Source organism: Cantharellus anzutake (assembly GCF_015039405.1).
Source record: "Cantharellus anzutake strain C23 chromosome Unknown EI90scaffold_37, whole genome shotgun sequence".
Classification (NCBI taxonomy): domain Eukaryota; kingdom Fungi; phylum Basidiomycota; class Agaricomycetes; order Cantharellales; family Hydnaceae; genus Cantharellus; species Cantharellus anzutake.
The window spans coordinates 601,757-673,143 of record NW_024066987.1 but is presented as its reverse complement, the minus strand read 5'-3'; the positions used below and the strand labels follow the sequence as shown (position 1 = coordinate 673,143).

General features: G+C 49.5%; 6 protein-coding genes across 6 annotated transcripts in view; 5 read left to right on the top strand and 1 right to left on the bottom strand.

Moving 5' to 3' along the window:
• Window positions 1–29,250: 29,250 nt before the first annotated feature.
• Window positions 29,251–29,472, top strand: EI90DRAFT_2926729 (uncharacterized protein; the record flags this gene model as incomplete). The annotated part of the gene is made up of 1 exon (XM_039054925.1): window positions 29,251–29,472. A coding segment is annotated over one exon (222 nt), but the record flags the coding sequence as incomplete, so codon positions are not given.
• A 4,991-nt stretch (window positions 29,473–34,463) lies between these two features.
• EI90DRAFT_3066042 (uncharacterized protein) lies at window positions 34,464–35,440 on the top strand (the record flags this gene model as incomplete). The annotated part of the gene is made up of 3 exons (XM_039060929.1): window positions 34,464–34,757; window positions 34,810–34,956; window positions 35,020–35,440. Coding segments are annotated over exons 2-3 (389 nt in total), but the record flags the coding sequence as incomplete, so codon positions are not given.
• On the bottom strand, window positions 35,310–35,936 carry EI90DRAFT_1620441 (uncharacterized protein). Its single transcript, XM_039051979.1, has one exon. It carries the CDS (start codon window positions 35,680–35,682, stop codon window positions 35,344–35,346), a length of 339 nt encoding a protein of 112 aa, XP_038914136.1. The 5' UTR covers window positions 35,683–35,936; the 3' UTR covers window positions 35,310–35,343.
• A 1,441-nt stretch (window positions 35,937–37,377) lies between these two features.
• EI90DRAFT_3066032 (uncharacterized protein) lies at window positions 37,378–38,368 on the top strand. Its single transcript, XM_039060928.1, has 4 exons — window positions 37,378–37,463; window positions 37,558–37,586; window positions 37,659–37,823; window positions 37,888–38,368. Exons 3-4 carry the CDS (start codon window positions 37,676–37,678, stop codon window positions 38,133–38,135), a joined length of 396 nt encoding a protein of 131 aa, XP_038914135.1. The 5' UTR covers window positions 37,378–37,463; window positions 37,558–37,586; window positions 37,659–37,675; the 3' UTR covers window positions 38,136–38,368.
• Window positions 38,369–68,738: 30,370 nt separating this feature from the next.
• On the top strand, window positions 68,739–69,347 carry EI90DRAFT_3066020 (uncharacterized protein; the record flags this gene model as incomplete). Its single annotated transcript, XM_039060927.1, has 2 exons — window positions 68,739–68,889; window positions 68,951–69,347. Coding segments are annotated over 2 exons (380 nt in total), but the record flags the coding sequence as incomplete, so codon positions are not given.
• A 1,863-nt stretch (window positions 69,348–71,210) lies between these two features.
• The window catches only part of EI90DRAFT_3155957 (uncharacterized protein), a gene marked incomplete at its 3' end in the record, with an annotated part of 1,194 nt that continues 1,017 nt past the window's right edge, over window positions 71,211–71,387 (top strand). The window contains exons 1-2 of the mRNA XM_039066029.1: window positions 71,211–71,253; window positions 71,317–71,387. The exon at window positions 71,317–71,387 is cut by the window's right edge and continues 1,017 nt beyond it. Coding sequence (XP_038914133.1) covers window positions 71,319–71,387 — 69 coding nt within the window. The 5' untranslated portion in view covers window positions 71,211–71,253; window positions 71,317–71,318. The remainder of the gene's footprint in view (window positions 71,254–71,316) is intronic.

Below are 71,387 nucleotides of genomic sequence, written 5' to 3'. Positions count from 1 at the left end.
ACCCCATGCCATGCCAGACAAGGCAAGGTTGCCAACCTCAGAGGAGGTCTCCAAGATCATGAAGAGGAGGCAAACCAAAATGAGGGAGTTCGCTGAGGAAGCCTTACAGAAAAGTAAGGAAAAACCAATGAACAGACCTCTCCATGAAAGGGAAGCGCCCTCTGTGACAGCCTCGCCTAAACAAAGCGAGTGTGGAGTATTTACTCCAAGAACCCCTCCTGGAACCCCCAGAAGCAACAATGTTAACTGGAGAGAGTCACTACTCGCCCAGCCAAATTTCCTCCTGGAAAACCAGGAATCGCACATAATAAATGCAATAAACTTGGTCCCAAAAAAGATTGAGGAAACAAGCCATAATAGCATGGTTCGTCTAGAGATAACTCTAGAAAGAATGGCCAATGCAATCAATGCATTTACTGATAAAATCAGTGAGCAAACTGACTTGCTGAAGGAAATAAACTTCTCACAAAATAGTGAGGAAACAAAAAAATACCCCTGGGCCATGGGCCAGGATAAAACCAGAACTCGTGAAAAATTCATGAAAAGAACAACCAGTGAAAGTACACTGGAGTATCATCAGAGATGCAAAAGAGATTCTTCTCCCAAGGATAGGAGAAGATGATGCTGAAAGGAGGCACCATTCAGAAATCAGGAGGAGAATTGGCACATACCAAAGGTTTGGCCAAACCTCCACCTTTGACAAGCCTCTTGAACAGAGAGGTAACACAACCACACACTCTCAAAACAATGAGAGAATCCTGATACAACTTCAGGTAAGATCGCCAGAAATGAAAGAAACACTGTGAGAGAGACTCCCTCCAGCAAAAACCCCTCCAAAGGAAAAATCCCCATTGGATAGCGACCCTGCAAAGGCAGGGGAGCAAGAAGAGTACCTGGAAAAATGGTATGAAAAGGCCATAAGAATGGCCGAAGTGAGAATACTCACTCCCTACCCAGAGGGAGTGAAGCCAGAAGCTCTGAAGAATGGGCTGGCTTTCCCTGACAAGAAATGGTCAGGGGAGAACGACATGGAGTCATTCTGGCAGTGGTTCACAGAACTACTGGGATTCCTTGCCTTGTGAGGATGCAAAGGTCCCCAATTTGACAAAGTCCATCTGGACTGCTTGATTTGCAGATTAGGGGGACCCGCATTTGACCTCAGAATAAGACTCCAAGTGTCATGGCTGTGCATTCCGGCCCGTTCCTGGCCCGTCCTGATGCCACCTGAGCCCGTTCCTGCTATGCAAGCGTGAGCACGAGCCCCAACCTCAGCCCTATCCTCCCTGAGGACTCCCTGCTCACTCCCCCACTTGCCCCTAGGCTCCCCTGCACCTGGCCAACTCCCCCACAGCCACACCAACCTTCCTGCCCTGAGTCCGCCTCTGGCACCATGCCCAACATGACTCCTCTACCCTGCCCACTTGGCCCCTACAGGGCCGCTACCAATCCCACACCTGACTCCAGCCCAACTCCGAGTCCAGCGCTGCTACAATACCATCACTGCTATCGCGGCCCTATGCTCCTTCCTTTATTTATCTGTTATTGTTTGTTTTGACCCTCAGTCATTGCTGGCTGCTGTGCAGCCAACCCCGCTCCTTATTCATGTTTGCTTCCAGACCCTTCAGCCTTCGGCCCAGGTCCGCTTCCATTCATTCCTTCCTCCTATATATATCCTGTATACTACATTATAGTACTTTAGCTCTAATATCGATTTGACCACGACCTGACCCCAGCAAGGCAACCCCAGTAAGTCTGAAATGAGGGCCAAGAGACAGCTAGGGGGCACAGCACTCCTTTAGAGTTGCTGAGGCCAAATGCCCTACCCTCGGGCCTTGTTCGTGGCATCATGGCCATCACAGCCTATAGCGGCCCGCAATGGCGACCTTCAGTGCCGACCCTGGATCAGTGTCTAACACCAAGATGAAACACTCCTCAGAGGAGATGAGGGCATGTTCCTCGAAGTTCTCAACATACTGATGAGGACTTTCATCAAAGCCTCTGCCGCATTGAACATGACAAAGAAATACTGCAACATTAAATACGAAGTGGAAAAAGGCCTAAAACAGTTCTACTTAGAACTGTCTAAAGCAGCATCCCAAATGGTGATGCCACCAGACCAGGCGTCTTTCAATGCCAGGTTTCTAAATGTCAGGGCATGTCTTTGGGTCGCTAGCATAAGTAGTGCAGCGCCACATGGCCCATATCCCCATCAGGTTCTTCTTCTTTTCCGCTTCTGACCTTCTATTTGATCTGGTCACAGTATCAGTTATGATGCCGTGTGATCTTCTATCATCTTTGATCCACTCCTACCAGTTGTTAGTTAGTTGGCTAGTTACCGTCTCTACTGTGTATATATATCCTTTGCTGGCATGGGCATGTCCCCCAGCTTTGCTATCAACTTGGTTTTGGGGGCATCCTTTGTTGCAAGCACACACAACCCTGAGACTAAACAACATTCCCCTTGAATGGAAGAGGGAAATGATCGCTCATGACAGAATCAGAGCAGACTTCTCCTCAAACAAGGAGATGTTAAAAGCAATATCTTGTGTAGACGAGATAATAGATGGGCTGAAGAGCTCAAACCCAGATGGAAAGAGGATATATCCTCGAAAAATTCGAGGAAAACTGACCAAAAGTCAGTCCCAATTTGTGGCAAATGCAGCAAAATAGGGCAAACAAAAGATTGCCCAAAACATCATGCAATGAGCAATGAAAAGCCAAGGCACATAGCCACCATGGAAATTGCGAATTCATCAGAAGAAGAGTCGGAAGACTCATCAGATGAAAACCCAGAGAACAACTCTGGTGACTCCAGAGCATCAAGCTTCGAAGTAGAGGACCCATACGAGGGACCTCAATACTCACCTGATTCAGAGGGTGAGGAAGTTAACATTGAAAGAGGGCTCACGGCTCTCTATGCCGACTAAGCTCATGGGGCCAAACTCTCAAAACCCTCTACTTTCTCTCTAAACTTCGCTTGACTCGATCCTTAACTCCATGGTGGGTTCTCTGGGATTTCTGCAAGGTCCGGGCTCAACAAATCCACTACCCACTCATTGCAGGCTAGATTGTTGCCCTTATTCCTACTGTTGGAATTCCACTCACTCACTCCCACTCTAGCGCATCCTAGCACCTTAGAGAAATTGGGGGAGGGGAGAACTTCTTTTCAAAAATCCGGTATGTACAGGATTATAAGAAATAATTATTTTTAGAAATAATAGATGAGAAATATTGGTGCCATATGGCACCTGGGTACCTTATTAGGCGAAATAATCAAAAAGGGTAACAGTAACAATCAAAGAATATCAATCAATAACTGAAATGATGCAAAAATATGAAATATATGAAAATAAGCGATTTCTCAACGGATTTACGGAATTAAGAGCCGAAATGAAAAATACAGCCGGAGATAACTCTCACGCAGCCAATAAGCATTTTTACCAATTTATTAGACGCCGTGGGAACGAGTGAGGCTGGAATTCTGGGTTGCTGCTTGAGATTCCCATGCCTGCACATGCCCGTGACCTGCTGTGCCTAACTTCTCCAACATGGAACTCTGTCAAATCTCCACCGATTGGGACGTTCTTGGTATCGTCAGAATTGTACGAATTAGGACTATTTCTAGGTACCAAATTCGTATCGAGTTGTCGGATGAATGAAAGTGGTTTTCTGAATGTGTGAACAGGTATCTGAGCCGGTTCTGCATGTGGGTGATTATCCCACCTACAATGTCAGGACCATAAGGATGGGCCCAATGTCAGTTGTCGACCATAATGACATAAATTACAAAATTAAACTGGCCATGGCATGCCAGTTAGAAAACATGGTAGATGAGAAAGTCACTGAAGCCTTGGTGGAAGGACCAAGAAAAGATGCCTTGGGGAAATACACCAAAGTGCCCAAGGAAAACAAGGAGAAAGGGAAGAAGGACCAAAAGTCCATCGAAACCCAGACCCCCTTGTTTGATGCAAAATTCCACATCTCAAAAGATGTGGGAAAATACCCTGCAAACAGACTGCTCTCAACAAAGAGAATGCTGATATGTAAAAATAGCAAGCGTAAAAGCCTATGTGCTATTTGACAGTGGAGCTGAAATGGACACAATATCGCTGGACTTCCTCCATGCAGTCCACATCCCAATCCTCCAATTGGAGAACCCAGTCATCTGTCATATCCATCCCCGGCCATCGACTTCCGGTCTCTCCGATCCCTCCGTTCTAACTCCGCTCCCCCCTCACCAACCTCGGAGCCCCCGTATTCCGCAAACCTCTCGGTACCCCTCAATGGTCACCACCCCCTCATTTCAATTTATTACCTACGCCTCCCTAAGTACGGAGCCCCGAAGACTTCCGGACAGCTCTGACGTCCACTAGCGCACTCCCGCCTCTGCTGGGCAATACACTCGCCTGCCCTGCAGAGCCCACCTTCGGGCCTATCCCTCCTTTCCGTTTCTGGGTTAATGCCTGCCTTTCCGCTAACCCCGCGAACCGACTCGTCGGTAATATTCAATCGGCTAATGTCTTAACCCCGTTAGCTCCGCTCCGTTCGGCTCCGCCAATTGCGGAACCGTCTCCGCTGTAACCATATATATACACTACTTGTACATAGGTTACGCCCCAGCAGATAAATCAACTAGAGTTACCCCCCCTAGGTTCTAAGTGCCAGTCAGTAAGTTAGGGCACGGACGTGTCACTAGGCACAGCGCTCTTGGCAGAAGTCGCTGAGGCCAAAGCCCTCCGTTACGAGACATTCCTTCGTCTCAAGTCTGGTCTCTGACATCATCCTCCAAATGGGGATGAAAGGAACAAGATCACAGATCTTGTTCAGAATGAATGTGGACATTGAGATCAATGGCCATGCAGAAAAACACTACTTTGATGTAATTAACATCGACAGATACGACACCATATTTTGCACCCCCTGGTTAAACAAAAACCAGGTAAGTTTAGACTTCCAGTCTCACAAAGTGAGAACGGTGAACAAGGGTAACATAGACACCCTTGGAGTCAGTGAAGACCATGCAACAAGATCACATGGGTGGAAAACTCAAGCAAGGGCTCAAGAACAGCCAAAAAAGAAGCCCCCCAGACAGGGAGGTGAGACAAAAACACACCTCAGGGTAATTGGAAGAAAGTACCCTGAAGGTTGGCCCAATCCTAGTCCAGAAGGACTAGAACTTCCAGATGTACCACATCTGGAAGGTTTCTCCATGAATAGCCCTGAGTTCAAAATACTCAGGGAGTGGTGGAGAGAGAAATTCGAAATTGTGATGGTGCCAGTGCCATTAGAAATGCCTCCCTTGAGGGAGGTAAACCATCAAATCCTGTTAAAGGATCTGAACAAGAAATTTTGGGAAAACACCCCAAGATGTCCTGCAGCACTGCAGGAAGCACTAGCGACCAAAATAGATCACTATGTGAAAGCAGGATGGTGGTATCCCACAAGCAGCAAGTGAGCATGCCTGCTACTATGCATCTGCAAAGCAGATGGATCTTTGCGCATGGTAATCAATGCGAGAAATCATAATTCAAACACAATTCTCGACATCACACCAATGCCAGACATGTGACTGATCCAAGAATCAGTCACCAGAGCAATATACCGATCCAAGATCGATATGTCAGATGCATATGAACAAATACATGTGCATAGGACGACGTTCTCTATGCCCCATGGGATGTACAACTCAAACACGATGCAGCAAGGAGACTGCAACACTCCCTGTACTTTCCAGCATGCATTGACCTGGGAACTACAAGGAGAAGTAGGCAGATGCCTACATGTCTGGTTCGATGACATTTTCACCAGCACAAGCTCGGTGGAGAACCACAATAAAGCATTATTGTGGTTGTTTACTCGCCTCAAGGGTGTCATATCTGTTATGGAAATGGGAATTTCCCATTTTAGACTCTTATGGGTTCTGTATCACATGATTTGTATAGTAATTGAGTTCAACCAATCAATAATCAACCAAAAACCCGAGAGTAATGTCTCTGTGAAAACATCTATAATAACACTTGCCATATCTATTGTAAAATCATATGAGCTCAACTTCTACCCTTTTCCACTTTCCTGTGCCAAGAACGGACGAAAATGGGCATCTCCGGCCCCATTTTTGTAACAATATCCATACAATCCCGACCTCCACTCTGGGCTCCCGGAACTCCGAAACTACTCCAGGGCCCTACTTCCCTTCCATCACCTTCTCCTTGCTGACTCCCAAGAGGTTATCCCACCTCTGGCTCTGACACCACCTTCGGTCCGACTCCGGAACATTCCGGGTCCGACCCCAACCTCAACACCTTCCAGACAAGTACGCAACACCTATGCTCCCGACTCCGGACCTCCGCTCTGGAATCCCGTTTGCATCTCTGTCTCCGGAACCTCCAGTCTTAGCTCTGACCTCAGACTTTGACCCCACCTCCGCTTATACCCATTGTATTGGTTAGCTCATTCCATTTAATTACGTTTGCCAATATTCTGGAGTTTAACTTCTGAGTTTGGACTTTCCAGACTTACATCAGACCTTGCAACTATTGCATTGCTCCATTCAATTCCGCTATTCTCCCTCATTCCTATTTGGGCTGCTGCTTCCTTTCTATTCAGTCAGTCAGCCATTCCCCACTCCCATCCTCCTTCCTTCCTCCTTGGGCCTTGGCCCTTCATTCCTCCTTTGAGAAACACCATTGAGTCAAACCCTTGACCCTCAGTGTTGTTCCTCTTTCCATCTCCCTTTGTCTCCTTTCAGAGTACCCTTGATCCTTTTGATTCCAGACCCCTCCTTATATACAATGTACTTAGTAACTTGTAACCTCAGTCCAAAATCGACCTGAAATGCCCCCAAGAGACTTTCCCTCTGCTAGATCCGAAATTAGGGACCCCAGGACAACCAGCAATGGCACAGCGCTCCGCCTGAGTCACTGAGGCCGAGGTCCTTCCATGCTAAGTCTCTGATTCCATTCCGGGGCCGTCCGAATCCGCCTGTTCTAACAAAGGGGGCAAAGTTCTATATAAGCTGGAAGAAATTCCAGCCATTCACTCCAATACTAGACATTCTAGGAAGCCACATGGATGAACAAGGCATCCATGCTCAAGTGGACAAAATGGAGAAAATCCGCAACTGGCAAGAGCCAGTAGACCACAGGAGTCCTACAATTCCTGGGAATGGTAGAATATCTATCGATATTCATGCCAAATGTCAATGGCTACACAGGGCCACTGCAAACAATCTGCTCCAACAAGCAGACATTCAGGTGGACACACTCCACCAGAAATGCTTTGACGAGATTAAATGTCTCACATGCAGGGCTCCGATTCTGAAGCCCATCCAGTGGAATCCACTGGAAAACCTCTCAGAAGAAGAGAGGAGTAAACTCCATGTCTGGGTCATAACAGATGCATGCCCAGCAGGCATGGGCACACTAATTGGACAAGGTGAAAAGTGGCAGACCTGCCACCTGGCCACATTCATGTCCAAGAATTTTACCAACACACAATGTAGGTACTTTGCCTATGAACTCGAGGCACTGGGCATCCTCGAGGCACTCATGAGATGGCAAGATGATCTCATGGGAGGCCATGAATTCACAGTAATCATGGATCACAAAGCTTTGGAATATTTCAAAGCAAAAAACCACAACTTGAGTAGACACCTGAGATGGCAAGCCTTCTTCGCAAGCTTCAATTGTGAAATAAAATACATGGAAGGCCACAAGAACAAAGTGGCAGATGCACTTTCATGGCACTATGACTCAACTGACAAGGATCTGCATTTCAACAACTACATGTCAGTGGATATCCATCTGGATAAACATGCAGAAGACATCATCCCCGACAGAGTCAAGGAATATGAAGAACTGCTGCTAAGCAGTACTCTGAGTAAAAACTCAGAGGAAAAGAGACTTGCAGCAATACGTGCAAGAAATACCCTAGAGGAAGCTCTAGGGGGAGCGCCCAAAACCTGGAAGAAATCATAATTCCAGAAGAGAACCTTTGAAAACAATTTGAATCAAAAGACCTCATTGAGGCAATAAAATCTGGATACATGCAAAGCCAGATCCACTGGGAAATCCTAGAGAACCCCAGGAATTTCAAAAACTTCTCCATAAAAGATGGGCTGATAACCTGACTTGGAGAAGGAGGAATGACCCAAATAGCAGTCCCAAAAGGGAACTATGAAAGGAAGTCCATTTGAGGAATAATCCTCAAAAACATCCATGAAACAATTGGACACCTAGGATCCAAGAAAACAGTGGAAACCCTCCATCAATACTTCTGGTGGAAGTTGATGAGGAAGGACACCCACAAGTTCTGCAGGTCTTGTGGAACTTGTCAGACAACAAAGAAAAGCACCAGGAGAAATCCCAGACTGCTTCACCCACTCCCCCCAGAAACACCATGGTCATCAATAGCCATGGACTTCACAGGTCCATTCCCAACAAGCTTGGGATATGATTGCCTCTGGGTAATCATCTGCAGGTTGATGTCCAACGTCCACCTGATTCCGATAAAAACAACAATGAAGACATTAGTGTGAAGTTGTAAGACTTCACAGTCTACCACACTCGATCATATCAGATCGAGACTCGAAATTCACGCCAAAATTTTGGCATGAACTACACTGAATACTCAGTGTGCAGTTGAAATTCACAACTGCATTGCATCCACAAGGTGACGGCCAAGCGGAAAGAATGATACAAAAAGTACATGTGATGGTCAGACCAGATCAACGTGACTGGGCAGCGAAGCTGTTGATGGCAGAATTTGCAATCAATGTGAGCTCAAACACATCAACAGGATTTTCCCCATTTGAATTAATCTATGGCCACATGCCAAAGATGTGCCTAACAGCACCACCCTTGGACTACCTGGGAGTGAACGACTTCACCCAAAAGGTGAAGGAAAACCTCATGGCAGCACATGACATGATAATACACACTCATGCTGCCCAAACAATCCAGGCAAATAAGAAAAGATGCCCAGACCTGCCTTTGAGAAAAGGCAAGCTCACATACTTATCCACAGATAAGTTGAACCTACCCAAAGGAAGGGCAGGCAAACTAAAGCCCCTGTATATAGGGCCTGATGAAATTCTGGAAACATTTCTAGAGATGTCAAACTATGTCCTCAAGTTGTCACCACAACTTGAACAATGTGGAGTCCACCCAAGATTCCATGTATCTCAGCTTGTGCCTCATGAGCCAAATGACCAAGAAATCTTCTCAAATAGGGAAGTAAACATATTTTACAATTTCGGGGAAGACCCTGATTGCGAAGCAGTAGTTTGCGAAATCTTAAACCATGCATGGGTTCATGACGAACTCTGGTTTAAGGTCAAATGAGAGCTAGGGGACACCACAGGGGAACCCCTAGGAAATTGCAATGACCTCGTCCACCTGGACAAGTACCTCACATTACAAAATGTGAGGGAACCAGAAAATCTCCCTATCAAAGAAGATAGGGAACTCTCAGCATCACTACACCCCCAAAAACAGAGATGGAAAAAGTGAAACTGAAGGGTGATTGCCCACAGCCAAGAGCGTGGGAAAATTCTGGGCGAGTAACTCACCCAGACAGCCACACCATGTGCTAGAGATCACAGGCTCATGTGTAAAACCATACACAATTGCGGCGAATCCCACGCACACAAGAACCAAAACCCCCCCCATCACCACAAGAAACAAAATGACAAAATGTTGTTCTCTGGGGGAGGCAACCCTCAATTCGATCCAAACAAGCCACCAGACATCGAGATACAACAACCCAAGGAGCAAGGCTCCTCGGAACAACAACAACACCAGGCATGAATAAGCACCATGGACTATATGACACATGTGGCACAAATGAGTGCCGTGAACCAACAACCTCCTGTGATGCCAATCAGCACTGCATACCCCCAGCCTCCTCAAAGGGGCTTCCAACCATATGCAGTGCAAACTGCACCAATGGCACAACAAGCACCATTCCAGGGGCAGCATTTGCTGCTGCAGCCCCAGGCACACTCCCCAGGGAACTTCCCTGGCCAAACCACTCCCTGGATCAGCCAATTTGGCCCAGGTCCAACAACACCCCAGCCAAATACAGGCTGGGAATCAGCCATCGCATCAGCAGTAGCTGCTCAAACAGGTCAACTCCATCAGGAGTTGAAAGAGATGAAGTCCCTCGTAGGAGGGAGATGAGGGAGTGACAGCAGCTCCTTGTCCAGACCATCCAAATGGGCACAGTCTGACAACTCAAGGGCATCAGATGATGCCTGCAACAATTTCGCCCATTGGAGGTGTGAGTACAATAGAGCATGAAGAGATGCTGAGGGCATCTTTACCTCTAGAGAGAGAAGTCGATCTCCAGAAGAGGGAGATCGAGTTACTGAAATGCGAGCTCAAAGAGGCATGCGCACTGGCAGATCTCGCTGCCAAACCCATTATGATGGGGGCCTCCCAGGTCCGGGTTGCATAAGGGCCCGCCCTCAGAAGGGCAAACCCATGTCGAGGGGAAGAGGGAGAGCAGTGGGCAACTGACAGCAGACCCCAAAGCAGGGACCACTGCCAGAGGTGGTGGGCCGCTGAGTACCTCAGCACCCTATGGGCAAGCTACCCTGCAGGGAAGTGTCCACATGCTATACAAGACTGCTGAACTCAATGAGTTCGGCAAAGTCAAAGCTCCCATCAATGTATCAATTGACCCCAACATCCCCATGAGAATAGCAGGGTCAGAAGTGGCACACGATGCTGCATACACTTGGTGGACAAGCGTGAGTGGAAAAGAATTCATACATTGGTACGAACAGGCTGAAGCTGCCTTTAAAAGTGGCAAGGTACATAGAGTCCTTCGTGAAAAAGTGGAGGAAACCAAGAAATATTTCTTGGGACTCCCGAGTATTGCAAAACTCATGGAGGAGTACAATTGCCCAGAGAACAGGGGAAGAATATCCTGGGAGAGCCTAGGCAAAGCTGCCAATGTAAAGTCGAGGACTGTTACAGGAATGGGTTCCGGGGAACCCAACCTGAACCATTCGGCTCACTAATGGAGGTGGCTGCGTAGCCATCAGAGGGAGAGTGGAATGGGACAAGTGTCTGGCAGTGTAACCTGTGGGTTGGCCAACGGTAACTTGGCGCTCCTGGGAGCATACCGGTAGCGAGTATGACATGGGCTCCTTGAGGGAGCCACCTGGCTGTCTGCTAACGGGGACTTGGCGCTCCTGGGAGCGTGCCGGTAGTGGGTGTGCTGGGAGCGGTTGGCTAGCGGTGACTTGGCACTCAATGGAGCGTACCGGTAGCGTGGGACACTGGGACTCCCAAAGGGAGTCACCCAGTTGGTGGCTATTGGTGACTTGGTGCTCACAGGAGCGTACCAGTAGTGGGAGTTGTTGGGGAAAGCGGGCTGGTGGACCAGCACACGGTAGTGAGTGACCGTGGGAAGTGGGACCCGCGGGTGCGTGGCCAGACATTCTGGAGCTGCCTGGACTACATCCCTCTCCTAAGGAGGTGGGATAGGCTACAGTTCCCGATAGGGAACTTCTGGTTGGATGGGAGTGACTGCTCAACCACCTGGTGGACTGGTGGGAGTGGGCAGCAGGAGGTTGGGCGTGGGAATGCCCTCCTCGCTGCGGTTTTGTCATGGAGAGGATGAATAGGGAGGTGGACATGGTTCCGAGGTTACAGGTTGAGTTTACAGTGGTGGCACAATGGTGAGGGTGTTACAATTGCGGTACAAGGTTTGTGGGTTGTGTATTCGATAATTAGAAAACAATTCCGGCAACTGCCTTACATGTCATATGACTCATAACTATCTAATATAAATATTACAATGTTCAAGGGAAATCCCTTGAAACTCAACAAATCCCCCAGCCAGCACCAAAACCCAGTGGGAAAGCTTGGCATGGGGTTTGACAGCGAAATAAGGTGATGGAATCCCAAAGTCTGCTTACCTATAGTCACGGACCATAAGATTCTAGATCCGTTTCTATAACAAGGACTCCTGAAGAACGCACTGCAAAAGCTGTGGGATGGGAAGTGAAAGCTTCCAAGTGCCGAGAAAGAGACACGAGTCTCTGCGCTGGACAAACGAGCCAGCAACCACCCTTCCCCATGGGAAGAATGGTAAACTTACCGTATTCCACACCTGAGCCAAGTGGCTCAGGAACACAACAACCCACTCCCACCCAGGAAGCATCCACATTGTCGAGTCCACAGCTCGACACTGTAGCTCAGGCTATGTCATTGCATCCTGTCATATCCATCCCCGGCCATCGACTTCCGGTCCCTCCGATCCCTCCGGTCTAACCCTGCTCCTTCCTCACTAACCTCGGAGCTCCCGTATTCCGCAATCCTCTCGGTACCCCTCGATGGTCACCACCCCCTCATTTCAATTTATTACCTATGCCTCCCTAAGTACAGAGCCCCGAAGACTTCCGGACAGCTCTGATGTCCGCTAGCGCACTCCTGCCTCCACTGGGCAATACACTCGCCTGCCCTGCAGAGCCCACCTTCGGGCCTATCCCTCCTTTCCGTTTCTGGGTTATCGCCTGCCTTTCCGCTAACCCTGTGACCCGACTTGTCAGTAATATTCAGTCGGCTAATGTTTAACCCTGTTAGCTCCGCTCCGTTCGGCTCTGCCAATTGCGGACCCATCTTCGCTGTAACCATATATATATCCCGCTTGTACATAGGTTACACTCCAGTAATAAAATCAACTAGAGTTACCTCCCTTCAGTTCTGATTGCCAGTCAGTAAGTTAGGGCACGGACGTGTCACTAGGCACAGCGCTCTTGGCATAAGTTGCTGAGGCCAAAGCCCTCCGTCACGGAGACTCTCCCTCATCTCGAATCTGGTCTCTGACACATCCGATGCAGCAATTGGATGTCCAGATGAACAACCCAGAGGAAAACCCTCCTCCAGGGCAATAACTCTACCCTCGAAAAAGGAGAGTGACACGACGAGTCAGGTCGCAGGGTTAGCGGAAAGGCAGGCGATAACCCAGAAACGGAAAGGAGGGATAGGCCCGAAGGTGGGCTCTGCAGGGCAGGCGATTGTATTGCCCAGTGGAGGCGGGGGTGCGCTAGCGGACATCAGAGCTGTCCGGAAGTCTTCGGGGCTCCGTACTTAGGGAGGCATAGGTAATAAATTGAAATGAGGGGGTGGTGACCATCGAGGGGTACCAAGAGGATTGCGGAATACAGGAGCTCCGAGGTTTAGTGAAGGAGGAGCGGAGTTAGACCGGAGGGAACGGAGGGACCGGAAGTCGATGGCCGGGGATGGATATGACAAGGAGGAGAGAAAGAAGAGAAGCAGAGAGAGGTGGATCGATCTACAGAAGTAGTCGGAGGGGGCGGAGGAGAGAGTGGTACATCAGCAACACTATCTACAATGGGTAGAACATTAACCGAAGGGTCAACATTGAGAGGAGAAAATAGACCATTTGAAAGAGAAAAAGAAATGGGAATATGGAGGGAGGATAAATCGGAAATGGAAGACGCGTTTAAACGCACTTCTTTGAGTGCACGGAAGGAAGGATCGCAACCCCCGGTCCGTGTGGAGTCCACAGGGGTGCAGACTAATTTTTTGCTTCTGTGGAGGCAGATCCTTGCTCCTCGGTCTGGGCCAAACGGGCCTTAGACGTGCGAGAAGAAGACTTGGGACAGTCCTTGACCATGTGGCCAGACTGACCGCAGAACATACAAAGTTTCTCGTCGAGACGACGCTTACACTCTTGTGGCGTGAGCTTGCCATTGTCTCTGAGTTTAGACAAGAGGTCCGGCTTAGCGGAGCTGGCCTCGGACTTCTTATTGTCCTTCGGAGGCCTACTACCGAAAGCGGAGTTGAAAGAGGAGGAGGAAGGGATGGGGTCGGAACGAGAAGCGGTGGTGGACTTGTCGAAAACGTTAGAGGAAGAGGGTTTTGCGTGATGTGTAACTTCCGATTTACGCTCCCAATAGCGCGCATCGAGAGTTTGGGACAAGGTGCGAAGTTCAGAAAGAGTAGAGGGTTTACCTACTCTGGCAATATCATCCTTGATACGTTCCGGCAATCCGTTATAGAAAAAACGACGAAGTGTGGCTTCTCCGTAACCATGAAGTTGAGAGGCGTGTCGGTTGAACTCAACGACATATTTGTTGATGTGGTGCCTGTCCTTCATGTCCAGGGTCATTAGTTGAACTTTGGCGTCGCCCACAGGATCGTGAGGGCCGAAGTTAGTTTGAAGTTCATTAACAAACTCTTGATAGTCATTCATCCATCGCAGACGAAGCGTAGAATTTTGATCGAATAATAGATCCGGCTCGAACCAATCGAGGGCCATTCCCTTGAGGTAGGACTGTGCAAAGATGACCTTAGCGCAGTCGCTAGCAAAAGCGAGGGGACGGTCCTGGAAATTCAGTTCGCATTGGACCAGAAATACTCGGAGTTCTCAGGGATCCTTCCTGTTGACTGTTTGGGCTCACGGACCTTGGTCCGGAGAGCAGAGGATGGTCGTTGTCGTCGTCGTCCGGTGTGACGAGCCAGACTGGCAATGGCTTGGGCTAATTGTGCAATAGCCATGTTGGAGGTGGGTTCGGCATCGTTGGTGGTTGGGACAGTGGGGATGGGGGGATCAGCAGGAGGAGGATCAACGAAGTTGGGGACCTCAGAACCGAGTCCAAAGAAGTGGATGGGGTCTATGGGTTGTTCCGTGGTGTCTCCGAAATCGGAATCTGCAACTGGTGATCGATTCCTAACGGGGCGCATGATCGGAGTCAATGGGAGAGGGGTTTCAAGGTTAGAAAAGCTTCGAAACTCAACTGGGTTTCTCGCCAATCGACTAGGACCAGGCTGTGAGGGTTCTGGGGACGGTGAGGCAGAGTTGGGAACTAATGTGCATAGTTGCGAACGAGTGCGAAGGGTTTTTGGTGCCATGTGTGCTGACTGGGATGTGGCAAAAGTTGTGTGTATGTTGCACAGGAGCTCAAGTAGTTCATCAAAGAGCAAGTCTGGAGGAAGTAGCTCTTCTCTGAGTAGAGCTGTAACTCTTCAGTGAGATGGGGGGTGCGGCTGAGTTGGGAAAGTGGGAGTGAGGAGTCCTTCTGATGGATAAAAATCCTATTTGACAAAGATGTGTTAGACTGCTGTGGGTGCCAAAATCGGCATAGATTGTGTTTTGTACTCATACCTAGCATAATGCAAAGTCATGACAGTTAGGACTGTCTCAACAAGCTGCTCTGCTGGATAAAATTTGGGGTCACTGCTGTTGAGTTTCCATCTGAGTTTCTCGGCACTGACATGCAAGCCAGTATCCCCTTCAGCCATACTTGTGGCCCAGTGATTCCAAAGGATCCCCTTGATGAAAGCCCATTTCATGTGCCATAGCTCAGTGATTACAAGCACAAACTTGTGGGAGGAGAACCAAGTGCACCCTCGTGCAGTGTGGCGTTTCACTGAATGGAGTTTAGCAGCAGTTGAACAATCTGTCAAGAATGTGTTCCTTGGATATGTCTGATCACTATCCGGGTGATGCTGTCAGGTGGAGCTTGGTGTTCCAGGTCTATCAGGGCACACACCCTGACTAGCCCAGACCCGGACCCGCATCCGGACCCGTGTCCACCCGCTGCGCTTCCCGCATGCTCCGGGCCCGGTTCCTACCCCTTCATGTGACTTCCGGGTATCCCCGGAAGTTTTGCTGATATTGGGGCCACTGTGGGAAGATGAGAAGTTAGCTTCCTTCTCATCTTCTTACCCACAGTAGATTGTGCCCTGGATAGGGCTGGCCAGACCTGAGGCTGTGGGCCACAGGGGAGGGTCATGGGGACCTGGGAGTCGTCCCCTGACAAGGTCATCCAATGGTGGGTTGGAGACAGACCAGAGGTGGGGCAGAGCTCTGAGGGTGACAGGGTGTTGAAGGGACTCGGCTTCAGTGACTCGGAATGGAGCGCTGCACCTGGTATGTTCTTGTCATCCCCAATTTGTCAGGGGAGCTGGCGATGGAGGAACCGAGGCCACTGTCATATCCATCCCCAGCCATCGACTTCCGGTCCCTCCGATCCCTCCAGTCTACCTCCGCTCCTTCTTCACTAACCTCGGAGCTCCCATATTCTGCAATCCCCTCGGTACCCCTCGATGGTCACCACCCCCTCCTTTCAATTTATTACCTACGCCCCCCTAAGTATGGAGCCCCAAAGACTTCCGGACAGCTCCGACGTCCGCTAGCGCACTCCTGCCTCCGTTGGGCAATACACTTGCCTGCCCTGCAGAGCCCACCTTCGGGCCTATCCCTCCTTTCCGTTTCTGGGTTATCGCCTGCCTTTCCGTTAACCCCGTAACCCGACTCGTCGGTAATATTCAGTCGGCTAATGTTTAACCCCATTGCTCTGCTCCGCTCAGCTCTGCCATTTGCGGACCTGTCTTCACTGTAACTATATATACCCAACTTGTACATAGGTTACACTTCAGTAATAAAATTGACTAGAGTTAACCCCCTTCAGTTCTGGTTGCCAGTTAGTAAGTTAGGGCACGGACGTGTTACTAGGCACAGCGCTCTTGGCATAAGTCGCTGAGGCCGAAGCCCTCCGCCACAGAGACTTTCCTTCATCTCAACCTGGTCTCTGACAGTATTTTATTACTCCCTGACTAGTACACGTCTTGTATGGCCCTCTACTACAATACTGCTGAGGTGACCAAGTACTTCCATCAGTTGCTTGACCCAGCCAAAGACTCATTATTCCCTTCACCCCAACCACTTTCTTTGAGTGCGCACATGCACAAAAGCCGGAAGTACAACTCCGAAACCGACTCTGACTCCAAGAACAACAATGACAACACTGAGGTTGGTGTTACATTCCAGAATTGTGATGGTGGCCAGCAGTACAACAGTACTGTTGATCTCTTTGATGATGCTCAGCCACCTGAGACACCCAACTCCCGTTCTGTGGGTGACATGCTTTTATTCAACAACATACTGCTCTACCGTGACATGCTCCTGTACTGGGAGTTCCAGACTAGCATCAAGGATGGGGATGTTGGATGCACATTTGAAATCATCAAGGTAAGTACGTGGTGTTGGTTGCTGCTCTCCTACATTCACTTTTCCCACCAGTGGCTACGGATCTGGTTTTTTGGGGTTGGAGCAACAAACTATGGTCAAGAGCTGTTACATCAAGCACTTGACTTGTGGTTTCACTTCTCTGAGAAGATGAAGAGGGCTGTGTTCAGCAACTATGTCATTTGCCCATCAGGCCACTCCAATGGATGGGTGGAGTGTGATCTCCTTCAGGAGCACCACAACTTTTGGATCAAACAGGTGTTCAATGGCTGGCTGGCGAAATTTGATACCTCTTTTCTTAGGGAAGCTGTTGCCCTCAATATTGTCCCACTGAAAGAGCTGGCCCAGAATATATTTGAGAAATTTGGACTAAGCAACTTCTTCTCAGGTCGCATAAAAATCAACATGACATTTGACATTGACTACCTTGGCCAAACATATCTTATGGACAGGCACTACCTATGTCAGAGACTGTCAGGGACAGCTCCGAAAGCGGCAAGCTCCCTGCACACGGCACTCGGTGGGACAAATAGCGGCTGTGCATAGCGGCGATCCCATCGCGGGGTGAGCGTCCCCGACCACTCAGTCTGAAGTGGGAAGTTGAGATTATCATTAAGGGGGAAAGCTATGGTACTTACCTGAAGTGGGAAGTTGAGAAGAAGGCTGCTTCTTCTGTTCCCACCCCAGGCACTATTATATACATGCGGCTAGGGTCACGTGGAGGAAGCCACATCATCTCCGCACACAGCTGCACCTCCCTGGGTGTCTCCACGGAAGATCCCGGAGGTGGCCGCTCAGTAGGCTGGAGTGTGCACGGCACGTGCAGCAATCAGGGGGGCAGGGTTAGGTATGTAGTGGTACATAGAGAAAGGGAAATCGACTGTAGAATAGAAATAGAAATAGAGATAGAGAGAAAGGGGAAAGTGGGGGAGGAGAGACGGGGAGTGATAGCGGGGTAGTGCAGTATGGCACAGGGTCAGGCGGGCGTGCCCTGACAGAGACCAGATCGAGATGAAAGAATTGTCTCTGTGGCGGAGGGCTTTGGCCTCAGCGACTCAAGCCAGGAGCGCTGTGCCAAGTTACATGTCCATGCCCTAATTTACTTACTGGCAACAAGAACTAAAGGGGGATCAACTCTAGTCAATTTTATCACTGAGGTGTAACCTATGTACAAGTTAAGTATATATATAGTTACAGCGAGAGCGGGCCCGTGAATGGCGGGACCGAGTGGAGCGGAGCTAAAGGAGTTAAACATTAGCCGATTGAATATTACTGACAAGTCAGGTTATGGGGTTAGCAGAATGGCAGGTGATAACCCAGAAATGGAAAGGAGGGATAGGCCCAAAGGTGAGCTTGCAGGGCAAGCAAGTGAATTGCCCAGTGGAGGCGGGAGTGCGCTAGCAGACATTGGAGCTGTCCAGAAACCTTCGGGGCTCCGTACTTAGGGAGGTGTAGGTGATATATTGAAAAGAGGGGGTGGTGACCATCGAGGGAGGTGGAGGTGATTGCGGAATACAGAAGCTCCGAGGTTAGTGAAGAAGGAGCGGAGGTAGTCCGGAGGGACCGGAGGTAGTGAAGGACGATGGCTGTGGATGGATATGACAACCTATACCAAGCTGGTTGAACTCAGTCATACATTGTATTGGACCCTATTGAGCATGGATCCGCAAAACTTGAAGAGGGTGCATTGCAGAAATTTCTGGACAAATATTTTGGAAAGTAACGTGTACTAATTTATGTTTTATTAATCTAAATTCCCTTCTTCCAACATGAGTCATGCATGCTCAGTAAGTTTCCATTTACGTGGACCTGTCATTACCTCAGCAGCTGATATAACCTGGCTCCGTGATAGCAGTGTTTCCATGTTCTCTGATGGTATTCCAACTGGAACTCTGCTGCTGCCTTTGCCCCCAACACCCAGTTCTACATCTGCTTGCACCCTCCCTGACTGTCTGGGCCTTGATTCCTTCCCGTTCTTCCTCTTTGCCTTCTCTGCTGCTGCTTCCATCTCAACATTGAGTTCCTGCACCAGTCCCCAGAGGCTTTCTTGCTGTGGTGCTGTCATTCGGGTTACTGTAGGAAGGGTTTGAAGGAAGTTCATCAACTTGATTTTGCGATGTCAAAATATGGAGGTGATCAGTAAGTTTCCTCAAATCCCCATCACCAATTATCCTTCCAGGGGGCGAGTTCATTTGTTGCAGATCTGTCATATCCCGGAATCCCGACCCCGCACACTCCCACCACACCACACCTTCCTAACAACTTCACCATCCCCTACACCATGCCTCCCCACTCCCCAAGTCACCTTCCTTCCTGACTGTCTCAGCTCCGGTCTGGTTGCGGCACACCGAACCTTGGCCACTCCCATCCCGGAAGCTCGGTCCCGAGTCAGAACATTCAGAGACTCCGGATTTGCTCCGATATCCCAACAGACCTCCGACATCCCGTGACATACCCTTAAACCATTTCTCCACCCATTTCATTTATTTGAGTTACCCGCATCCTTTGGTGATCTCACTCACGTCATCACTTATTAGTCACCTTCCATTCTTAGCACAACTATCTTCTTCTTACCATTCAGTCGGCTAACCCCCCTTACCCATTTCTCGTTCCCATTCATTTTCCGGCCTCTTACTCTGCCCCCCCTTGGTCCGACACCTCAGTTCCCCATTAAAGATATCGTTCAGGACCTTTTGGTATTGGTACCTCTCGGTATCATTCGGCACCTTTCAGTGTTGTCCCATTGTCATTCAGACTTTGACTAAAGTCCTTTCCATTCCCCTTTATAAATAACCATAGATTAGAACCTGTAGTTCCTCAGTTCTAATCTCGACCAAAATGCTACCCAAAGTCCCTCTGAGTGAATCCCGTTCCCGCTCTACAAGATACCTCAGACATAAGAAATACAAGGACTAACTGAGACGTAATGGAGGCACAGCGCTCCCTCCGAGTCGCTGAGGCCGCATCCTTCTTAGAGCCTCTTGTACCATCCAGCAGAACCGGGCTTCCTGGAGAAGCTTCAGTCCACTACCGGAGCTCTCGGATCCCCCTCTAGTTGAGCCCCACCTGCATTCGGACTCACGCATTTACCCCTATGATCCGGGTTTTTGACAAGATCCATGTGTGTCAGTGTTAGAATGGGTGGATACAGATGACTCCGGAGTGGAATCGGAGACTTAGCGTGGAGGGACCTTGGCCTCAGCGACTCAAGCGGAGCGCTGTGCCATTGCTGTTTGTCCATTTGGTCCTTAATTTCACAGTAGGCAAGCAGGAAGTCTCTAGGGGGCATTTCAGGTCGATTTCGGACTGAGCCCAAAATGAGTATGTACAAGCGCCGATATATATAATGGAGGGGGCAAAAGCACAAGGAGACAAAGGGGATCCGAATCGGAACAAAGATGTCTGAACGGGAACAAAGGGTAGACAGAAGCCGGAGCGGTACCGAAGGTCACAAGGCAGGACCTGTGATACGTCCGAAAGGAGGTAGGGAGGGTGAGGCCCAGAAGGGCAGGAGGATGAGGAGAAGTGGGGATGATGACTAACTGGCTAGAATGGGAAGAAGCAGCAGTCCAAATAGGGATGAGGGGAAAATGCGAAAGATACTGTTACGGATACGGAGTCTCCAATGACCATATCCGTTGCATGGTCATGGACTTCTCCTCCCTATCGCTCCCCCTCTTTCTCTCTTTCGTCCTCTATCCCGATACCCTACCCTCCTTATTCGTTCTACCCTTTCCTCCCCCCTCATGCAAAGCTTTCCCCATTGGGGTTTTGGTGCTGGCCGAGGTTACTTGTGTTTTGCGGGATTTCCCGCAACCTTACCATTTGTGGATAGTCATGCGTCTTGTACAGAAACCGCCGAAGGCGGTTCCCGCTAACTAACAACTGCTCTACAACTGTCTTGTGTGTCGTCTTCTGTAACAACCCTCCCTGTGACTCAACTGAACCCGTGTGATTGTACAACTCTCAACATGTCTTATATGTCTGGTTATATCGAGTCCTCTAATGGCCCTCACTGTGAGAACTCGAGGTCGGGAGTCGAAGACTCTCGACATGTATTTCGTCCTATGGAATCTGTACCCTATGGGTCCTCATCACTCCGCTCTCCCCCCAGTACTCGACACACGACGTCACATCACGATCATAGAGATCGTGAACACTCTGAGGCCCACTTTCCCGTGATGCCGGCATGTTCGCTACGTGAACGCCAAGTAGCCGCCCATCCACCGTCTGTTTCTTCCTTCGTCAGTCATCATGTTTCCCTGCCAACGGTACGTTCCCTTTGGGAACGCCAAGTCACCAAAGGCCCTGTTAGTCAATCCTCATTGCACGCTTATGATATCAACCCGCTACCGGTATGTTCGCACTGCGAACGCCAAGTACCCGATGGCAGCTATACGAAGTTCTCACCCATCTCACAAGTCGTGACCTCGCACACGGTACGCTCCATTGAGGAGCGCCAAGTACCCGTGGCTGACCCATCCATCCTGATATCTCCGACTACCTACCATCAATCCCTTAATAGCTCACTACATCACCAATTGCGATCGATGGGAATTCGATCGTCCCCTCCCAGACAAGACTGGGACCACTCATTGATTACTTATCCCATTATGGTACAGACTAGACATGACCTTCGTCTTCCCACTATAAGAATGGATCGAGGAATGGGGAATTTTCCCCATCCCCGTAACAGATACATTACAAGCAGCGAAAGGGCCGAAGGCGATCCGTGAAGCTCGGAGGTTGCAGAGCTTATGGAGGTTACGGAGGCGGGGTTGAAAGTCCGAGGAATATTGGCAATGGTGTTTACATAGTATGAGGTCACCAATGCAATGGACTAAGACCGAGGTGGAGTCAAAGTCCGAGGTAGGGACTATGACGGAGGCACGGAGCAAAGGTACGAGCGGTGCCTGAGTACGAAGTATGGGACAGCGGTGGAAGGTCGTAACTTGGCGGGAGGTCGGCAGAAGAGTACCAGAGGGAGGAGAGAGGAGAAAGGTAAGAGAGAAGGAGTGGCGGAAAGGAGAGTTGTCAGGTCCGAAGGTGAGTATCGGAGCGGACGGGGGAAGTGTAGGAGGGTGACGGAAGGGTGGGGGTGTCATGAAGGAGGAGCAGAGGAGTAGGAGGAGGGTGGCGAGAGGGGCGGCATTCGGTCCAAGGTGAGTATTGGAACAGATGGAGATAGGGGAGGAGAGGGAAGGAGGAGTAGAGGTGGCATGGGGGGTAGAAGGAGGTGTGTTGCCAGGACTGAAGGTGAGTATCGGAATGGGCAGCAGTAGGGTAAGACTCCGGAGGTGAAGAGGGTGGAGGTCTGGAGGTCGGGTCGGGGTCGGGTATGCACGGATATGACAGCAGAGTTCTGAAAAGACCACATATAGCCATTATTGTTTACCCAACAGTGGAATTGATGCTTGATCAGGTGAGTTCAGCCATCATGTATTGTCAGGAAGAGTCTGTGATAAACCTACATGCTTCCCAGGAAGCCAATGCATGGGGAAAGAATATCAGATTTCTTGCTCTGAATGCTGAGACCATTGCCACAGCATATACGGAGCATAATTGTGATCTATGGGAGGAGGCTCAATGGCTTCAGTGGGATGTGATTGGCATGAGTCCAGAAATGCTTACTGATAGAGGTGCTGCCAAGTTACTGGAAGATCCTGACTTCAAACACGCATTGGGTTTCTGTGGCATTGATGAAGTCCACCTAGTACTAGACTGGGGAGTTTTCCATCCAAAGTACAGAGTTCTATCTGAAATCTGATCTTGCATTGGATCCTGCATCCCATTCTTGGCCATGTCAGCATCCCTACATCACAATAGTAGAGCCTGTTAGAACCGGGCGGATTCGGACGACTCCGGAATGGAATCGGAGACTTAGCGTGGAAGGACCTCGGCCTCAGCGACTCAGGCGGAGCACTGTGCCATTGCTGGTTGTCCTGGGGGTCCCTAATTTCGGATCTAGCAGAGGGAAAGTCTCTTGGGGGGAATTCAGGTCGATTTCGGACTGAGGTTGCAAGTTACTATGTACATTGTATATAAGGAGGGTCCGGAATCAAAAGGAGCAAGGGTAGGACAAAAGGAGACAAAGGGAGATGGAAAGAGGAACAACACCGAGGGTCAAGGGTTTGACTCAATGGTGTTTCTCAAAGGAGGAATGAAGGGCCAAGGCCCAAGGAGGAAGGAAGGAGGTTGGGAGTGGGGAATGGCTAGCTGACTGAATAGAAAGGAAGCAGCAGCCCAAATAGGAATGAGGGAGAATAGCGGAATTGAATAGGACAATGCAATAGTTGCAAGGTCCGAGGTGAGTCCGGAAAGTCCGAACTCGGAAGTTAAACTCCGGAATATTGGCAAAGGCAATTAAATGGAATGAGCTAACCAATACAATGGGTATAAGTGGAGGTGGGGTCAAAGTCCGAGGTCGGAGCTCAGACCGGAGGTTCCGGAGACAGAGACGCAAACAGGATTCCGGAGCGGAGGTCCGGAGTCGGGAGCATAGGTTTTGTGTACTCGTCTGGAAGGTGTCGAGATTGGGGTCGGACCCGGAATGTTCCAGAGTCGGACTGAAGGTGGTGTCCGAGCCGGAGGTGGGATAACCTCTTGGGAGTTGGCAAGGAGAAGGTGACGGAAGGGAAGTAGGGCTCCGGAAGTCGGAGTTCGGAGTTCCAGGAGCCCGGAGCGGAGGTCGGGATTGTATGGATATGACACACGTGGGAGGAGCCACATCATCTCTGCACACAGCTGCACTTCCCTGGGTATCTCCGCAGGAGATCCTGGAGGTGTGCCGCTCTGTGAGTGGGAATGTGTGTGGCAGGCATGGCGATCGGGGAGCAGGGTTAGGTGTGTAGTGATACATAGAGAAGGGGAAGTCGACCATGGAACGGAAATAGAAAGAAAGAAGGAAAGGGACAAGAAGAAACAGGGAGTGATAGCGGGGGAGCAGGGTAGGGTGGCGCGGTGCGGGGTCAGGTGGGGTGTGCCCTGACTGTCATATCCGTGCATACCCAACCCCGACCTGACTTCCGGACCTCCACCCTCTCCACCTCTGGAGTCTTACCCTACCGCTGCCCATTCCGATACTCACCTTCAGTCCTGGCAACACACCTCCTTCTACCCCCCATGCCACCTCTACTCCTCCTTCCCTCTCCTCCCCTATCTCCGTCTGTTCCGATACTCACCTCAGACTGAACGCTGCCCCTCTCACCACCCTCCTCCTACTCCTCTGCTCCTCCTTCACAACACCCCCACCCTTCCGTCACCCTCCTATGCTTCCCCTGTCCGCTCCGATACTCACCTTCGGACCTGACAACGCTCCTTTCTGCCACTCCTTCTCTCTTCCCTTTCTCCTCTCTCCTCCCTCTGGTACTCTTCCGCTGACCTCCCACCAAGTTACAACCTTCCACCGCTGTCCCATACTTCGTACTCGGGCACCGCTCGTACTTTTGCTCCGAGCCTCCGTGTCATATCCATCCCCAGCCATCGACTTCCGGTCCCTCCGTTCCCTCCGGTCTAACCCCACTCCTTCTTCACTAACCTCGGAACTCCCGTATTCCGCAATCCTCTTGGTACCCCTCGATGGTCACTACCTATGCCTCCCTAAGTACGGAGCCCCGAAGACTTCCGGACAGCTCCGACGTCCGCTAGTGCACTCCTGCCTCCGCTGGGCAATACACTTGCCTGCCCTGCAGAGCCCACCTTCGGGCCTATCCCTTTTCTCCGTTTCTGGGTTATCGTCTGCCTTTCCGCTAACCCCACAACCCGACTCGTTGGTAATATTCAGTCAGCTAATGTTTAACCCCGTTAGCTCCGCTCCGTTCGGCTCTGCCAATTGCGGACCCATCTTCGCTGTAACCATATATATATCCCACTTGTACATAGGTTACACCCCAGTAATAAAATCAACTAGAGTTACCCCCTTAGGTTCTGATTGCCAGTCAGTAAGTTAGGGCACGGATGTGTCACTAGGCACAGCGCTCTTGGCAGAAGTCGCTGAGGCCAAAGCCCTCTGCTACGGAGACACTCCCTCGTCTCGAATCCAGTCTCTGACATAAAGCACACCTCATACACTTAAAAAAGTGAGAGGTCTCAGTGGGGTTGCTCAGCACACAGTGCTGTAAGTGATATGATGGTGTGTATATTACGGTGTGTGTAAGTGGTTACCTTGGAAGTTACTGCTTACCCACATGACTATATGTACCTTGTAATTACAGTTGGCTCAGGGTTCAGGGCTATTTCCCTGACAACAAGCTAAAGAATGCTTTCACATCATTGCCCATTCTAGTTCACCACAACCATGCCCTACCGATCTTCCTCTTCACCGATGCCTCAGATTATGCCATTTCAGGAATCCCACACCAACAGGACAGTTCTGGGAACTTGCATCCTCTAGCTTATTACTCTAGGAAGCTGGCAGATTTGGAAATCAATTACAGCATCCATGACAAGGAAATGTTGGGAATCATGGAATCATTCAGGGAATTCAGGCTGTGGTTAGCAGGAATGGAGGAGCCAGTTTCTGTTATCATGGACCACAAGAACCTTGAATATTTCATGACTTTACAACGACTTAATCGCCAACAAGCCAGGTGGTCTCTAGAACTCTCAGAGTTTAATTTCAAACTTTCCTATGCCCCCAGGAAGGAAAATCCAGCGGATCCCCCCTCACGTCACCCTGACTTCATCCCAGTTGAGGGAGACCCAGTGAAGGATGTTAATCTTCAGACCTTATTGTCACCATCACACATGGAAAGGTTATGGCTCAAGCCAGAGCCAGTCATTGCCATGCCTACTGTCAACTCTGAATCATTCACCCAGTCTGCACCTGTACCCCCATCCTCTGGACTGATGAAGGACATTCCCATAACCTATGACATGCTAAAGGAGGCCTTGTCCAAAGACGACACCTGGAAGGAAGCTGTAGAGAATGGGCACAAGGATTGGAAATTAGTAGGAGAGGTTCCATTCTTTTGAGAAAAGGCTTATGTGCCACCTAGTCTACAAAGCCTTATTTTATTTGAACAACACGATAGTCTGCTGGCAGGACATTCAGGTTGTGGCAAAACATTGGCTTTGATCCGTCGAGATTATAACTGGCCAGACCTCACCCAAGACATCCGGAAATATGTATGTTCTTGCAACATTTGTCAATGAATGAAACCAAGCCACCATGCCCCCTATGGAGAACTGAGACCATTGAAAATCCTGAAAAGGAACTGGGAGGAGATTTCGATGGATGTCATTACAGACCTACCAACATCACACTCCTTCCACTCGATCCTGGTAGTAGTGGATCAATTAACCAAGCAAGCCCATTTCATCCCTACTCATAAATCTCTGGATGCACCTGGTCTATGTCTCCGAGTTCTGGAAGGCCCTGATGTCGCAGTTACGAGTGCACTTAGATCTATCCACTGTGTATCATCCACAAACCGATGGGCAAACTGAGTGGGTCAACCAGATATTGGAACAGTTTCTGCAGGTTTATTGCACATATCAACAGGACGATTGGGTCGACTTCCTTGGAATCACTGAGTTTCAGTACAACAACTCTGTCATATCCATACAATCCCGGCCTCCGCTCTGGGCTCCCGGAACTCCGAACTCCGACTTCCGGAGCCCTACTTCCCTTCCGTCACCTTCTCCTTGCCAACTCCCAAGAGGTTATCCCACCTCCGGCTCGGACACCACCTTCGGTCCGACTCCGGAACATTCCGGGTCCGACCCCAACCTCGACACCTTCCAGACGAGTACGCAAAACCTATGCTCCCGACTCCGGACCTCCGCTCTGGTATCCCGTTCACGTCTCATCTCCGGAACCTCCGGTCTTAGCTCCGACCTCGGACTTTGACCCCACCTCCGCTTATACCCATTGTATTGGTTAGCTCATTCCATTTAATTACCTTTGCCAATATTCCGGAGTTTAACCTCCGAGTTCGGACTTTCCGGACTTACTCCGGACCTTGCAACTATTGCATTGTCCATTTCAATTCCGCTATTCTCCCTCATTCCTATTTGGGCTGCTGCTTCCTTTCCATTCAGTCAGCTAGCCATTCCCGACTCCCATCCTCCTTCCTTCCTTCTTGGGCCATGGCCCTTCATTCCTCCTTTGGGAAACCCCATTGAGTCAAACTCTTGACCCTCGGTGTTGTTCCTCTTTCCATCTCCCTTTGTCTCCTTTTGTCCTACCCTTGTTCCTTTTGATTCCGGACCCCTCCTTATATACAATGTACCTAGTAACTTGTAACCTCAGTCCGAAATCGACTGGAATTCCCCCCCCAAGAGACTTTCCCTCTGCTAGATCCGAAATTAGGGACCCCTAGGACAACCAGCAATGGCACAGCGCTCCGCCTGAGTCGCTGAGGCCGAGGTCCTTCCATGCTAAGTCTCCGATTCCATTCCGGAGTCGTCCGAATCCCTGCATTCTAACAAACTCCTGCCATGAGTCTATGTGGGTATCCCCTTTCTTTGTGAATTACAGCTTTCATCCAACCTTCGCTTCAGTACCTGTCAGGGCCCAGCACCCAAGCCCTGACCCCACACCACCTCCTCCCCTTCTCTACTAGTTGTTGTTTCACTGCCCTGTACACTTGTGTGAGCACGGAAGTGTGAGAAGACCTCCAGACACTGCCACAGTTCTGGGCGAGCTGCTTGCCCAGAATGTTCCCACAGGCCACAGCCACAATTCTGGGTGAGCAACTCACCCAGAATGTTCCCACACCCTCTGAGTACTGCCACCCGGACCCTCCCCATAGTCACACCACTCAACTGGGGAACTGTACAGTCTTTCCTTTTATGGGTGCCATGCGGGGAGTTGAGAAGGTTACCCTTCTTCTCAACTTAGTGCCTGCATAGAGTGCCCACATACCATAAGAGTACTTCCGGGTCCCAGGCCGGGCCCTGACAGTACCGACTCAAATCCACAACCCTGCAGCAAGCAATTTTATTTCACACATAAATTCTATTTGGGACAAACTTCAAGCAGAGCTGGAATTAGCACAAGAGGTGGCAAAGAAACAGTACAATTGGAAGTGATCCCTGGCTCCCTGCTTCAATTGGTTATGGTGCTGCATTGAAACATTCAGAGCAATTGTCATATCCATGCATACCCGATCCCAACCCGACTTCCGGACCTCCTCCTTCCCCACCTCTGGAGTCTTACCCTACTACTGTCCGTTCTGATACTCACCTTCGGTCCTGGCAACACACCTCCTCTTACCTCCGATGCCACCTCCACTCCTCCTCCCCTATCTCCGTCCGTTCCGATACTCACCTCAGACCAAACACCGCCCCTCTTGCCACCCTCCTACTACTCCTCCGCTCCTCCTTCACAACACCTCCACCCTTTTTGTCACCCTCCTACGCTTCCCCTGTCCGCTCCGATACTCTTCTTCGGACCTGACAACTCTCCTTTCCGCCACTCCTTCTCTCTTCCCTTTCTCCTCTCTCCTCCCTCTGGTACTCTTCCACCAACCTCCTGCCAAGTTACGACCTTCCACCGCTGTCCTGTACTTCGTACTCAGGCACCGCTCGTACCTTTGCTCCGAGCCTCCGTCATAGTCCCTACCTCGGACTTTGACTCCACCTCAGTCTTAGTCCATTGCATTGGTGACCTCATACTACGTAAACACCATTGCCAATATTCCTCGGACTTTCAACCCCGCCTCCGTAACCTCTGTAACCTCCGTAACCTCCGAGCTTTGCGGATCGCCTTCGGCACTTTTGCCGCTTGTAATGTATCTCTCGCGTTTTCCCCTCATCCCTATTTGGACTGCTGCTTCTTCCCATTCTATCCAGTTAGTCATCATCCCCACTTCTCCTCATCCTCCTGCCCCTCTGGGCCTCGCCCTCCCTACCTCCTTTCAGACGTATCACAGGTCCTGCCTTATGACCTTCAGTACCGCTCCGCTTCTGTCTACCCTTTGTTCCCGTTCAGACATCTTCGTTCCGATTCGGATCCCCTTTGTTTCCTTGTGCTTTTGCCCCCTCCATTATATATATCGGCACTTGTGCATACTCGTTTTGGGCTCAGTCCGAAATTGACCTGAAATGCCCCCTAGAGACTTCCTGCTCGCCTACTGTGAAATTAAGGACCAAATGGACAAACAGCAATGGCACAGCGCTCTGCTTGAGTCGCTGAGGCCAAGGTCCCTCCATGCTAAGTCTCCGATTCCACTCTGGAGTCATCCGAATCCACAACACATCTCTAACAGCAATCATCCTTCAGTGAAGTTGGATTATTGAAGGATCGGACCTTTCAGGGTGATCCGTGAGATAGGAAAAAATGCATATTGTGTGGAACTCCCGCCCTCATTCTTGTGCCTGCACCTGGTTTTCAATGTCAACCTTCTTGAGCCTTACATCAGCCCAGCAGTGTTCCAAAACCACCTTGAAATCGATCACCCTGCTGCAGATCCCAGTCTGGTGCTGTTTGGCAACAACCCTTTGAAGATCAAAGGATCCTAGACATCCGCAAAACCGGCCGACAATTTGAGTATTTGGTGGAACAATCAGATAAACCCCCATATGAAACATCCTGGCTATTACTTTCCAACATCCCAGATACATATAACGAGATGCTAGAAACTTTTCACCACTGACATTCAAAACTGCCAAGACCAGCAAAACTTTTTCCGGACACCAAAGCCGTTCATGTATAGCCAGTAGATGTCTTAGCTCCTGCCCCTCCGCTCCCACAGCTGATGCACCGCCCAGATTCTTACACACTGCCAATGCAGACAATGACACACTCTGGGCATCTTTCCTGCCTGATTGACTGTGACAAAATGATAATTGCAGCATTTTGAAAAGAGGGAAGATAATGTTATGGTTAGCGTAACACCGATGGACTTAACAGACTCACATGTCAGACTTGTTCAAAACCAATACACTTTGCATTCAGCCTAGTCCAAACTGTAACTCTCGATGTATATATAGACCATTGATCAGCTAAGGTTACCCTCAGCTGATCAACACAGGTTACTCGCCTCAATTGATCTCAGTGTCTAGCCCTTGTCTCTCTTGTCTTGTTTCCTCATGATCTGGGCCCTTGCTTCCAACCTTGTTGTCATGACCCAACATATCCGTCACTTCCATCAACACATCCTAGTGCCACTTGGCCCATCCCACCTGCTATCATCATCATCCGTCCATCCATCCATCCACCCGTCACCCTCATCCATACTTCCTCCCCCACACGTGTACCTTCCAACCTAGGTTGCCTGCTTCGTTGTTGTCTGCCCACCAGCTGGACAGCTTGCTAGATGGCTGGATGGCCTTTTCTCTTTTGTCTGCTTGTGGACTATTGTTCCTCCTTTTGTTGACCAAGTTTGCTGATATTAACTATTTGTCTCTTTCTTCATTCATTAATATCGCGCTTGATCCACCACTCCTTCCGGGCCAGTCTTATTTAGTTACTTGTGTTTATAATGCATGTAGGTTACACCAGATGTACCTCAGTTCATATATCAACTTGGATTCCCCCTCTAGACTCTTCTCCTCATTGTAAGGCTTCTGTCTGAAATTGGGACACCAACATAAGAACAAAGTGCAGCACTCCACCCAAGTCACTGAAGCTAAAGTCCCACCCCTCCGACCTTACGAGCCCAGACAACTTCGCGTGCCTTGCAGGTCGCCTTAGCCTCATGAGGCCCATAACACATTGTAAGGGATGGGTGGTAGAGCAGTGATGCATGCAAAGCATGCTTTCTTTATTTGTCTTTATTCTTTGTATACAATGTAAAACAACTGTATTTACATGTATGGCTCAGGCTTGGGTAAAGGGTTCTTCACTCTTTACCCTCAACCTGAAGTCAAATCATAAGCTCCATACAGCCTAGATCTTGACTACTGAGGACTGAGTCAACCAAGGCCAGCACCCCAACTGGCCTTACACACATGCTTTGAGGTTGTTCCTCCAACAGATGTAGGGGAGTAGGATAATGCAGGGTTGGGAATCCGGGATATGACAAGAACCCTGTAGACACAGAATCAAAGAGAAGCCAGCAGTAGCCACTAAGCCAAACCATCATCACTAGAAACCTTGAACCAATTCATCTATATGAATAGTTATTCTGGCCTCAGCAATTCCCTCACTCCCCTTCATCCACTATTTTCTCCTTACTGTATGCAACTTTCTTTTCCCTTCCCTTAAATGCCCCACAGTTATGGAGGTGGCCCGGGCACCTGCCCATGCATCTTCACACTTGAATCCTATTCATTTCCTTCAGGTCGCAATGTTGTAATTGGTGGATTCAAAAACAAATATCATCATTTTCATATTTCTGTAAATCCGTCAAACACATGATTTTTTGCAGGATGTACTGGGCATGTGGTTGGAGTCAAATAACTGATGGACACTGCCTGAAGTGGTAATGCCTGCTACTCCCACATTGACACAGTGTCACAGTGTCAGGGCATACACCCTGACCTAGCCCATACCGCATCCACACCCGCACTCGCACCCGCACCCGTGACTGCACCCAGCTGTTGCACTCCCCGCGCGCGCCCTGTGCCGGATGCTCAGTGCGGCCGGATGGCCCGGACCTCGGGTCTCGGGTCTCATGTGACTTCCGGATATCTCCGGAAGTTTTCGATGTATTGTGGCCACTGTGGGAAGATGAGAAGTTAACTTCCTTCTCATCTCTGACCCACAGTAGGCAAGTTGTATATACTTGCCTCTCTTTTATATATCATCTCTGACCCACAGTAGGTTGTGCCCTGGACAGGGCTGGTTACACCTGGGACTGTGGACCATAGGGGAGGGTCATGGGGACCCGGGAGTCGTCCCCTGACACACAGCCCACTTAGAAGTCACTCTGGAGCTGTCTTTGCACACCATGGTACTAGGTGGTACTACATATGTAAAATATCGTTAAGTTTTAAATTGGGACCCCAAGGCTACACACCCCCGGTCTGCATATACAAGCCCACTGACATTATGAACCTGAATTGAACGCCACAGCAGTATAACACTCCAAGACTGGTGAAGGAGTTTATTTGGTTTCAGTGAGGCAGTGTTACTAAATACAAGCAAAATGTCACGACAGTGTTCCAGAGAGGGAGGTGATTGGTTTGTCAACAGCAAGGAGAGCTGTTAGATGAATGTGCAGAGTTGTCCAGAAGTGGAGAAGGGACTCAGGAGTGGAGGGACCTTGGCCTCAGCAACTCAAGTGGAGTGCTGTGCCACTGCTTGTTGTCCAAGGTGGTCCTTAACTTCAGGTTAGCAGGGGGAGTCTCTTTGGGGGACAATCCAGTCATCATTGTTGTCGATTTCAGACTGGGGGTACAGGAAACTAAGTACAGAGTATATATATAACAATACAGGAGTGGAGTCAGAGAACAAAGGGGGACTGGAAGAGGGAACAACCCAAGGGTCAAGGGTTGGGACTCTATGGTGCTTCCCAAAAGGGCAAGGCCAAGAGGGGAAGGAGTGGAGTGGGTTGTGGGGAATGACAGCTGACTAATATGGAAAGGAAGCAGCTGTCTAAATAAGGAAGAGGCAACAAGAGAATTAAATGACACCATACAGTAGAGACTGCAGGGTCTGGAGTCAGAAGTCTAAGTCCGGAATATTGGCAAGATGTAATAAATGAAATGTAATAAGGAATACAAGGAGATAAGATGGAGGAGGTCAGAGTCTGGAGGTGGAGATGTGACCGGAGTTCTGGAGGTGGAGGTGCAATGGGGTTCCAGTACAGGAGTCCGGAGCCAGAGGTATGGAGCATCGCAAACTCTGGTCTGGAAGGTATGAGGTTGGGATTTGTCAGGGATGGCTCAAAGAAGGCAGGGGTAGTGGCGTAGCGCTCGGCACTAGCGGCCTGGATGGTGGCGGGGCGGTGAGACCGTATAGTGGGCAGCCCTCACTCAGGCTTATGTCCCTGTATGGCTTCTTAGGCTGAAGCGGGAAATGTATTGTTATTAGGGTGGGAAGCTAGACTAAACTAGGGTACTTGCCTGAAGCAGGAAATGAGAAGAAGGTTACTTCTTTGGTCCTGCTTCGGCTTAGTTTATATAGATGTGTGAATGGGTCACGTGGGGGTGCCACGTCACCCTCGGACGAAGCCAGGTTACCGCGGGTGGCTCCGCAGTCGATCCCGAGTGTTGGAGGGGAAATACAAGTAGGAGTGCGCAACGCGTCCGGCGTTGCGGTGCCCCTATGGGGTGCTCAGCATCGGGCGCATCCGTGCTACAAGTGTAGGAAAGAAAGAGAGGTCGTCTGTATAAAGATAGAAAAAGAGAAGAAGGAAAGAAGAGAGAATGAGAGGATGAGACAAAAGGAAAGGAGGTGGCGGTGGCGGCAGCGTGCCCTGACAGGATTGGACCTGGAGTAAACCGGAGTTGGACTGGAGGTAGTGTTGGACAATGTGTTGGAGCCAGAGGTAGAGTGGGCTCTCAACAACCAACAGGGGGAGGAGGAGGTAGAGGATGTGGAGTTCTGGAGGAGGAGATGGAGGTCCAGAACCAGAGCGGAGGTCTGGAGTTGTATGGATATGACAAGAGCAATGTGTAAAAGTGCATGCGAAACCTGAGAGTAGGCAGGTAATAAAATATCTAAAAGAGCAACTCAGTCTCTACAGTGAGAACTGAGATAGATTATTCTGACCTGAAAGAGCGACTAATTACAAAGTAAGATAAGAGCTAAATATGAAGTTGAATGATGACAAACCTCAGTCTCTACAGTGAGAACTGAGGAAAAAAGAAAAGAATTCAAAAAATAAACGTGACTATACTATAATCGGAAGTCACATGCAAATCACGCAACAATAGAGATCAGTTAATGCATGGTGTTTCTCCAACCTGAGAGGACAGGAAGGTAGTCAAAAAGAAGATGGAAAAACAAATCACAAGAGGGATATTGAGAGCGGTGCACAACACATGCACCTTGAGTAACAATTGCCAGTCAGGGCATGGCATAGGAGCAAATTCCGTTGATCATTGATTGACAATGAAAAATCATATAGGCCATGAGTGATCGCTTCTTTGGTTAGATGATAATCGCAATCAGCTTCAGTGGTAAGGAGTTTAAATGGCCAGGGGCCATTTAAAAAAGCTCGGTGTGGAGAGGATGCCATAGTGTGGAGCAAGAGTTTGGGTGTAGGGCCAAGTTGTGAGTCTGTGAGGAACCACAACACGTGCTGAGGGACAACTTGGGTTAGCTCGGTAAGCAAGTTGAGGTAATCTGGAGTGTCAGAACAATGAGGTAAAAAGGGGAATAACCAATAACGGTGCTCAGGTATTCAGTTCATCAGGAAATTGTCGCGGTCAACTTTGGACACTTCTGATGATCCTGTTGCTTCTAATACAATGAAACTGGCCGAATTGACCAATTTCCCAAAGCATTTTAGTAAAGGTGTCACGTTTCAATTCAGTTCAGAATTGAACTCAATTGTTTTCAAACCATTTGAAGTGAAACCCTGAGGACCTTTTGCTGATGTTTGTGCACGCAAGACCCGCTACAGAGTAGCGGGAATTTCAAAACTAACTACATATATATGCATGGTCCCATCGAATGAGCACTAATACTTAGCGCTTGATGGTGTGGTGTGAGAGCCGACGATGCCAGACGATCTAGGTTCGCCACGCAATATCGGCTACACTGATCGCAGCTGCATTCCTAATGGAAGGTCTCTCGTTTGTGGGGAAGATTATTTTTCACTTTGCAAACATCAAATTGGTTGGATCGCGCGTGGCTTATATAACTGATCGGGTCTTTCTCATTAGTCCTCCAAGCATATTCGTTCAAGACTAAGGTTAGTACTCTATGGTCAGCACGTTAACGTTCATAACTCCTCACGCCGCTAGTGAAAGTCAAAATGCGATTCTGGAGTGCCTTTGCTTCAATCGCGATACTTCCCATTGTCGCGGCTGATTTCTTGACTGCCGGGGTCAGTTGCGACGTTCATAAGATGTATCCGGAACAGAGTTGGGCTTTGTACCCTTCGACGATAAGTGGGTGAACTAAACCTAAAAAATGAAATTTGCTTCTGCTCTTAACCTATATTTGCCCAATAGAGGCTTGCGAAGATATATTGGACCACTGGACTATGAATGTTACTCTGGATAAACGCAGGGGACTGATAAACGGCTCGTTGTGCGGCACTGATATTTCAGTGGATACGCTCCGGAACAAGTACTATATCCCCTTGACGAGGCTCACTGCAACGTGTATCCAAGGTACTGGAGGCACGACATGCAACCGTTCGTCGGACGGCGCATCGTGCTCATATGCGAATGGGCTGCTTTGCAACGCTTGGCCCATGTGTGATTAGTACCTCGATCTGGTGGAGCAGGCAGCGTACGACCTATGTAGAATATTTTAACGAAGCTGGAATCCTGTCAAGTAGAAATTACAGTGTGCGTGAATGCATCTACATCTAGAAGCCGCGCCAACAGATAAAGGTAATCTAGACAATAAACCCGCCGACTACTGAAGACAATCATCTTCATGGCTGCGGAGGGAGGGAGGGGGTTCTTTGTTCGACTAAATAGATAAAATTCGATATCGTAAATGTGTACATGACGGACCCGGGAGCGAAGAGCCCGTTCCCAAGGCCTCTTCTGTGGATAGATCAGTAATACGCTCCCCCCGTTCCCACTTTGGATGCGTCGGAGGCGAGAGGCGAAAGCTGCCCAACTAGATAGACGCGCAACAAGGATATGGCTTAGAATATTCATAACACCGTGTCTGGCGTAGCTTATCTATCAAGCTTTCACAGCCTTAGTTACTCACATCAAGAGTACGTACGTCCCCTCAGCTAGGTCAAACTGAACTACGAGTGTCATTTACGACTGAAGCGGGAGCCTGGATTTAGAGGCTCCAATGCCGCGCTTATGCAGAGTAATGGGAATCTTTAGTTTGCTTGGCCCCCCCAACGGAGCCAGTTGGTGTCTCAGACCGTGTAAAAGATTTGTCCGTCTTGGCTCGGACCCTACAGGTGTCTAGAATGGATCAACTGCCTTTCGCAGCCAGTAACGTGTTATATAGATGTTGAATAAAAAATGAAGTCCATTTCCTAGGTTATGGAGTCGTATCGAAAACCCGAACGCCCAAAATCAAAATCTGAGAGCGATCAAGAGTTCGATATGTATTGGTGCTCGGGTAGGTGAAACGAGCCGTCGGTTAGGAGTGATGGAGAAATGCTCCCTGAAAAGGGGGTGGGGGCCGGGAAGTCTCGCTCGCGGACTTGGTCAAACCGAGACCGGGGATAGATAGACACCGGATCGCACGCGAAAGATTTGTCTGTGAAAGCCACGTAATGAACGAAAAAGGCAAAGTGGCACGTTTTACGTAATATCGGGACGGTAGGAGTAACATAAGGGGGTTTCATGGGCAACCTTCGGTGGCTGACCTCTGAATTGTTCAACAACGTGTGATATTACAATATCATTAATTAGACCAAACAGAGAAGAACTCGCACGCCAGCAATCCAGATCAACACCAACAAGCGGGGATGAGGACTAAAGGATCTTTGGATATGACCCCAAATACTACCGATCAGTTGTATGAAAGCAATATGCCATATGTGAAACTCTGGAAGGCCAGGGAAGATAATCCCGCGATGGCGAATCGAACACGATATCAAGGATTTGTTACTGGATACCGTGCGATCGCGCTCTTCGGCGATGGACGTATTACTATTGTAAACGGCGTTTCAAATATAGTCCCCCCCATGTTGAAGGTTTCTTGCTTGATCCTTGTAGTACGCTGTGGACTACCCATTGAGTTGAATGGACTATATTTCTTGCGCACGGACATTTCCTTGAAGGATTGCCCGGTGCTTCTACTTTTGGTGCAGATGTTGATGTACGCAGTCGAGGACGGTTTAAAAGCCACCTGATCGCGCCATTTTTTCTTTCCTCTCTCCTCAGTTCACGTCTTTGGAACTGAGGTGAGATTTCTTTTCGTCTTTTGGAACGAACCAGTCAGACGTTCTAACGTTGTATATGTTCTCCTAGCGCTTAAGTATACGCCGCTAGGTCATAATCCCAATGCCCCAGCGGTTCACTCGTAGAACATCTTGAGTCAATGCCCGCATATATTTGTGCGTAACGGAATAAATCAAGCTGCGTAATTTAGGTGCGGCGTGACGGAACGCTTAGTAATTGTAACGCCCCCCCCACATGCATGCCGGAAAAGGCGAAAGCGTGAGCCTAAGCTTTGTGTTCCTCAGCTTCGCCATACTAGGCTGGTGGCTAGCCTGCCATCAGCACCAGTGGCGTCAGACTAGCTACTCCAACAGGGCACCCCTTCCGGCCCCTCGCTCTCAGCTCAAACCTTTTATTCTAAGATGTACAGGACCCTAACCGCCAACACATTCTGGTCTCTGGCCGACGCATGCACTCGGAGTCAAATTCCAAAATCAATAACATGTGGCATGCCGATCACATACGTCTGAATGTTTAGCACTTGATGGTGTGACCTGGGTTGGCGCGTGTGTAGTTGGAGCCATTGATAGGTGAGTAGTTTCTCGTGTTTTGTGGAGAAGATTAATTTCTGGCTGGATCATGGCCTACATATAACTCTGTGGGTTCCCCTTCCTTTCTCTTTAGTCCTCCAAGCACCTACGCTCGAGACTAAAGTAAGTACTCCTTGATTCACACACACATCACATACACAGTGGCTTCTCACATCATGTGCAACTACCTGCCAGTTTTCTGAAAGTCAACAATGCGATTCTGGAGTGCCTTTGCCTCAATCGCAATACTTCCCATCGTCGCGGCTGATTTCTACACTGCTTTGGTCAAGTGCAACACTAGTCACGGGCTGGAAGTCGATTGGGCCATCGTCCCTGGGAATGTCGTCCCTGGGTCTCTAGGTAGGTAGAACCAAAACCTAAAACGGAATGTGCTCCTGCTCTTAACCTATTGTTTACCCAACAGGCGCTTGCCAAGATACAGTGCAGCACTGGATCGTTGGCATTACTCACTCCGGGAGTTTGACAAACGGCTCGGTTTGTAACACGGATATCTCAGTAGATGGGACCAGGAACCACTGGTATGCAGCTGGACTCAGCGGAGAATGCACAAAAGGTGATGGAGGCACGAAATGCAGTCGTGTGTCGGATGGTGCGGAATGCCAATATTCGGTCGTATCGAATTGCACCGGTCCTCCACCCTTCTGCGATTAGTACAAGGATCTGGTGGAGCAGGCAGCGGGCCCATGTAGAAGTAGAATACTTAACGAGGGCTGGAGCCCCTGCCAAGTGGAAATTACTGTGTGCGTGAATGCATCTGCATCCAGAAGCCGCGTCAACAGAAAGGGTTGCGATAAAGGCAACGGAGACGATGAATCCTGAGGACAATCATTTTCATGGCTGGGGAGGGGGGTTCTTGTTCGTACAAACAACTTCGATATCGAATATGAGGAGAGTCAAAAATTTCCGGAGGACCCGGGAGCGAAGAGCCCATTACCCGTGCATCCCCCTTTCTACGCATAGATCGGCATGCATAGCCCATCCATTGAGCTTTTCACTATTTTAGTAGCTCACATCAAGAGCACGTCCCTTGAGTTGGGTCAAAGGCAGAAGCACTAAGAACTAGCAGTGGATTATTGCGCCAGGCAGTATGGAGAAGGGTTAAGCAGTGTACCCACAGTGGTTGATTCCGAGTTAAACTACGAGTGTCATGTACGACTGAAGCAGGAGTCTGGATTTAGATTGGTGGAAACAGAGCAAAGTACTCAACAGTGCGGAAGAAACTACATGGGATTTAAGACGCCTATATACGATTATGATCGAGGGGCCGTATATATAAGTGACGACGAGAAAACAGAGAGTAGTGTGTAAATATCAAAAGCTCGCATGTGGGTGGGCTAGTTGAAGTGGTTGGCTAGCTGCGCGGAAAAATGGGAATCTTTAGTTTGCATGACCCCCAACTGAGCCAGTTGGTGTCTCAGAGCGTGGAGAATATTTGTCGGTCTCAGCTCAGACCCTACAATTGTCCAGAATGAATATGAAGTTGCAGCGAACACCCGAGCACCCAAAATATGAGAGCGATCAAGAGTTGACCGTGCAGCAGCACACAGCCCTTAATGATCCTTGGGCCCGAGTTTCGGGGAATGGCACGGTGGTCGCTGGGCGGCAGGAAAGGTTCGGACCCAACTATTATCCAAGGACAGAACCGCGTGCTGTTAGTCCATTCCTGGAGGGGTCTTGGGCGTGGTGGGCGGAAAAGGGAGATGGCCATGAGCTAGGAAAGGCGCCACCGCCGTTTGTAGAAACGGCGCTTACGCATGGGCTTAATGTGGAGATCGGTTTGAAAAAACTGAACCGCCCTTCTTGGGGTATAAAGGAACGCAATGACATTACGGAACACGAAGCCACAATCTCCCATCTATAATATGATAGCGGAGGCCCGAAATTTGCATATCAGGACAGGCCTTCAGATTCGGTCACGTCTCCCTCTGGCCCCAGCACGGTGGTTTAGGATTGGAGTGAGGTCACAAAGAGGCGAACTGACAGTTCCAACGTCAAGAGTTCGATCACGCGCGGGAATTGGGAGTGACGGAGAGATGCTCTCCGAAAGGGAGGCTGGCAAGTCCCGCGGTCAACCCCGAGACCGGGAACGAAAGGGCGTGAGCTAGAAGCAAGCTTAAGATGAAGACGTCATCTCGGTTAGGGGTGCTGTGGTTCTCAGAGAACCGGTTCGAACCGGGACCGAACCGAGAACTGAACCGTGCTGGAACCGAACCGTGGTTCGGTTTTGGTTCTCTAAGTTAGGGGGAAAATGTGAACCGGTTCTGAACCGAGCCGAACCATAGAACCGTAGGAATGTTGTCATGCTCCAAACCTTACTAGTATCTTATGTCACACAAATGAAAAATGTGCAACATCATTCGAAGGCTCTGACAATTTTAAATTATTCTGCCACTCATATTCGGGGATGGCCGAAAAATCACAAATGGAAATTGTTTTCAGCTCTTACACCTTTGCATCTATTTTAAACATCCTTGAGATGGATACTCACTCTGACAATGGAAGTGAGTGGTACACAGACCCTGAAAACCCAATGCTGGGTCCAGATGGTAAACTATGTGATGCTGCTGAGAAATCGGATCAATTTGTCTACAGTCCTTTGGATGCTTTGTGTTAGACACTGGTCCGGGGTCGGCACTGAGGGTCGCCATTGCGGGCCGCTATAGGCTGCGATGGCCATGATGCCATGAACAAGGCCCAAGGGTAGGGCATTTGGCCTCAGTGACTCTAAAGGAGTGCTGTGCCCCCTAGCTGTCTCTTGGCCCTCATTTCAGACTCACTGGGGTTGCCTTGCTGGGGTCAGGACTTGGGAGTTGTGGTCAAATCGATATTAGAGTTAAAGTACTATAATGTATCATACAGGATATATATAGGAAGAGGAAATGAATAGAAGGGGACCTGGGCTGAAGGCCGAAGGGTCTGGAAGCAAAAGGGAACAAAGAGCGGGGTTGGTGTCAGAGACCAGATTTAAGACGAAAGAATGTCTCCGTAACGGAGGGCTTTGGCCTCAGCGACTTCTGCCAGGAGCACTGTGCCTAGTGACACGTCCGTGCCCTAACTTACTGACTGGCGCTTAGAACCTAGTGGGGGTAACTCTAGTTGATTTATCTGCTGGGGCGTAACCTATGTACAAGTAGTGTATATATATGGTTACAGCGGAGACGGTTCCGCAATTGGCGGAGCCGGACGGAGCGGAGCTAACGGGGTTAAGACATTAGCCGACTGAATATTACCGACGAGTCGGTTTGCGGGGTTAGCGGAAAGGCAGGCGTTAACCCAGAAACGGAAAGGAGGGATAAGCCCGAAGGTGGACTCTGCAGGGCAGGCGAGTGTATTGCCCAGCGGAGGCGGGAGTGCGCTAGCGGACGTCGGAGCTGTCCGGAAGTCTTCGGGGCTCCGTACTTAGGGAGGCGTAGGTAATAAATTGAAATGAGGGGGTGGTGACCATCGAGGGGTACCGGGAGGTTTGCGGAATACGGGGGCTCCGAGGTTGGTGAGGGGGAAGCGGAGTTAGAATGGAAGGGTCGGAGAGCCCGGAAGTCGATGGCCGGGAATGGATATGACAGTTGGCTGCACAGTGGTCAGCAATGACCGAGGGTCAAAACAAACAATAACAGATAAATAAACAAAGGGGTTTAGGGCTGCGATAGCGGCAATGGCAATGGTATCGGCACTGGACTCGGAGTTGGGCCAGAGTCGGGCATGGGAATGGTAGTGGCCCTGTAGGGGCCAAGTGGGCAGGGTAGAGGAGTCGTGCTGGGCATGGTGCTGGAGGTGGACTCAGGGCAGGGAGGTTGGTGTGGCATGGGGGGAGTCGGTCTAGCATTGGGGAACCATGGGCAAGCAGGGAGTGAGCAGGGAGTCCTCAAGGAGAATAGGGATAAGGGTCGGGGCTTGTGCAGTGGGAATGGGCTTGGGTGGCATTGGGATGGGCTGGGAACAGGCCGGAATGCACAGCCGTGACACTTTGCCACACCCTCCCTCTACTATAATCCAGATGATGGCCTACCTACTGCTCATCAAATAGTGCAAAGGCCAAAGTGGACCATAAAGCAAATTACTCAAGAAAATCCAGTTGAAGCATTTGAGCACCAAAAACTTGCTTCCAAGAATAAAAATAGGCCTAACACTTCACGGAATAGAGATGTTGGTACTACTCAACAGACCCTGGAAGCATTCTCAGTTGGACGTCAACCAAATGTCAGGGCACACCTTCAGGTCGCTAGCATAAGTAGCGCATTGCCACATGACCTGTATCTCCATCAGCTTCTACTTCTTTTCTTCTTCTTCATCTCCGATCTGATCCGATCTGCAGCTGTCGGTTATGATGCCGCATGATCTTCTATCATTCTTGATCCGATACTACCGGTCATTAGCTAGTTGACTAGTTGCTGCCTCTATCGTGTATATATGACTGTGTGCTGGGATGGGCATGTCCCCCAGCTTTGATATCAATTAGGTTTCTGGGGCATCCTTCATTGCGAGCATGCACAACCCTGACACCAAACAATCTTGGGCTACTGGGGAACTTGAGACAGCCCACAAAGACAGTGGAGCTCGGCTATGTCACAACATCCAGGGAATCTGTCAGGGAAATAGCCCTGAACCCTGAGCCATATGTAATTATGAGGTACATATAGTCACGTGAGTAAGCAGTAACTTCTGGGTTAACCGCTTACACACACCGTAATATACACACCATCATATCACTTCAGCTCTGTGTGCTGAGCAACCCCACTGTCATATCCGTGCATACCCGACCCCGACTCGACTTCCGGACCTCCACCCTCTTCACCTCCGGAGTCATAACCTACCGCTGCCGTTCCGATACTCACCTTCGGTCCTGGCAACACACCTCCTCCTTACCTCTCCGACCCTATCTCCGTCCGCTCCGATACTCACCTTCGGACCTGACTACTCTCCTTTCCACCACTCCTTCTCCCGTACCTTTCCCCTCTCTCCTCCCTCTGTTACTCCTCTGCCACCCTTCCACCTAGTTACGACCTTCCACCGCTGTTCCGTACTTCACACTCGGACACCGCTTGTACCTTACTCCGAGCCTCCGTCATAGTCCCTACCTCGGACTTTGACTCCACCTCGGTCTTAGTCCATTGCATTGGTGACCTCATACTACGTAAACACCATTGCCAATATTCCTCGGACTTTCAACCCCGCCTCCGTAACCTCTGTAAGCTCCGCAACCCCCGAGCTTCGCGGATCGCCTTCAGCACTCTCGCCGCTTGTAATGTATTTCTCACGTTTTCCCCTCATCCCTATTTGGACTACTGCTTCTTCCTATTCTAGCCAGTTAGTCATCATCCCCACTTCCCCTCATCCTCCTGCCCCTCTGGGCCTCGCCCTTCCTACCTCCTTTCGGATGTATCACAGGTCCTGCCTTATGACCTTCGGTACCGCTCTGCTCCTTCTACCCTTTGTTCCCGTTCGGACGTCTTCATTCCGATTTGGTTCCCCTTTGTTCTCCTTGTGCTTTTGCCCCTTCCATTATATATATCAGCGCTTGTACATACTCGTTTTGGTTTAGTCCGAAATCGACCTGAAATGCCCCCTAGAGACTTCCTGCTCACCTACTGCAAAATTAAGGACCAAATGGACAAACAGCAATGGCACAGCGCTCCGCTTGAGTCGCTGAGGCCAAGGTCCCTCCATGCTAAGTCTCCGATTCCACTCTGGAGTCGTCTGTTTCCGCCCGGGTTCTAACACCCACTGAGACCTCACATGTTTTTAAGTAACACAACCCACCAAAACTATCAAATTGCAATAACTTGACTTGGTAGTGCTCATGGTGCCTAAACATGCCTGCAAGGGCAAGGTCGCATCTGCAGCAACAATAAAGGAAAACAAGCAGTTTATAAAGAAACCGCAATCTCCCATCATGAGAGATTCAAAGCAACAGCCATCATCAGACGACAACGAGGATCAATGCGATCAAGAAAGAACAACCACCTCAGGGCTGGTCCCTGAAGGTTTTAAAAACTTATGTGGAGTAAGTGCGGGGCCCAATACCCCTAGATCTCCATGACACATTGATCTCACCCAAGCTGGGGAAGATCTCTTGCCTCCAGAGGAGGTGATTGACTTGTGCAATAAATGCATAAGCGCCAAACAATCAGCCTGAAAAGCTGATTGGATACAGTTGCAGGAAACTCCAGGGCCCCACTATCCCCTGGAGTCCTCCCCCATTTCCCCAAGTCAAGCCCAAAAGGCAGACAAAGGGAAACAGAGGGAAGAACCTCCACGTTGGCTATCCAAAAAACTACTGGACTTATTCCAGGTCCCATCCAAATGGAGGATGGGAAATGAAGAACAACTTCTTCTCAGGCTAAAGGCCCAAGAAGGTGCAAAGAAACGCCCTGAGAGCAGGATCTCTCAGAGTGCAGAAGCTCAAAAGAACTTCCGCTGTTTACACTACCCCACACCATGCCAGACAAGGCAAGGTTGCCAACCTTGGAGGAGGTCTCCAAGATCATGAAGAGGAGGCAAACCGAAATGAGGGAGTTTGCTGAGGAAGCCTTATGGAAAAGTAAGGAAAAACCAGCAAACAGACCCCTCCATGAAAGGGAAGCACTGTCAGGGGACAACTCCTGGGTCCCCATGACCCTCCCCTATGGTCCACAGCCTGACCTATGAACAGCCCTATCCAGGGCAACAACTCTACTGTGGGTAAGAAGATGTGATAAAACAAGGGCAAGTATATACACTTGCCTACTGTGGGTAAGAAGATGAGAAGGAAGCTAACTTCTCATCTTCCCACAGTGGCCCCATATCAGGAAAACTTCCGGGGATACCCGGAAGTCACATGAAGGAGTAGGAACCGGGCCCGGAGCATGTGGCGTGCGGAGCGTGCACGCATGCGGGAAGCGCAGCGGGTGGAAGCGGGTCCGGATGCGGGCCCGGGTCCCGGCTAGTCAGGGTGTGTGCCCTGACATGCACCCTCCATGACAGCCTCACCTAAACAAAGTGAGTGTGGAGGATTTACTCCAAGAACCCCTCCTGGAACCCCCAGAAGCGGCAATGTTAACTGGGGAGAGTCACTACTCACCCAGCCAAATTTCCTCCTGGAAAACCAGGAATTGCACATAATAAATGTGATAAACTCAATCCAAAAAAAGATTGAGGAAATGAGCCATAATAGCACAGCTCATCTAGAGATAACTCTAGAAAGAATGGCCAATGCAATTGATGCATTTACTGATAAAATCAGTGAGCAAACTGACTTGCTGAAGGAAATAAACTTCTCACAAAATAGTGAGGAAACAAAAAAATACTCCTGGGCCATGGGCCAGGATAAAACCAGAACTCATGGAAAATTCATGAAAAGAACAACCAGTGAAAGTACACTGGAGTATCATCAGCGACTCAACAGAGATGCAAAAGAGATTCTTCTCCCAAGGATAGGAGAAGATGATGCTGAAAGGAGGCACCGTTCAGAAATCAGGAGGAGAATCGGCACATACCAAAGGTTTGGCCAAACCTCCACCTTTGATAAGCCTCTCAAACAGAGAGGTAACACAACCACACTCTCTCAAAACAATGAGAGAATCCTGATACAACTTCAGGTGAGATCGCCTGAAACAAAGGAAACGCTGCGAGAGAGACTCCCTCCAGTGAAAACCCCTCCAAAGGAAAAATCCCCATTGGATAGCGACCCTGCAAAGGCAGGGGAGCAAGAAGAGTACCTGGAAAAATGGTACGAAAAGGCCATAAGAATGGCCAAAGTGAGAATACTCACTCCCTACCCAGAGGGAGTGAAGCCAAAAGCTCTAAAGAATGGGCCAGCTTTCCCTGACAAGAAATGGTCAGGGGAGAACGACATGGAGTCGTTCTGGCAGTGGTTCACAGAACTACTGGGATTCCTTGCCTTGCAAGGATGCAAAGGTCCCCAATTTGATGAAGTCCATCTAGACTGCTTGATTCGCAGATTAGGGGGACCCATCTTCAACCTCAGAATAAGACTCTGAGTTGAAAGTCTCCTCAGAGGAGACAAGGGCATGTTCCTTGAAGTTCTCAACATACTGATGAGAACTTTCATCAAAGCCTCTGCCATGTTGAACGTGACAAAGAAATACTGCAACATTAAATACAAAGCGGAAAAAGGCCTAAAACAGTTCTACTTAGAACTGTCTAAAGCAGCATCCCAGATGGTGACGCTGCCAGACCAGGCATCCTTCAATGCTAGGTTTCTAAACAACATTCCCCTTGAATGGAAGAGGGAAATGATCGCTCATGACAGAATCAGAGTGGACTTCTCCTCAAATGAGATGTTAAAAGCAATATCTTGTGTAGATGAGATAATAGATGGGCTGAAGATGTCTTCAGCCTACAAATTGGGATATTATACCCAAACAACCACCATGGCAACCACGGGCCATGGTAGAACTCTCCCATCAGGAAAGAAGGCTGAAGAGCCCAAACCCAGATGGAAAGAGGATATATCCTCGAAAAATTTGAGGAAAACTGACCAAAAGTCAGTCCCAATTTTCGGCAAATGTGGCAAAATAAGGCAAACAAAAGATTGCCCAAAACATCATGCAATGAGTGATGAAAAGCCAAGGCGCATAGCTGCCATGGAAATCATGAACACATCAGAAGAAGAGTCAGAAGACTCATCAGACGAAAAACCAGAGAACAACTCTGGTGACTCTGGAGCATCAAGCTTCAAACTAGAGGACCCATACAAGGGACCTCAATACTCACCTGATTCAGAGGGTGAGGAAGTTAACGTCAGGACCATAAGGATGGGCCCAATGTCAGTTGTTGGCCATGATGACATAAATTACAAAATCAAACTGGCTGTGGCATGCCAGTTAGAAAACATGGCAGACGAGAAAGTCGCTGAAGCCTTGGTGGAAGCACCAAGAAAAGATGCCTTGGGGAAATACACCAAAGTATGCAAGGAAAACAAGGAGAAAGGGAAGAAGGACCAAAAGTCCATCGAAACTGTCAGGGCCCGGCCTCCGTCCGGGGGCGGCCCTACCTCAAAGCTGGACACTCGCGGTGTCCCAGGCAGCCAGGTGCCGGATCCTATCCCAAGCTCCTCAAACTCACTAAGCAGGGATTGAGTTGTCATGTATTATGGAAGGTAGCTACAACTTGCCTAAGCGGGGATTGAGTTGAGAAGAAGGGTAAGTTTCCCTATTCCCCGCTTGGCTGCTATAAAAGGAAATGTACTGTACAGTTCGTAGCGTGACTATGGGTAGAAGCCGAGCATGTTCCCGCAATGCGGAAAAGGTGTCACATGGGTTAAGGCGAGTTGCTCGCCTTGACCCACGTGATTTTTCCCACGGGTTCGCATGCAGGCTGTAGTTGTGAAAGATGGGAGGATGAGGGAAGTGGGGGGAGGTTAGGGAAGGTGGTTCTGGGGTTGTATGGTCAGGTGTGGTTGCCCTGACAGAAACCCAGACCCCCTTGTTTGATGCAAAATTCCACATCTCAAAAGACACAGGAAAATACCCTGCAAACAGACCACTCTCAACAAAGAGAACGCTGATGGCTCACGTAAAAATAGCAGGCATAAAAGCCTACTCGCTATTTGACAGTGGAGCCAAAATGGATGCAATATCGCTGGACTTCATCCATGTGGTCCACATCCCAATCCTCCAATTGGAGAACCCAGTCATCCTCCAAATGGAACAAGATCACAGATCTTGTTCAGAACAAACATGGACATTGAGATCAACAGCCACACAGAAAAACACTACTTTGATGTAATTAACATCGACAGATATGATGCCATATTTGGTGCCCCCTGGTTAAACAAAAACCAGGTGAGTTTAGACTTCCGGTCTCACAAAGTGAGAACGGTGAACAAGGGTAACATAGACACTGTCATATCCATACAATCCTGACCTCCACTCCGGGCTCCCGGAACTCCAAACCTGACTTCTGGAGTCCTACTTCCCTTCCATCACCTCCTCCTTGCTGACTCCCAAGAGGTTATCCCACCTCTGGCTCAGACACCACCTTCGGTCCGACTCCAGAACATTCCGGGTCCGACCCCAACCTTGACACCTTCCAGACGAGTATGCAAAACCTATGCTCCCGACTCCGGACCTCCGCTCCGGAATCCCGTTCACGTCTCCATCTCCAGAACCTCCGGTCTTAGCTCCGACCTCGGACTTTGACATACCCATTGTATTGGTTAGCTCATTCCATTTAATTACGTTTGCCAATATTCCGGAGTTTAACTTCCGAGTTCGGACTTTCCGGACTTATGTCGGACCTTGCAACTATTGCATTGCTCCATTCCACTCCCAACCTCCTTCCTTCCTCCTTGGGCCTTGGCCCTTCATTCCTCCTTTGAGAAACACCATTGAGTCAAACCCTTGACCCTTGGTGTTGTTCCTCTTTCCATCTCCCTTTGTCTCCTTTTGTCCTACCCTCACTCCTTTTGATTCCGGACCCCTCCTTATATACAATGTACATAGTAACTTGTAACCTCAGTCCGAAATCGACCTGAATTCCCCCCAAGAGACTTTCCCTCTGCTAGATCCGAAATTAGGGACCCCTAGGACAACCAGCAATGGCACAGCGCTCCGCTTGAGTCACTGAGGCCAAGGTCCTTCCATGCTAAGTCTCTGATTCCATTCCGGAGTCGTCCGAATCCACCCGTTCTAACAGACACCCTTGGAGTCAGTGAAGGCCATGCAACGAGATCACATGGGTGGAAAACTCGAGAACAGCCAAAAAAGAAGCCCCCCTGACAGGGAGGTGAGACAAAAACACACCTCAGGGTAATCAGAAGAAAGTACCCTGAAGGTTGGCCCAATCCTTGTCCAGAAGGACTAGAACTTCCAGATGTACCACATCTGGAAGGTCTCTCCATGAACAGCCCTGAGTTTGAAATACTCAGGGAGTGGTGGAGAGAGAAATTCAAAATCATGATGGCACCAGTGCTGTCAGAGACCGGATTCGAGACAAAGGAATGTCTCCGTAGCGGAGGGCTTCAGCCTCAGTGACTTCTGCCAAGAGCGCTGTGCCTAGTGACACATCCGTGCCCTAACTTACTGACTGGCAATCAGAACCTAAGGGGGGTAACTCTAGTTGATTTTATTACTGGAGTGTAACCTATGTACAAGCGAGATATATATATGGTTACAGCGAAGACGGGTCCGCAATTGGCGGAGCCGAACGGAGCGGAGCTAATGGGGATAAACATTAGCCGACTGAATATTACCGACGAGTCGGGTCATGGGGTTAGCGGAAGGGCAGGCGATAACCCAGAAACGGAAAGGAGGGATAAGCCCGAAGGTGGGCTCTGCAGGGCAGGCGATTGTATTGCCCAGCGGAGGTGGGGGTGCGCTAGCGGACGTCGGAGCTGTCCGGAAGTCTTCGGGGCTCCGTACTTAGGGAGGCGTAGGTAATAAATTGAAATGAGGGGGTGGTGACCATCGAGGGGTACTGAGAGGATTGCGGAATACGGGAGCTCCGAGGTTAGTGAAGGAGGAGCAGAGTTAGACCGGAGGGAATGGAGGGACCGGAAGTCGATGGCTGGGGATGGATATGACAAGTGCCATTAGAAATGCCTCCCTTGAGGGAGGTGAACCATCAAATCCTGTTAAAGGATCTGAACAAGAAATTTTGGGAAAACACCCTGAGATGTCCCGCAGCACTGCAGGAAGCACTAGCGATCAAAATAGATTGCTACGTGAAAGCAGGATGGTGGTATCCCACGAGCAGCGAGCAAGCATGCCTGCTACTGTGCATTGTCATGACCCGGCAATTCCCACGGTCAGGTGATCACTCCTCACACCTTCTTCCTCCTCTGCTTCGACCCCGTCAACTCCACTGCCCGCCCAACACTGCCTGAACAAGCCCGTCACCCTTCCCCATCACTGCTACCTGTTTCCATGGCCTGTCACGGGCCTATGAGTCATTCCTTATCATGCTTGTTTCTCTTGACAGCCATGCACGGCTGTCCTTCTCCCACACTCTTTGTTTGTTTTCGTTCCTTCTTAAGCCTGCCCGCAATCTCCATGAGATCTGGCGACTTATTTCTATTCATTCTGTTATACTTAAATACCGGTTGTACACTACCTTGTACTTTAGTTTGAAAATCAACTAGGGTTACCCCCTGCACTCTCTGTCTGACTCAGTCGCACCCTCTGCCTTCTGAAATATTGGGGCTGCATCAAGTACGAGGCACAACACTCACTAACGAGTCATTGAAGCCAAAACCCCATTTTGCCACGATTGTCATCCCCGCCCTTAACAGGCTGTTACGCCAGAGCAGCAGACCTTAACGGTCGCCAACAGTGAGTCACGGTAACGTTTTCCCACGCCCTGACATGCATCTGCAAAGCAGATGGATCTTTGCACATGGTAATCGATGCAAGAAATTGTAACTCGAACACAATTCTCAATGTCACACCAATGCCAGACATGTGACTGATCCAAGAATCAGTCGCCAGAGCAACATACCGATCCAAGATTGATATGTCAGACATGGAGCGTGCAGGGTGGAGGTGCACATGTGGGTCTGGGTCCGGGTCTGGGCTAGTCAGGGTATGTGACCTGACACATTCACCAGCACAAGCTCGGTGGAGAACCACAATAAAGCATTATTGTGGTTGTTTACTTGCCTCAAGGGGGCAAAGTTCTATATAAGCCAGAAGAAATTCCAGCCATTCACTCCAATCCTAGGTGTTCTAGGAAGCCATGTGGATGAACAAGGCATCCACGCTCAAGTGGACAAAATGGACAAAATCCGCAACTGGCAAGAGCCAGTAGACCACACAGGAGTCCTACAATTCCTGGGAATGGTAGAATATCTATCGATATTCATGGCGAATGTCAGTGGCTACACAGGGCCACTGCAAACAATCTGCTCCAACAAGCAGACATTCAGGTGGACACCACTCCACCAGAAATGCTTTGATAAGATTAAACGTCTTGCATGCAGGGCTCTGATTCTGAAGCCCATCCAGTGGAATCCACTGGAAAACCTCTTGGAAGAAGAGAGGAGTAAACTCCATGTCTGGGTCATAACAGATGCATGCCCAGCAGGCATGGGCACACTAATTGGACAAGGCGAAAAGTGGCAGACCTGCCACCCAGCCAGAGGGGGAAAACTCTGGTTGATTTTATCACTGAAGTGTAATGTATCTACAGGTTAGGTATATATAGTTACAGAGGGAGTCTAGACAGCAGGCCTGTAAATGGCAGGGGCTGGGCAGAGCAGTGTCAGGGATCGGCCCCCGACCCTGCTGTCAGGGCACCCAACCACACCCCAGAACCACCCTCCCAGACTTCCCCCTCTTCCCTGACCTCCCCATCCCTACATATCTCTCACAACTTCAGCCCACATGTGAGCCCGTGGGAAAAATCACATGGGTCAAGGTGAGCAACTCACCTTAACCCATGTGACACCTTTTCCGAGTCGCGGGAACATGCTCGGCTTCTACCCAGAGTCATGTTATGAACTGTACAGTACACTTCCCTTTTATAGTAGCCAAGCGGGGAATAGGGAAACTTACCCTTCTTCTCAACTCAGTCCCTGCTTAGGCAAGTTGTAGTTACCCTCTGTAATACATGACAACTCAGTCCCCACTTAGTCCCTTCAGTGAGTTTGAGGAGCTGAGGACAGGGTCTAGTGCCCAGGCACCCGGAACACCGCACACACCTAGGGCCGAGGTCAGGCTGTCCCCAATCAAGGACCAAGCCCTGACAAGCAGACCTAATGGAGTTACAGGTTAGCTGACTGAATATTACCGACAACTTGGGTTATGGGGTTTAATGGATGGATGGGTTATTGAAAGGTTATCTTACTAGTTTGGGGACGGTAATGTTCCGTTCCCCCGTTCGCCTCAGGCCTCAGTAATCCGTCTAAGTATACGCTTGATTTGGCTGTATATTGACGGGGTAGAAGTAAAGGCTAATCCGCCTTTTACAGCTACCCTGAGGGTTTATATACAATCTTATACATTCTCGGCACAAATAAATAGAGAAGCTTCCACGACGCTAAATTAGCGTCGCGACATAATTATTACACAACACAACATCAACTGATGTTGTGGGCGGAATATAGACATGGGCCGGGGCCTCACAGTTATGACCCAGAAGTGGAATGGAGGGATTGGTACGAAGGTAGACTTGCAGGGCAGGCAACTAAATTACTCAGTGGAGGTGGGGGTGCATTTGCGGACGTTGGAGCTGTCCAGAGACCTTCAGGGTTCTGTACTTAGGGAGGCATAGTTAATATATTGAAATGAGGGGGTGGTGACCATTGGGGGAGTCAGAGGGGATTGCAGAATCTGGGGGCTCCAAGGTTAGTGACAAAGGAGCAGAGGCAATCCAGAGGGACCAGAGGTGGTGGAAGGTGATGGCTGTGGATGGATATGACACATGGATTTTGGCAATCAGAACTGGCAATAATTTGAGAGAAATCAAGTGTTTCATGTAACCCAAAGTATTTTTGAGAGCACAGCAAGCAGAATAAATTGAACCAGCTCATCTAAATTCCTTCATATAATCTGGGACTATTGCATCACAATGAGATACAGAAAAAAGCCTTAATCCATGTGACAAAAATGGTACCTACCATATAACATTTGATGGAGAATTGAAGGAGAGACAAATGGGGGGAAATTTGGTTGCACTTTGCACACTCAAGCTATGTGCTGCTCAGTCATGACTCTCCATGAAGAGTCAGGAATATTCATGAAGGGTCATGAGCATTCATGTGCAGGTATGGGAATTTTTTAGGGCATGCTCATGAATTCCTGTGAAGAGTCATGACCATGCATGACCATGCATGGACATTCATGGCTCTGCATGAAGATTCATGATGCATGGCTTCATGACTCTTCATGAAGTCAGCAGTCATGAACCTTCATGCTTGCCAAAAAAAATTGACTTTTTGGGTTGAAAATTAATGATTTCAATATAAATATTGTATATAAGCATGAAGGTTCATGAAGTGGATTACACTTTTTGATAGTACCTCACTGGAGGACAGGACAAACTGGAGGTGAACCAGAACGGTTGCGGAGTAGGTCAGGGGTTGGGCGGAGTTGGTATGGATATGACACCCCCCCCCCAGACTGTCAGGGCACACCTGCCTGACCTGGCTCCACCTGCCCTCACCTGGTATCCTGCTTATGTTTATTCCTCACCCTTCATCACTGTTCTTCATTTCTTGTTCTTCCTTCCTTTTGTTCTTTTGTTCTTTTATCTATTTCTATCTACACAGACAACCTTTCTCCATATCTATGTATTATTGACCCGCCTGCAACATGTGCATGACACACCTAGCCCCAGACAACCTGGATGTCATATCCATCCACAGCCATCGTCTTCCACTGCCTCTGGTCCTTCCAGACTACCTCCACTCTTCTTCACTAACCTCGGAGCTCCCATATTCCGCAATCACCTCCGCCTCCCTCGATGGTCACCACCCCCTCTTTTCAATATATTACCTATGCCTCCCTAAGTACGGAGCCCCAAAGGCTTCTGGACAGCTCCAACGTCCACTAGTGCACTCCCACCTCCACTGGGCAATTCACTTGCTTGCCCTGCAAGTCCACCTTTGGGTCTATCCCTCCTTTCCATTCCTGGGTTATCACCTGCCATTCTGCTAACCCCATAACCTGACTTGTTGGTAATATTCAATCAGCTAATGTTTAACTCCATTAGCTCCGCTCTGCTCGGTCCCACCATTCACAGGCCCGCTCTCGCTGTAACTATATATATACTTAACTTGTGCATAGGTTACACCTCAGTGATAAAATTGACTAGAGTTGATCCCCCTTTAGTTCTCGTTGCCAGTAAGTAAATTAGGGCATGGACGTGTAACTTGGCACAGCGCTCCTGGCTTGAGTCACTGAGGCCAAAGCCCTCCGCCATGGAGACAACTCCTTTGTCTCAATCCAGTCTCTAACAGGCACCATAGCCCAGGCTATGTCATCACATCCAATGCAGCAATCAGATGTCCAGATGAACAACCCGGAGGAAAACCCTCCTCCAGGGCAATAACTCTACCCTCAAAGAAAGGGAAAGTGACACAGTAATACACCACTGAGGTGCCCATGAAAACACCTTCCCCCAACAAGGCCCCACACACAATATTGTATGTGAGGAACTGCAAGTAACAATTGCAGAAACTTCTACTCCATCTAACCCACATCCACCACCACTTGTGTGTAAACACCATTTACACATGACTCCTCACAGAACAAGTGAGGAGAAATACCAAAGATATATAATCTTTGGGTCGAAATCTACTTTTGGAACTTCCTTCTTTTTCTATTTTCCTCCCTTTCCTGCGATATCTGCATATCGCTGTTTAGCCCCAACCCCTTCATTTTCTTTTCTTCTTCCTCCTTATTTCTCATCCTCTTCATAAAATGTACACATCACCCACTTTAAAGTGGTGATAACAAACTTTCTTTAAAGAAAAATTTTTTTTTTCACTTTGAATTCAATTTCTTTCCTTTCTTCTTCTTCCAAAAAAACCATGTATGCATCACACATGTAACACAAAGGGGGAGAATGTCAGGGCAATAGCCCCAAACCCCGAGTCTGATGTAACAACAGTGTACATAGAGTCACATGGCTAAGCAGCAACTTCCAGTTACCGCTTAACACCATTGTATCACTTATGGTCTGGTGTGCTGAGCGACCCCCTGAGACCTCACAAGGCCACAGTACTACTGTGGGTAAGGAAGTGAGAGGAAGGTTAACTTCTCACTTTCCCACAGTGGCTACAATAGAAAACTTCTGGAGATATCCAGAAGTCACATAGGTGGTGGGCAGGAGCATGCAGCATGTGGGGCAGGGTGCACACATGGGAAGTGCAGCAGGTGGATGTGGGTCCAGGCTAGTTAGGGTGCATGCCCTGACAAATCCCAACCTCTGCTCTGGAGCCCTACTTCCCTTTTGTCACCTTCTCCCTGGCCAACTCCCAAGAGGTTATCCAACCTCAACCACAATACCTTGCAGACAAGAATGCAACATCTACGCTCCTGACCCCAGACCTCCAATCCAGAATCCTGTTTGCATCTCCATCTTCGGAATTCTGGTCTTAGCTCTGACCTCGGATTTTGACCTCCACTGATGTCCATGGTATTGGTTAGCTAATTTTATTTATTTACCTTTGCCAATATTCCAGAGTTTGACTTCCAAGTTTGGACTTTCTGGACTTATTTCAGACCTTGCAGTTCCTACTGTATTGTCCCATTCAATTCTGCTATCCTCCCTCATTCCTATTTGGGCTGCTGCTTCTTTCTATTCAGTCAGCTAGCCATTCCCAACTCCCATCCTCCCTCCTTCCTCCTTGGGCCTTGGCCCTTCATACCTCCTTTGGGAAGCACCATTGAGTCAAACCCTTGACCCTTGGTGTTGTTCTCCCTTCCAGCTCCCTTTGTCTCCTTTCAGCTTACCCTTGTTCCTTTTGACTCCAGACCCCCTCCTATATATACAATGTACTTAGTAACTTGTAACCTCAATCAGTAATCAACTTGAGATTCCCCTTGAGACTCCCCCTTTGCTAGATCTGAAATTAGGGACCCCCAGGACAACCAGCAATGGCACAGCACTCCACCTGAGTCACTAAGGCCAAGGTCCTTCCTAATTGAGTCTCCAATTCCATTCCAGAACCATCTGAGACCATCCTCTAACACCAGTTCATATATCAACTAGGATTACCCCTCATCTCTACCTCTTGTCATAAGGCTTCTATCCTTCTATCTGAAATTGGGACAACAAGATAAGAATGAGTGCAGTGCTCCACTTGAGTCACTGAAGCTAAAGTCCCACCCCTTATGAACACTCTGGATACAGCTCCTGACAGAATGGGGGGATATGGGGAAAGGGTGGTCAGGGAAGGGAAGAGGGTGTCTGAGGGTGAGTGGGGTCAAGGGCCATGCCCTGACAGAGCCCCCACTGTACTCACTGCTGGTATACTCCCCAAGTCGCTGATAGCAAACTTGTGGGCTACTCCCTTGGACACTCTCCAGCTCTCCCTCCAACAACTACACAGCTGCCTCCACCTGTGAGCAGGACAGTTCAGAATGGATAATAGTTAGTGTAATCACTGCTCTCACCTCAGCTTCATGTTGAGTGAACTGAGGGAGGCAGGGTACAGCAAAAAGGTCAGTTTTTTATAGATGATGATCAAGGACCCAGCATGTAGTATGTCAGGCCAAAGAGGAATCAAAGTGCCTGAGGCACTATTTTTAAATGAAATAGAATAAAGAAAGGTAAAAGTGAAGTTAAGACCACACCACCTTATTCCCCTCATACCTGGTGGTGTCAGAGACCAGATCCAGGATGAAAGACGATGCAAGTGGGAATGGACTCCTAGAGGGGAGAGAGGGGGAAGAAGGAAGGGAACGCTCCAGCTCACTCCCTGACAACTCAGGGAAGAAGAGGGGGGGGGAAAAGGGGTTGGGAGGTCCACTGTACTAGGTTCGATGTTTTTAGCAAACAAAACCAACCACTCAACTAAACTGGTGGAATTGCCCTAAGGACCAAATTTTTCCTTAGCTTTAGTTACTAAGCCTCTTGTTGCACCCCAGAGTGCACTGACTCCAAGCTAGATGTGAAGAGGGGGGGAATTCGCTTCTCTTTCCTAACTAAAGTACATACTTATATCGAATTGCTACATTGTGCCAAGGAATAGTTCTGAAACAAATGGCTTTGGCTAGAGTAAGCCTCCACCACCAATGGTGGTAAGGTTTGGGTGCTGTTGGCTTGAGTAAAATCCCAAAGAACAAAAGAAAAATGAAGTGAAAATCAAAAACTTCGTCATATCATGCCCATCACTGTGTCAAAACTTCGTCCCTTCATACCATCCGACTCTCCTCAACTGTAGCTTTCGAACGATACCAATTTTGTGGAATTTGGTGTAGAATTGGCTAAGAATGGGAATTCAGTGGTGTGGGATCCACAATACAATTTTCCGTGCACAGAGAAACTTGGACTAAATGATCTCCTAAAATTCCAAAAGTTCCTTGACAATATCCCTTGCATTGCTCGCATATTCCTAGCTTGAATTCCTCTGGAATTTCGCTGAGGCTGACCCAAACATGACCATCCAATGTTCTCATGTAGTCCCATGACACATGTCAAGTCAGATAATTCCCTTGGTTTCTCCACAACTGCTCTTCCGTTTTGGATGAGATTCTGCACTGGGTCTATGGGTATTATTCCACAATTAATGACCCCTAGATCATCCTCCGCCATCGACTTTTGACCTTTTTCCAATTGAGTTTTGGCCAAGTGCATGGTGTCATATTGTCAGAGACCAGGTTGAGACAAAGGAGTGTCTCCATGGCAGAGGGCTTTGGCCTCAGCGACTTATGCCAGGAGCACTGTGCCAAGTAACACGTCCGTGCCCTAACTTACTAAACTGGCAACCAGAACTGAAGGGGGGTAAACTCTAGTCAATTTTATTACTGAGGTGTAACCTATGTACAAGTTGAGTATATATATAGTTACAACAAGGGCGGGCCTGCAAATGGCGGAGCCGAGTGGAGCAGAGCTAACGGGGTTAGACATTAGCCGATTGAATATTACTGATGAGTCGGGTTACGGGGTTAACGGAATGGTAGGCGATAACCCAGAAATGGAAAGGAGGGATAGGCCTGAAGGTAAGTGAGTGTATTGCCCAGTGGAGGCAGGAGTGTGCTAGCGGACATCGGAGCTGTCTAGAAGCCTTCAGGGCTCCGTACTTAGGGAGGCGTAGGTAATAAATTGAAAGGAGGGGGTGGTGACCATTGAGGGGTACTGAGTTGATTGCGGAATACAGGAGCTCCAAGGTTAGTGAAGAAGGAGCAGAGGTAGACTGGAGGGATCGGAGGGAGTGGAAGTCAATGGTCGGGGATGGATATGACACATATCCATACAACTCCAGACCTCTGCTCCTGATTCTGGACCTCCATCTCCTCCTCCAGGACTCCACATCCACCACCACCACCTCCCCCTGTTGGTTGTTGAGAGCCCACTCCACCTCTGGCTCCAACACAACGTCCAACACTACCTCCAGTCTGACTCCAGTTTACTCCAGGTCCAATCCCAACCTCATACCTTCCAGACCAGAGCTTGTGATGCTCCACACCTCCACCTCTGGAACTCTGGTCACATCTCTGCCCCTGGACTTTGACCTCCTCCTCCATCTTATCTCCTTGTATTCTTTATTGCATTTCATTTATTATGTCTAGCCAATATTCCAGACTTTGACTTCTGACTCCAGACCTCTGGAAATCACTCTGGACCCTCCAGTCTCTACTGTATGGTGTCATTTAATCCTCTTGTTGCTTCCTCCTTATTTAGACAGCTGCTTCCTTTTCCACATTAGTGTCAGGGCATACACCCTGACCTAGCCCACACCTGCACTTGTGTTAGAACTGGGCTGATACAGACGACTCTGGAGTGGAATCGGAGACTTAGCGTGGAGGGACCTTGGCCTCAGCGACTCAAGTGGAGCGCTGTGCCATTGCTGTTTGTCCATTTGGTCCTTAATTTCACAGTAGGTGAGCAGGAAGTCTCTAGGGGGCATTTCAGGTCGATTTTGGACTGAACCAAAACGAGTATGTACAAGCGCTGATATATATAATGGAGGGGGCAAGAGCACAAGGAAACGGAACGAAGACGTCTGAACGGGAACAAAGGGAAGAAGGAGCAGAGCGGTACCGAAGGTCATAAGGCAGGACCTGTGATATGTCCGAAAGGAGGTAGGGAGGGCAAGGCCCAGAGGGGCAGGAGGATGAGGAGAAGTGGGGGTGATGACTAACTGGCTAGAATGGGAAGAAGCAGTAGTCCAAATAGGGATGAGGGGTAAACGCGAGAGATACATTACAAGCGGCAAAAGTGCCAAAGGCGATCCACAAAGCTTGGGGATTGCAGAGCTTACGGAGGTTATGGAGGTGGGGTTGAAAGTCTGAGGGATATTGGCAATGGTTTTTACGTAGTATGAGGTCACCAATGCAATGGACTAAGACCGAGGTGGAGTCAAAGTCCGAGGTAGGGACTATGATGGAGGCTCAGAGCAAAGGTACGAGCGGCATCCAAGTACGAAGTACGGGACAGCGGGGAAGGTCGTAACTTGGTGGGAGGGCAGCGGAGGAGTAACAGAGGGAGGAGAGAGGGGAAAGGTAAGGAAGAAGGAGTGGCGGAAAGGAGAGTTGTCAGGTCCGAAGGTGAGTATCGGAGCGGACGGGGGAAGCGTAGGAGGGTGATGGGAGGGTGGAGGTGTTGTGAAGGGGGAGCGCAGTAGGAGGAGGAGGAGTAGTAGGAGGGTGGCGAGAGGGGCGGTGTTCAGTCTGAGGTGAGTATCGGAGCGGACAGAGATAGGGTCGGAGAGGTAAGGAGGAGTAGAGGTGGCGTGGGGGGGTAGAAGGAGGTGTGTTGCCAGGACCGAAGGTGAGTATCGGAACAGCAGCGGTAGGTTATGACTCCGGAGGTGAAGAGGGTGGAGGTCCGGAAGTCGGGTCGGGGTCGGGTATGCACGGATATGACAACTTGCACCCACATCTGCATGCACACCTGGCTGTTGCACCCCCTGCACGCACCCTGTGCCGGATGCTCCATGTGGCCAGATGCCCCAGTGGGTCTTGGGCCCCATGTGACTTCCAGATATCTCCAGAAGTTTTCATTATATTGGGCCACTGTGGGAAGGTGAGAAGTTAGCTTCCTTCTCACCTTCTTACCCACAGCAGTGTGCCCTGGACAGGGCTGTGTTCCTTTAGGATTGTGGGCCATGGGGGGGGGGGGGGGGGTCACAGGGACCTGTGAGTCATCCCCTGACAATTAGTCAGCTGTCATTCCCCACAACCCACTTGTCAGGGCTCGGTCCTCGATCAGGGACAGCCCAACCTCAGGCCTGGGTGTGTGCGGTGTTCCGGGTGGTTGGGCGCTAGACCCTGTCCTCAGCTCCTGAAGGGACTAAGTGGGGATTGAGTTGTCATGTATTACAGAGGGTAACTACAACTTGCCTAAGCGGGGACTGAGTTGAGAAGAAGGGTAAGTTTCCCTATTCCCCGCTTGGCTACTATAAAAGGGAAGTGTACTGTACAGTTCATAATGTGACTCAGGGTAGAAGCCGAGCATGTTCCCACGACTTGGAAAAGGTGTCACATGGGTTAAGGCAAGTTGCTCGCCTTGACCCACGTGATTTTTCCTGCAGGCTCACATGTGGGCTGAAGTTGTGAGAGATATGTGGGGATGGGGAGGTCAGGGAAGTGGGGGAAGTCTGGGAAGGTGGTTCTGGGGTGTGGTTGGGTGCCCTGACAGCGGGGTCAGGGGCCGATCCCTGACACCACACCACTCCTTCCCCTCTTGGCCTTGCCCTTTTGGGAAGCACCATAGAGTTCCAACCCTTGACCCTTAGGGTTGTTCCCTCATCCAGTCCCCCTTTGTCTCCTTCCAGTTCCCTTTGTCCTCTGACTCCACTCCTGTATTATTATCTATACACTCTGTACATAGTTTCCTGTACCCCTGTCAGGGCCCGGCCTCGGACTCGGAGGCTCCCTGACCTCAACCCCCATCTGGCCTGTCCTCACACTATGCGGGGCATGAGATGAGAAGAAGGGTAAAGGTCTCATCTCCCCGCATGGTTGCTATATAAAGGAATGGGTCACATGCCCACAACTATACAGCTCCTAGAGTTGTGTAGTGTGACCTGGAGGGAACATCCAGGTGGCAGTGCCCAGTAAGCGTGGGAACGTTCTGGGCGAGTTGCTCGCCCAGAACTGTGGCTGTGACCCGTGGGAACATTCTGGGCAAGCTGCTCGCTCAGAAAGTTCCCACGCTATCCCATGCACGCGGATACACAACACAGAAAGGCAACAATGAAGGAATGGAAGGAAGGGATTGGTTGGGGAGTCTGGGGCACCCTAGGGCAGGGTGCTGAACCCTGACAACCCCTAGTCTGAAATTGACAACTAGAGAACCAGAATCAATGTCATATCCATGCATACCCGATCCTGACCTGACTCCCAGACCTCCTCCTTCACCACCTCCAGAGTCCTACCCTACCACTGTCCGTTCCGATATTCACCTTCGGTCCTGGCACCACACCTCCTCTCACCTCCCATGCCACCTCCACTCCTCCATCCCTCTCCTCTCCTATCTCCGTCCGCTCCGATACCCACCTCGGACCGAACACCACCCCTCCTGCCACCCTCCTACTCCTCCTCCTCCTACTCCTCCGCTCCCTCCTCACAACACCTCCACCCTTCCATCATCCTCCTACTCCTCTCCCATCCGCTCCGATACTCACCTTCGGACCTGACAACTCTCCTTTCCGCCACTCCTTCCCTCTTCCCTTTCTCCTCTCTCTTTCCTCTGGTCCTCTTCCACTGACCTCCTGCCAAGTTACAACCTTCCGCCGCTGTCCTGTACTTCATACTTGGGCACCGCTCGTACCTTTGCTCCGAGCCTCCGTCATAGTTCCTACCTTGGACTTTGACTCCACCTCGGTCTTAGTCCATTGCATTGGTGACCTCATACTACGTAAACACCATTGCCAATATTCCTCGGACTTTCAACCCCACCTGTCAGGGCACACCCGCCTGACCCGGGTCCACCCGGACCCACCCGGCCACACCACACCCGCTCCCCGCTGTCCAACCCTCTCCCTCTTCCTTCCTCTGTCTCTCCTCCTTTTTCCTTTCTCTCTTTCTTCCCCTTTCTTTATCTCATTCCTCTCATCTTCCTTTTCTTGTTTATTTCCTTCTATCTACACGGACCACCCTCCTTTGTATCAATGTACTATTGACCCATCCGGCCCACACACCCCAGATGGCTCCCCGCTGTGCCCAGCACGCGCGCATGCAGCGGACGCTCTTGGGATCCCCCACGGGGATACCTGGATGCCTGCGGCTGTCTCCGAGGGTGACGTGGCACTCGTCATGTGACTCAAGCCACATGTACATAAATGTACCTGAAGTGGGAACCGAAGAAGTAACCTTCTTCTCACATTCTCCACTTCAGGTAAGTAGTATAGTTTTCCCTTTTAATAACAATAACACATTCTCCACTTCAGTCTAAGTGGCCAGGGACTGCTGTCCCTTCCCGGACCCGCCAGCACGCACGCCTGGTTTGCACCCCACGAGGGCCCCTCTGCCGGGCGATACATCCGGACCCCCTCTACCCCGGACGCGTCCCTGACACCACCTCCATAACCTCCGTAACCTCCGTAACCTCTGAGCTCCACGGATCACCTTCGGCACTTTCGCCGCTTGTAATGTATCTCTCGCGTTTTCCCCTCATCCCTATTTGGACTGCTGCTTCTTCCCATTCTAGCCAGTTAGTCATCATCCCCACTTCCCCTCATCCTTTTGCCCCTCTGGGCCTCACCCTCCTTACCTCCTTTCGGATGTATCACAGGTTCTGCCTTATGACCTTCGGTACCGCTCCGCTTCTGTCATCCCTTTGTTCTCATTCGGATGCCTTTGTTCTGATTCGGATCCCCTTTGTTTCCTTGTGCTTTTGCCCCCTCCATTATATATATCGGCGCTTGTACATACTCGTTTTAGTCCTTAGTCTAAATCAACCTGAAATGCCCCCTAGAGACTTCCTGCTTGCCTACTGTGAAATTAAGGACCAAATGGACAAACAGCAATGGCACAGCACTCCGCTTGAGTCGCTGAGGCCAAGGTCCCTCCTTGCTAAGTCTCTGGTTCCCCTCCGGAATCGTCCACCCTCGCCCAGTTCTAACAATCAACTGGATTGTCCCCCCAAGAGACTCCCCCTGTCAACCTGAAATTAAGGACCACCTTAGACAACAAACCAATGGCACAGTGCTCCACTTGAGTCGCTGAGGCCAAGGTCCCTCCTTACTGAGTCCCTTCCCTGCTTCCAGACAATTGTGCGCTCTATAACACACAGATTAAATGTAAGAGGATTCCTCTGCATGATTTCTCCACCAATTCTCAACTGATTCCTTCAGGGATGCATTCATTCGGTTTGTATGAAAGCCCTTTCTATTGTTCACTTTCTCATTCTCAATCCTTAATAATGTACAAGGGCAAGCGCCCATTTTTGATGTGTATATCACAAAAAATTCCACATTTTGGAGTATGCCCATCCTACCCTCCTACAACGATGTCCCCAAAATGGAGGGCTTTGGCCTCAGCGACTTATCCCAGGAGCGCTGGTCTAGTAATACATCTGTGCCCTAATTTACTGACTGACAAGGAATTCTAGAAGAGGGAACTCTAGTTGATTTTATCACTAAGGTGTAACATATCTACAAGTTATGTATATATAGTTACATAGAGGGCAGGCCCATGAATGGTGGGGCCGAGTGGAGCAGAGCTAATGGGGTTTGTTAGATATGGCAGGTTCAGATGGTTCCGGAACGGAATTGGAGACTTAGCATGGAAGGACCTTGGCCTCAGCAACTCATGTGGAGCGCTGTGCCATTGCTGGTTGTCCTGGGGGTCCCTAATTTCGGATCTAGCAAGGGGAAGTCTCCTGGGGGGAAATCAAGTTGATTTCAGACTGAGGTTACAAGTTACTAGGTACATTGTATATAAAGGAGGGTCCAGAATCAAAAGGAACCAGGGTGGTCTGGAAGTGGACAAAGGGAGCTGGAAGGGGGAACAACACCAAGGGTCAAGGGTTTGACTCAATGGTGTTTCCCAAAGGAGGAGTGAAGGGCTAAGGCCCAAGGAGGAAGGAAGGAGGATGGGAGTTGGGAATGGCTAGCTGACTGAATAGAAAGGAAGCAGCAGCCCAAATAGGAATGAGGGAGAATAGCGGAATTGAATGGGACAATGCAATAGTTGCAAGGTCTGAAGTAAGCCTGGAAAGTCCAAACTCAGAAGTCAAACTCCGGAATATTGGCAAAGGTAAATAAATGAAATTGGCTAACCAATACAATGGGGATAAGTGGAGGTGGGGTCAAAGTCCAAGGTCAGAGCCAAGACTGGAGTTCTGAGATGGAGATGCAAACAAGATTCCGGAGTGGAGGTCCAGAGTCAGGAGCATAGTTGCATACTCATCTGGGAGGTGTTGAGGTTGAGGTTGGACCTGGAATATTCTGGAGTTGGACTGAAGGTGGTGTTGGAGCTGGAGGTGGGATAACCTCTTGGGAGTCGGCAAGGAGAAGGTGATGGAAGGGAAGTGGGGCCCCAGAGTCAGTTTCAGAGTTCCAGGAACCCAGAGCAGAGGTTGGGATTGTATGGATATGACAGAGTTACAGGTTAGCTGACTGAATATTACCAACAAGTCAGGTTACGGGGTTAGTGGAGTGACAGGCTATAACTGTCATATCCATACATACCCGATCCCAATCCAACTCCCGGACCCTCTGCTTCACCACCTCTGGAGTCCTACCTATCCCCATCCGCTCCGACATCCACCTTCAGACCGAACATCACTCCTCTCACCACCCTCCTCCTCCTCACTCCTCATGTCACCTCCACCCTTTCATCCCTCTCCTACCCTATCTCTGTCTGCTCCGATATTCACCTTCAGACCTGACATCATTCCTCCTCTTACCCCTCCTTCTCGTTCGTCTCCTCACTCCTCTTGTTCCATCCCTCTTCCACCAAACCTCTGCCAAGTTACAACCTTCCACTGCAGCCCCATACCCTGTACTCAGACACCGCTCGTACCTTCGCTCTGAGATTCCATCATAGTTCCGACCTCAGACTTTGACTCCACCTTGGCTTAAGTCCATTGCTGTCAGAGTCCGCGCGTCAGTTCGCGCGTAAGAATCTCCCTGGGAAACTAGTCATTGTAAAAGCTGGGGGGCCAACCCAGCTGGCGATAAGGCCTTATATACATGAGTTCTGCAACTCATAAGAGTGCTGCTACATTGGGAACACATGGTAGCCGATAGAGAAGTGACATGAAATAGGAGAATAGATCATGCAGATAAGGGGGCGATAACGGGTGAGGGGTGACACGATAGCGGAAATAGCGCATTGAATACAGCCCGCATTCTAACTACAGCAAATCACATGCAGATATCGGCTTACGGGTACTCAACCTATCCGGATAGGGGTCCGGGCCGGCCGGATAACCGTCCGTGCCCTGACAATTGCATTGGTGACCTCATTCTACATAAACACCATTGTGTCATATCCATACATACCCAATCCTGATCTGACTCCCAGACCCTCTGCTTCACCACCTCCAGAGTCTTACCTATCCCCTTCTGCTCTGACATCCACCTTTGGACCGAACATCACTCCTCTTGCCACCCCCTCCTCTCACTCCTTCTCACTCCTCACATCACCTCCACCCTCATGTCCCCTCCTACCCTATCTCCATCCACTCCGATACTCACCTTCAGACCTGACAATCATTCCTCCTCTTACTCCTCTTCTCATTCCTCTCCTCACTCTTCCCCTTCCATCCCTCTTCTACCAAACCTCCACCAAGTTACGACCTTCCGCTGCTGCCCTGTACCCTGTACTCAGACACCGCTTGTACCTTTGCTCCAAGATTCTGTCATAGTTCTGACCTCGGACTTTGACTCCACCTTGGCCTAAGTCCATTGCATTGGTGACCTCGTTCTACGTAAACACCATTGCCAACATTCCTCAGACTTTCAATCCCACCTCCACAACCTCCAAGCTCCACAGATCATACTCAGTATTTTCGCTGATTGTAATGTATCTTTCGCACTTTCCCCTCATCCTTATTTGGACTGCTGCTTCTCTCCATTTTAGCCAGTTAGTCATCATCCCCACTTCACCCCATCCTCCTGCTGCTCTGGGCTTTGCCCTCCCTATCTCCTTTCGGATGTACAGGTTCTAACCTATGACCTTCAGTGCCGATCCGCTTCCATCATCCCTTTGTCCCTGTTTGGACGCCTTTGTTCCGATTCGGACCCCCTTTGATTTCCTTGTGCTTTCATCTCCCTATTATATACAGGCACTTGTACATACTCGTTTTGGACCTTCAGTCTAAAATCGACCTGAAATGCCCCCTAGAGACTTCCTGCTCACTGCCTCTGAAATTAAGGACCAAATGGACAAACAGCATGGCACAGCACTCCACATGAGTCGCTGAGGCCAAGGTCCCTCCTTGCTAAGTCTCCGGTTCCTGTCAGGGACCGCGCGTCAGTTCGCGACGATAAGGGTGTTCCCGAGAATCCTAGTCGTTGTTAACGCTGAGGTGCCACCCTCAGCGGAGATAGGAGTTATATACATGGGTACCGCTACCCACTAGAGTGCGGCTACAACGAGATAGAAGATAACCGATAGAATGACGACATGAAAAGATAGCTATTCATTCGGATAATCGTAAGCGAGGTGTGGGAAAGGGGTGACATGTGGACGGAAGATAGGAAGCGGGAGCTAAGCGAGAGCTAAGCGAAATTACCTGCGTTCTTCGGATCACTCCAGATCGTCTTACAGCAACTCCCTTCCGGCATAGGGAGTCAGGGTAGCCGGTTAGGCCGTGCCCTGACAGTTCCCCTCTGGAATCGTCCACCCTCGCCCAGTTCTAACAATAACTGTCACAACCCGGCATTCCCTGGAGTCAGACGACCTCCTCCCTGACCTTCTCCCATGCCTGAACACTCCCTGCACACTCCGCTTGCCACCTGTCGCTGTCTAGCCATTTCCCACCACTTCTCCACAACCCCTCTCCTAATTGTTGTTGAATGACCTAGCGGCGCAGAGCGCCGTGACCTTTTGTCCCATGTTTCACCACACCCTGTTATCTCACGGCAAAGGTCATGTTTGACCTTTGCTGTCTTAAACATGTGCTCCTTGTTTGTTTTCCTTTCTCTTTTCTCTGCCCGCAATTTCCATGAGATCTGGCGACTTATTCTCTATTCAGTTCCCTAGCGCTTATATACAGCTTGTAACTATTGCGTGTACTGTAGTTCAAAATCAACTAGAACTTACATCTGTTCCCCGTAAGACCTCTGCCTCTGAAGTATCAGGACCATGTCAAGAACGAGGCACAATGCTCCTCCCTGAGTTGTTGAAGCCAAAATCCCGGCCCACTCGCCTAAGTAGCCTCGACCTTGAGATCAGTGAGGTTATTCCTCACTAAAGCTCGGTCGTGGGTAGGACGCCTGTATCACTAGCGGCCAACATTCAGTCGCCTATGGCTACCATCGGTGAAGCTTTGCACGGTTCTGACAATAACCCAGAAACAGAAAGGACAGATCAGCCTGAAGGTAGACCTGCAGGGAAGGCAACTGAGTGCCTGGCAGAAGTGGGGGTGCACTTGTGGATGTCAGAGCTGTCTGGAGACCTTTGGGGTTCCGCACTTAGGGAGGCATAGGTAATATATTGAAATGAGGGGGTGGTGACCATTGGGGGAGTTGGAGAGGATTGCGGAATCCAGAGGCTCCGAGGTTAGTGATGAAGGAGTGGAGGTAATCTGGAAGGACTGGAGGTGGTGGAGGGTGATGGCCATGGATGGATATGACAGGTGGCCACCGCACACTTTAGTAGCCATTGAATTTCCAACATATACCTCATGTTACACCACCTGTGCCATTGTCTGTAAACCCTTATGTCCCACCCCCTTTTCCTATTCCTGTGCCAGAATGGACAAAAATGGGTACCTCTGGCCCCATTTTTGCAACACCCATGAGGATGAATATCAAGGATTTGTTGCTGGATATAGTCTCCCATCAAAGAACAGATGCAAGAAATATAACATCTTGAGTCAATACCTGCACATAGTTGTGTGTAATGGAATGAATCAAGATGTGTAACTGTCAGGGCATGCCTTCAGGTCACTAGCATAAGTAGCGTATTGCCACATGACCCATATTCCCATCAACTTCTTCTTTTTCACTTCTTCATCTCCAGTTTGATCCGGTCTGCAGCTGTCAGTTATGATGCTGCATGATCTTCTATCTTCTTTGATCCATTGCTACCAGTTATTAGTTAGTTGCCTGATAGCTGTCTCTATCATGTACATAAGACCTTGTGCTGGTGTGGGCATGTCCCCCAGCTGTCAGGGCCTGGCCTCGGACTCGGAGGCTCCCTGACCTCAACCCCCATCTGACCTGTCCTCACACTATGCAGGGCATGAGATGTATAGTAAAAGAAAGTGAAATATATACACTTGCCTATGCAGGGCATGAGATGAGAAGAAGGGTAAAGGTCTCATCTCCCTGCATGGTTGCTATATAAAGGAATGGGTCACATGCCCACAACTATACAGCTCCTAGAGTTGTGTAGTGTGACCCAGATGGGACATCCAGGTGGCAGTGCCCAGTAAGCATGGGAATGTTCTGGGTGCCCAGAATTGTGGCTGTGACCCATGGGAGCATTCTGGGTGAGCTGCTCGCTCAGAAAGTTCCCATGCTATCCCGTGTGCGTGTGTACACAACACACAAAGGCAACAACAAGGCAACAATCAAAGAATAAAGGGAGTAAAGTAGGTGGGGAGTCCAGGGCACCCTAAGGCAGGTGCTGAACCCTGACACCAGCTTTGATATCAACTAGGTTTCTGGGGCCTTCTTTGTTGCGAGCATGCATGACCCTGACAGTAACTTAGGCATGATGGAATGCTTAGTAATTGTAAATTATAAAGCCCCCAGGCAAAAGCATGAGCCTAAGTGTCAGGGAACAAATGTCAGTTTGTGCTAATGGTGGTCCCAGTAAACTAGTTGATAACAAGAGTGAGGGACAAACCCACTTGCTGCACTCCTGTATATACATAGAGACTGTATGGACTACCTAATCAATACAGTGGAGCTCAGATCAAATTGGATTGGCTAGATCAGGCTGATTGGAAACATTGGGATGATTAGATCTCTCCAGAGTGATGGAGATTGGGTCTGTTTCCCACATGCTACCATCAGCACAGACCTGAAGTGGTGCTCTGATACTAAACCCTGAGCTTTATGTTCCTCACCTTCACCACACTAGGCCAGTGGCATCAGACTACTCCAACAGGGCACCCCTTCCTCTCACTCTCAGCTCAAGCCTTCATCAGGAAACCTTGAAGGCTGGATTGAGGTGATTGCAGTGATTTTAATTCAAAATTTTGAATTGGTCAGGATCAGCAAGGGTTTTCCGATTCAAATTTTTGAATTAAAATCACTGCAATCACCTCAATCCAGCCTTCAAAGTTTCCTGATGAGTTTTATTCTAAGATGTACAGGACCCTAACAGCCAACACATTCTGGTCTCTGGATGCCTTCAAAGTCAAATTCCAAAACCAATTGCATGCGTGCCGATCACATATCAAATCAGCACTACTAATATTTAGCACTTGATGGTGTGACCTGGGTTGGTGCATGTGTACTTAGGTCCATTAATAGGTGAGTAGTTTCTCATTTTGTGGACTACCTGCCCGTTTCTGAAAGTCACAATGCGATTCTGGAGTGCCATTGCCTCAATCGCAATACTTCCCATCGTCGCGGCTGATTTCTACACTGCTTTGGTCAATTGCAACACTAGTCAGAGGCTGGAAGTCGATTGGGCCATCGTCGCTGCGAATGTCATCCCTGGGTCTCTAGGTAGGTGAACCAAACCTAAAACGGAATTGGCTCCTGCTCTTAACCTATGTTTACCTAACAGGCGCTTGCGAAGATATAGTGCAGGACTGGATCGTTGGTGTTATTCACATTGGGGGAGTGACAATCGGCTCGATTTGCGGCACGCACATCTTAGTGGATGGGACCTGGGACAACTGGTATACAGCTGGACACCGCGGAGAATGTTTCAAAGGTGATGGAGGCACGAAATGCAGTCGTGTGTCGGACGGTGCGGAATGCCAATATTCGGTCGTGTCGAATTGCACCGGCGCTCCACCCTTCTGCGATTAGCACCAGGATCTGGTGGAGCAGGCGGCAGCCCATGTAGAATACTTAACGAGGCCGGAGCCCTGCCAAGTGGAAATTACTGTGTGCGTGAATGCATCTGCATCCAGAAGCCGCGTCAACAGAAAGGGTGCGAAGGCAACGGAGACGATAAATCCGTCAACTCCTGAGGACAATCATTTTCATGGCGAGGGAGGGGGTTCCCTGTTCGAATAAACAACTTCGACATCGTATATGAGGAGAGTCAAAAATTTCCGGAGGACCCGGGAGCGAAGAGCCCATTCCCCGAGGGGAACCGTGCATCCCCTGTTCTATGCATAGACCAGTACTACGCTCTCCCGTTCCGACAAGGGGCACTTTGAATGCATGAAGGGGAAGAGGCGAAAGCTTCCTGGACTAGATAGCCGCGGAACAAGGATATGGCTTAGAATATCCATAACACCGTGTCTGGTATCCATAGCTTATCTATTGAGCTTTCGCTATCTTAGTAGCTCACATCAAGAGCACGTCCCCTGAGTTGGGTCAAAGGCAGAAGAACTATGTACTAGCAGTGGATTATCGCGCCAGGCAGTATGGAGGAGGTGAAGGAGTGTACCCACAGTGGTTGATTCCGAGCTAAACTACGAGCGACTGAAGCAGGAGTCTGGATTTAGATTGGTGGAAACAAAGCAAAGTACTCAACAGTGCAGAAGAACTGCATGGGATTTTAAGACGCCTATATACGATCATGATTGAGGGACCGTATATATAAGTGACGACGAGAAAACAGAGAGTGGCGTGTAAATATCAAAAGCTCGCATATGGGTGGGCTAGTTGGAGTGGTGGCCAGCTGTGCAGAGGAATGGGAATCTTCAGTTTGCATGACCCCCAACTGAGCCAGTTGGTGCCTCAGAGCGTGGAGAATACTTGTCTGTCTCAGCTCGGACCCTACAGTTGTCCATAATGAATATACTGCCTTCCACAGCTAGTAAAGCCTTATATGGACTTCGGATAAAAACGTTGTCCGTTTCCCTAGCTACGGAGTCGCAGCGAACACCCGAGCGCCCAAAATCTGAGAGCGATCAAGAGTTGACCGCACAGCAGCACACAGCCCTTAATCATCCTTGGATCAGAGTTTCGGGGAATGGCACGGTGGTCGATGGGCGGCAGGAAAGGTTCGGACCCAACTGTCATGCAAGGACAGAACCGCGTGCTGTTAGTCCATTCCTGGAGGGGTTTTAGGCGCAGTAGACGGAAAATGGAAATGATCATGAGCTAGGAAACGCGCCACTGCTTGTTTTTTTTTTCTTGGCCGTCCGGTAGTCAGTCAGTGTGACGTAATGCACTAGGATGGCGTGCGCATACCTTGTACCAATTGGAAGCGGCTGCACGCGCGCTTACGCATGGGCTTAATGTGGAGATCGGTTTGAAAAAACTGGAACGGCCCTTCTTGGGGTATAAAGGAGTTGTCTATGCAGTGACATTACGGACACGAAGCCACAAACTCCCATCTATATATGACCGAAATTTGAATCTCGGGACAGGCTTTCAGATCCGGTTACGTCTCCCTCTGGCTCCATCAGGGTGGTTTAGGATTGGAGTGAGGTCACAAAGAGGCAAAGCGACAGTTCCAACGTCAAGAGTTCGATGCAGGCACGGAAAATGGGCTGCGTAGTATGCATGACGGTGACGACGACAGAGCTAATGTAGGTGCTCGGGTAAGTGAAATGGGGAGATGTTCTCCGAAACGGAGGCTGGGAAATCCCGCGGTTAAACCGAGACTGGGAACGAAATCGGAAGGGCGTGTGTGTGTGTGTGAGTTTTGGATATTTAACGTGCACGTGTAGGCTGCTCGAATAAGGCGCCAAGGTAGCCTCTCTTTAACGGGAAGAGAGGCTGGTTTCACTTGATGGGTTGCTGAATGTCGGGTCTACTGAATTGCAAGAAAAGGGTTTACCCAAGGTTTTTCCGAGATGATGACATGAAGGAATTGCGTAACTCGAGGAGGGTTGTTTGTTTGTATTCACCTTTTGCCTCAGCGCATATCTGATACATCACGACAAAAATCTCTAAAATCTCCATGTAAAGATTATTTTCTAAATCGCCAAATACTTACACTAATAATCCAATCCTACCACAACATAGCCATGCAAAATGAGAATGCAACACCCGGTAGCTTACCACAGCGGGGCCGACCACCTTCCACTGAGCGCAAA

Bases quoted from the DNA above. Each gene is read 5' to 3' on its own strand.
- EI90DRAFT_1620441 (XM_039051979.1), bottom strand. From the start codon at position 35,682: ATGAATATTCTAAGCCATATCCTTGTTGCGCGTCTATCTAGTTGGGCA.
- EI90DRAFT_3066032 (XM_039060928.1), top strand. From the start codon at position 37,676: ATGCGATTCTGGAGTGCCTTTGCCTCAATCGCAATACTTCCCATCGTC. The intron at 37,824-37,887 runs GTAGGTAGAACC...TTTACCCAACAG, and splicing joins TGTCGTCCCTGGGTCTCTAG to GCGCTTGCCAAGATACAGTG.